Here is a 66870-nt window from a genome sequence, read left to right as displayed (position 1 = left end):
TCGTAAATAAACCATTGACCATAATGACAGCTCTTTACTGTTTGACGTCCAACCGTTTACTTATCACTGCATAGATAATCTTGTTTTATGACTCTATCTTATTAGGTTTTTGAACTTTAGTTCAGCATGATTTCATATTTCTTCATTTTATTGAAGAATTATTCAATTCCTTTTCTTTTTGGTTTATAATTTTTTTGTTGTTGTATCCTGTGGAGATCTATGTATCAGATAACATAAAAAGAATTATAAATACGAATACATGGGTTGGGCAAAGAAAGTGCGAAAGAGTATTGGATTATTATAGATGGGTAAGAAAGCTATATTTTTTAATAGAATGTAGCGAAAGATCAATTACATTAAATAAGTGTGTGCATTAGGTCATAAAAACAAATAGGCACCATCATGGGAAGTAGATTATGAACATCTGTTAAGGCACACATTGACTTATTTATACGTGACAATTAATTATTTAGCGCGTGGCTATATCCTAATATCTATTAAACTAGGACAGTTATTGCTGCAAGGGTAAGGCGTCACTCTTCTCTGAGTATATTAGGCGCAGACCTATTACGAACCTTGTGATTTTATAACTATAGACCACATTTATTAAATAATATAGCAATAGCTGTGAAAAATTTTTATTATCTTGTTTTGAGTACCATTGATAATAATTTGAAGCAAATACATATGTTTCTATACACCGACTACAATTTATTAAGTGTTCACAGTTCCTTCAAAAATATTACCTTATGTTTTATTTGCTCTTTTTTTGTCTGTTTTCTGATCTAAAGATTTGAATAAATTTATTTTTTTTAATTCACTATTTGATAAACTTTTCAAATAGTGAATTAGTTTTCGATATACTGAGTCATTTTTATCATATATAATATGGCGTCATTATTGCGAAAAATTTTAAACTTTCATATTCCACTTCTGTGATCTCCTTAATTGTGATCAGTGCCTCTATGACTTTATTATTAAATACATTAAGACCGAAAAGTTTTCGGAAATTCTCATTTAAAATTCGCGCGCTGTATATTTTTCGATATTTTAAGTTTATGTAGTTTGGCAGCACTGTCCTTAATTACTATGCCAAAAATGAGCGCGATCTGTCAGACAGTTCGTTTACGGCAGCTGTTGAAACCAGTTCACCTCAGTAGGGCGTTGCGAAAAAAACAATGGAAAAAAATATTGAACAAAGAGTTTGCATCAAATTTTGTGTTTCGAACGAAATTTCGTGTGCAGAATCGTTGCGAATGCTACAAAAGGCTTATGGGGAATCAGTTTTATCGAAAACTCAAGTTTATGAGTGGTACAAAGCCTTCCAGGACGGTCGTACGACCGTCGAAGACATTTCGCAACGCACTACTGAGGTGAACTGGTTTCAACAGCTGCCGTAAACGAACTGTCTGACAGATCGAGCTCATTTTTGGCATAGTAATTAAGGACAGTGCTGCCAAACTACATAAACTTAAAATATCGAAAAATATACAGCGCGCGAATTTTAAATGAGAATTTCCGAAAACTTTTCAGTCTTAATGTATTCCAGATGTTAAAAGTAACAAATATTTTGTGTTATGCTAATGGTTCAGTATTAATATTAAAAAAAATTGAATTATTTGACATAAGATACTCTTATCATAAAATTGTTTCAACATAAAATATATTTTTTATTTTTTACATAAATATTTAATCAATTTTATATATTATTATTGTGAAATTGCAACTGGGAATGAATATGAAAAATGTAAGTGAATCATTGTTTCATCAACCTTTTGGTCATATGATGATAAATACTATCACTGTTAAAAACGATGTCGTCATCTTATTTGTCTATTTTATGAAAACATTTTTTAAATCGAATTTCCTTTTAAAATGTAAGCTTTGTCTTCTTTCTCATTTATTTTCTTGCAAATTTCTTTAAACAAAATTCATAATATACTATATTTATATCAACAAGTATAGTATAAATACTTTTTAAAAAGTTAAATATTTAAATAGGCGTATATAGTATATACAAAGCGTATTCGAAAATTTGTGTGCTCTACATTGAAAGAAACTTTAATATTTTTAATAAAATTTTTCATATAGTATCCTCCCAACTTGACTAACACCTTTAAATTGTGTATTTGACTTCAAATTATCTATTTAAGCCAGAAATACTTGTTCACTTGATGAATGCATTTGCCTTCTCCAGCGCATATTAGTTTGATTGATTAATTCATAACGGAATTCATGATTTTTAGTCAAGGTGTCTGCCAACCATTTTTGTTTTCCAAATGCTGCATTTATTGTGCGATTCTTTTTAAGGTAGGAAATCATGCCCATAAAACAGTAGCCATAGACTGCTAGAAAGTCTATTTTGATACTTTTTGGTACTCGTAGTATAGTGGTAGATTCACATTTTGTCAATACTTATATTTTGCCTTATTTAAGCGGCTGAGGAGTTCTTAGTTTAAGGTTAGCAAATCTTATCTAATGTGCCGAAAACTTTCTCATACCAATTCTTATTTCCAATCGACACTCCTAAAGCTACAGCAAACACACTGATTTTAATTCAAAGATAATACAATAGCATTTAATGTACTATATTTCATGTTTTCATTAACGGCTAGAGGTTTTGGACAACTAAAACGATCTTTATCAACTGAGTTGATACACCTAAGCTTAAAGCTATTCTCACAATCTTTCACGTTTGCATTTTTCTCATTGTTTTTAAACACAAAATTCATATAAAGTCGGCCGATGAAAGAAATTAATAAAAATAATTACTATAGTTATAGTTAGATGTTGTTTCAGGGTTTCATTTTAAAACATCACTCGTAAAGAGATTTACAATATGTTCTGAGTAAACTTTTTTATTTTAATTTAAGATGATAAAATATCCTTTAGTCCACTTTTAATAAATAGCATATCAAGCCATAGTTTCAGGTTTTTGTTTTGTAATTGCTGAAATGATAGAATTTGTTTCGTGATAGGAGCAGACAACTATTTTTGTGTCATTATATATGTAAGATCTATCAGTAAATTGCTTTCTTTTCCTGTATTGAAAACTTCTGTCTTTTTCAATATTCTCTGCAGAAATGTGAATATTAAGTTTTTATTATAGCTTAAATGAAAAACAGTACAGTAAAAGTAAGATATAATAATAAGACAAAATCCAATTTCACTTATAATTACTAGATAAGTTTATCTCTGCAGTCTATACTATCCGATTAACATCGTTTTAAGTGAGTTATCTGTATAACGAAATATATCTTATTAACATTTGTGTATCAAAAAAGCATTCTTTTAGACATTGAAATTGTATTTACCAAATCTTATACATTTCACGACTGCAAGTCTAAACTAAATTTATTTGTGCGTTTAAAATTATATACATTTAATATTGAATTGCATTACATGTATAATGCAATTCAAATCGGTATAGTGTCAAATCGGTATAACAGAGCTCGGTATAACCTGCAAATTTAGGAACTTGACGAAGAGAATAGAAAAGTCGTGCTCTTCTTCGTTGTTCTTACGCTGACCTTTAATCTGCGTATGAACAGCACTAATCCTTAGTATATATATCAGCAGGTCCTTATTTAAGCTCTAGTGCTTTTTGGGCACAAGGCCTTCACTGTAATCTAACTTAACCTAAAGCTACTTTGGTCACCTTATAGCGACATAAATTTATAAAATAAAAACTTTGATTTACAAAACAGTCAAAAAAAAAAGATCTATGAAATCAGTATTATCTCACATTAGTCATTTCATTATCTTATAATGTCATAAATATCATGAAAAACAATTCGTTACTTAAAGCAGTCCGTAGAAAATATTTAGTAGTTTAGAATAATCTCTTATTTTACATAAAATTACATAAAAAAAACCATCAATTTATAAATTAGTCACTAAAAAAATACCTTGTAGTTTGGCATAAACCATTTAGTCATGTTATAATGCCATAAATTACATGAAAAACATAGTTTATTCAACAAGTCTTGTAAAGTTCTGAAATTTAGTATTTTCTCCTAAAAACTATTTCAAAAGATATTGACGAACTCCGTGTAAAAGCTTTGGTTTTTTAAATAGTAATTCAATATTATATCTTTTATCATAATAACATAATATAATAACATAAATTTAATAACATCATAATAACATAAACTTATAAAACAGAAAGTTTGATTTACAAAATAGTTCCAAAAAAGACTTATAAACTTAGTATTATCTCACATTTCTCATGTCCGTTTTAAAGGCGTAAATATTATTAGAAACCCTTCGCTGCTTAAAGAATAATCTCTAAAAAATACTTAGTAGTTAAAAAATAATCTTTTATAAGCCACTATTCGAGCTCAAGTGGGCTTTGGGCACAAAACTACCATTTCAACCTAACCTAATCTATCTTATATTGACATGAAAAACCATTTGCTACTTAAAATCATTGAACAATATCTACCAGTTTAGAACCATATCTAATAAATCACTTCTTCACATTATAATGACGTAAATCATATGGAAAACTTTCATTTTTAAAGTAGGGCCTAACATTTATACAAACCATATCTTATATTGACATATGCATATGCCATGAAAGTCAGTTTTAGTTTTCGAAATAACTCCTATAAAATGGCAAAGATTTCAGTATTATCTTCTATAACCCAGTTTGTCACCTGTTCATCTAGAACAAAATCTATTATATAGCATTGGTTGCCTCTTTTGTATTATCCTTGTGAATTTTTTACTTTCGTTTCGAACATCTTTAAAACTCAGCCCTAAAGGTGAACTCTATATACTAAACAAATTGAATATGAATCTCTTGTCGTTGTCTAAACGCAGTGAACTTTTTTTACTTTATAAATACATATGTTCCTGTTCGTCATGTGTGAGTAATTCTAGAATGAGTACATCTGTTCATCATCTCCGTGTGCATATGTATAGAACGTAAAAAACTTATTAAAAGAAAAACAAAAAAAAACATTCCAGACGATGAGAATGCAAACACCAAGTAGTTTTCACCAAAAATACAAAAAAAAATTATTTATTTACGGAGAGATATGCGTATATAGTATATATGGCGTATCGCATGCATTATATACACTTATGTATTGTTTCGCTTATTTACTCGTGCACAGCTCAATTCTCATACATTTTGCTGTTTGCTGTTTTCATTTAATTTTTATTTTTGTTGCTGTTATTGCTATATATATAGATAGATGTGTATGCACATAGTATCAATGCTGATGTATATATAGTGTATAATAATATATTTTTTTTACTTTATAAATGTATAAATGTAATTCTCGATATGAAATAAACTCATCGCATACCTGCCTTTTCATTTCAGGTACAACAGCTAAAATAGCACGAAACACAACAAGCAACGACGAAGAGCGAAGAAAGAAGACGGGGACGAAGGCTACAACAGTGCCAATTGAAAAGGAAACAGTAAACACAATTTTGGAAAGAGGATAATAACAAAACAAAGCGTAGAAGTAACACAACACTGTTTGTTGAGTACCTTCCCAATCCACTTTTGAAGAAATTACAAGAAATGAAGCTGTGATACAGAACCGAAACAACACATTGTAATAAATAATATTGAGAGTGAACACCAACAACGACACATCGAACCTCCACACTTGATCGGCAACCGATCTGGTTTTTAAAATCGAGTCGTGCAACCAGAGCCATAGCCAGTGTTTTGTATTTAGTGTTTCAAACTACCTAACTACCTACGCAACATTCAGCTGCATACTAAGTAGCTGAGATTTTCGAAATCAAATAAAGGCAAGCAAAGCAAAGCAAAGCAAAGCAACAAAAGCAAAAGCAAACTAGTAAATAGAGAAAAGGCTGTCAGGTTGTGGTTATGCATTGCTCAATGATAACAAAAACAACAGCAACAACAATTTGAAACCTTATAACCAAAGCAAACGGAACGAACTGAAAAATTACAAAATCCAACGTGAAAGTGCGTAAAAACTTCGGAGGTACCGAAGGCAGGCAGGCACCATACAAACGCACTCACTCAGCACGATAGTAAGGAAGTGCGTGTGTCGCATAACCCGAATAAACTGCAAATACAAAATCATTAATTCAACTGACTGACTGACTGACCAGAGAATCAACTAAAATCAAAAACAAAAAACAACAAAAAAAAAAAATAGAGAAAAACTTTAAAAGTTGCGAAGCCCATGTAAAAAGCAAATTAAAGCAAAAATAGCAAATTCCGAAAGTAATACCATAGCACAAACAGCTGAAAAGAAGCAGAAAAACACCACATACACATACACACACACGCACAACAAACAACGCTGTGCTGAGTTTATGCACGTAAATTCGTCGTAGACAAATTAGTGAGTAACATTAAAAAAGAAAAAAAAACAATAAAAAATCAGCAAAATAATAGCAACAGCAGCGCGTGAACAAAGCCCAGTTTATAAGGAAGCCCTGATTTGGTGGTTTTTAGCAATTACGTTATGTATGAAATATAATTTAGGAATTGCAGAACGATTGTGATATTAAACATATTAAACATAAAAAAAAAATAATTAATATAATTAAAAGTTGATCACTTATTAACAACGACTGCCAAATCACTAATAGATACGCCCCTCTCTCGAGAATTCTGTGCCAAAAATATTCAAAACTAAACCATACAACATACCTCGCATTATTTAAAAATAACAAAACAAAAGTAAAACTGCAACAATAAAGAATTCCAAATGAAAACTCTACTACTCAGCTCGGATGATATACAAAATTTCAATAAACTTATATATGACACAAAATCTGTACAATTGGCCAATGTGTCAGCGGCACCTGCTGACAGTGGTCAAACGTCATCCTGTAATTTAATGGCTCTACAGTATTATCTGAAGCATCCCAGTAATTATCCAACCCCAACAACAACAGTTCAACTGCAGCGACCACTACAGACAACTGCACAACAATTAGCCACCACACAATCGCACCACCATCAACTTTTAGCGCAATCTCAAACACAGCTGAAACAGTTGCAATTGAAACAACCAACTCTGCATCAACAACATACAAACTATCATCATCATCATCCTTATTACCAGCAATCTACAACAACAACTACAGCTCAAGTTCCAGCACATACAAATTTTCTAACTAAAAATCCTACACAAGGTAGTACCACCAATTATAAACCAAATAACAACAACACACATGTGCATACAGTGCCAGTATATGCATTAAATCAAAATTCAAATTTCTCAGCAGCAAGCTCCAGCACAGGCGGTACTAATTCAAGTCATGCACCTACACAACAATCCAATACAACAACTGGTTCCGGCTTATCACCTCCAGGCGCAACGGTCAGTGCAAGAAATGTACACACAAGCACTAATGCCACCGTCAATGGACGTGCACATGCCGATGCAGTAATGCGTAGCAGTTTGTCTAGTGCAACCAAAAAACTTAGAACGGAACCAGTGTTAACTCAATATGATCAATCGGAGCGACTCACATTTGCTAATAGTCATATTGTTTGGAATGAAGAGCATTGGAAGCGGGTGATTTTCCAAGATGAACGTAAATTTAATTTAGATGGACCAGATGGATTTTCATATTACTTTCATGATCTGCGTAATTATGAGCGCACCTTGTCCCAACGACCTCGTGGTTATTCCGTTTATATATATTTAGTTTTAACTGCCGGCGGACCTATACATATAGAAATCTCAGCTTCGAAACACAAAACAGAAACATGCATTGAGACAATTCTTCGAGAGCGTACAAATATAGCAACAAAATTAGGTGGAAATACAGATTTCATATTACAAGACCACAATTTTATATCGAATGCCTTACCTAATGCACAAGAGTGGCTTAGTGTAGAGGGTGTTAAAACTCAAAAATGGCCGACAATAGCACATGACTTGAACATAATGGAAAATATCTGGGGTTGGTTAATACGTGAGGTGTATGATGGCGGACGAAAGTTTTCACGTAAAGATGATCTAATATTTCGCATACGCGAAGCTTGGGCACGTCTACCTCTGGATTTAATTTCAAATTTATATAGCACGTTACCAGAACGTGTAACAGAACTATATTATACACGGGGAATTTACACAAATTGTTGACGTTCATTGGGGCAATATATGTTTTGGTCACAAACCAAAAAAGTGATTTCTAAAGCAAGTAAACAACTGAAGCAACGAATCTTTTCAGCAGTAGTTTGGAGGTTAATGGGATTTTTTTATCTATTGTCTGTATAACTTATTTTACGACGACTTCATTGTTCCGTTCCGAACCTACACATGAATTTCAATGGAATAATTAACAAAGTAATTCAATATAATAAATAAGTTCTCTTGAAGATCACCAATTCAATTATTTGCTTTGAAAGAAAATTTTAAGCATAAAGCACCACAATTCAACGTAAATCAAAAATAATCTTCAAAACGAAACATTCAATGAATAAAGACTGACTGCGTTGATTTGATTTTAGTTACATGAATTCTAAATACATAAGCATATACATTCATCTTAGCTCTCTTATATTAATAGATCCATGTTAAACTTTTTAAGTTTCCTACTAAACTTCTGGTTTATATATTTTAATAGTATCTAATTATTTATGTTGGTAGTCACACCCACGTTAGAGATCTCTTTCTCTAACTTCTTTTGAAAAAAGAATTTGAGTGTTGTCTACAATCCTGACTAACTTTTCTTTCGATTTTTACTTTATCTCCAAATAAAATGCTATAGATTCATTGAGACCTGGGAACTTGAATCTGCTACAACACTCTATCAATTTATGTGTAGCTTTAAGATATGTAAAAACAAAAACTCCAAGATAATTAAAATTGTAAAATTATTTTTAAGTTTTAGTTAGTGTTATTGTAGAAACATATTATTTAACATAAAATTCAAAAAAATCTTATCAAAAAGAAAAGATTACAAAAAATTATTAAAAGAATACAAAAAGAGAAGATTTTGTAATATATAATAGCAATCCTGAAATGAATTAAAATTTTTTAATTGTTTGTTTAGTTTTTGGTAAATATATAATTAGCATATATATATAATTTAATCTACTATTATTTTGTTTTTAATTTTTTTTTATATATTTTTGTTACTCAAATTTGTTTTATTTTGTTGCATATAAAACAACTAAAGTATTATTTTTAAGAAAAATATAATAAACAAAATACGTAATAGTTTATACTAAATTTAATATTGAAAATAACTGAAATAAATTAACAAAATTATTTAAAATTAAAAACTACATAAACGTCTTCACTTCCCATTAATAATCTTCATCAAGTGGCCAGAAAATGTGGCTAAAAAATATAAGCTTAAATGATGAATTAGAGCTGTTCGCATTATACGAAATATTTTATATTTGAATTTTACGGCGATGCCTGAATTTGTAGCAAGTTATTCCTCCTTATTTCCTCATGTTTGAAAGATTCGAAAACGAACAGGTCTACTAGAAAAATATTTCTTAATACATACAATAAAAAAGAACTCACTAGTCTCTGATGTATATAATACATATTGTTTGTTTTTTACAAAAGGTACACAAAATCGGATATACACTTTCCTTTGACTTCTGATGAAATATAGTTTTAGATATGTTTGAATGTATTAACAATGTGCATACCTCTTTGGTTTATTTTTATTGAGCCAAGAAGGATATTAAGAAGATAGTTATTATTAAACCTATACTTATAGGCTGCTTAAAAGTTTTTAAAAGACATCATGGTATTAATTTCCATTTTTGTGTTTAAGAACCCTTAATACAGAGTTTTTCTACAATAATGTTGTTTTTGTCTCTATTATATATTTTTGAATTAGTTGATCTGACTTGATTGCAAAAACGAATTGATCTAGAATGCAGTTTTGTAAAGACTGCTTTAAAAGGTATTTCTAAAAGAATTTTTTAAAAAGACCTTCACGATAGACCGGCGTAAAAGGATTGATCCAAAAATGCTTTATAGAAGAATTAAATCAAAAACTCTTTCTGCACTGTGGTGGCTTATTAATTTGTTTAGAAAACAGACTAGGTTTCCCAATTAAATTCTTTTATAGTTTATTTCTGTTAGTTCATACTTCCACATAACCGCTTGTGGAACGCAGGATAGAGTTGGACGATTGGCAGTTAGATACCCTATGCAGTATCGATTCCCTCCTCATCTTCAGTATGTGCTGATATTTACATACGTAAATATGACTAAATACATATGTAAAGTAATAGAGCTTGTTTCGTAATTGATATAAATACAATTTATTGATGTAATTTTGCGACATATAAGTTAACAACTTTCTCCTAATATAAATTAGGTACAAAAAAAGCAGCTATATAATATTAATTAATACAACTAACAACATGTATCAATTCAAGAGAGATGTTCAACCCTCCGAGCTTGGTTCCTTAATGAACAGAGACTTATCAGCAAATCAACTTTTATCAACTACTATTTGCATGAGGCATCTCAATAAAATTAATAGATATTTTCCTATTTAATAGAGTCCAACTTACGTGCTGATGCATAACGTTTACATTTCGTTAATCCTTCTCATCTTGTATATAATTGTTCTAAATTATATCCTTAGAACATTTGCTATATGATAAGATTGTGTATATAACTATACATGCATTTATTGTATATTGGAAAATCACAAATGGTTTTCCAAGACATATGTATTATGGACAAATTATAAATTTGATTTGAAATTCTAGTTCATACTAGACCTTGAAAGACCAGACACTAAATGCATATTGAACTCTCAACATTTTTAAATATTAGATAAAATTACCATATAATCAATTTACTTTATTTTTGGTGATATGTTTTATATATAATATCATTTTATAAATATTCATACTTGAGAGTTACGTATCAATTTTATTATCACAACTTCTTGTTCTACGGTTGTGAAAGACTTAGTTGAGCCTCCCTTCTCGAATTAATTTTGTTAGCACAACTTCTGCATGGACGGGAAGGTTTTAGTTGTGCATTGTTTCTCTATGCCTTCAGATATTGCGTATTCAAGTGAAAATTTTCGTATATATTAGTCAAAATTTCCTAGTACCTTTTGCAATGGTTTGAATTGATTGACATTATTTTCTAATTCGATCTCTTTGCTTCTTTTGTTGAGTGCATGATTTTTCAAAAACATATCGTTTATGTGGTGATGAAAGTGCCCAGCTATAGTGGAGCCTTTTAATTTGACGTTTTCATCATTGTAATGTTTTATTTAGACATTTAGATCAATCGTCTTGGGGCCTAAAACTATACGATACATACTATACGATGAAAAGTATTAAATTTTATATCATCGACTATTCTCATTTCTAGATTACTATAGCCATAAGGTATCTAAATAAAATTGATAGATTTTTTTCTGTTTAATAGAGCCCGACTTATGCGCAGATAATGTAACGTTCCAATATTACTGATACTTTCTATTATTACCGTTAAAACTGTATATTCCTGACAGTATATATAATATTTTTATCACTTGCCATGAATTTCAATTTCAATTGATTGCTTTTACTTAATTTAAGATTGACCATTCTAAATTCTATGAATCAATGAGAGTTTGATAATAACTAAACCTATCTATATAAAAATATTGAAAGACTAATACTGTAAAATCTCATTAGGGGAAATGAAATCTGTTTATGCCTAATTATAAAAAAAAGGATTTTAATTTCTAATATAGCAACTCGTATCTCATTATATTGTCGTTCCACCGTCTTAACGAATAGTGAAATTCCTATGTTAGTCTTCACGGATCATAGACGAGTAGTTACGATCCATATATGTGCATTTATATTTACATTTGGCAACATAATAATGCTGAAATATGCTTAGGACTCACGTTTCGCAGGATAATAGTCTGCTGCAATACTGTTTAAGAATATCCTAAACTTTGTTAAAAATTCCAGATGTTTTAAATTCTAGTTCTTAACAGTAGAAATCCAAATGGCTTCCTGAGTTCGACATTATAACCTTACCTTATCTAAAAATTTAAGATTTGATTTTATATAGCTATGTTTTATCAGAACTCTATATGTTCGAGCAATAATTTTTTCTCTATTATTGTATGTATTGGTTGGTGTAAAAAGAAGTATGATTTTTTAATGATAAAAGTTCCTTAGGAAACAATTCAATAAGTTTTTACTTAACGAATATTCTAACATTTGTGAACAGGTTCCTGTCAATGAAAGAAAATTAACAACACCTTAAAAAACTCATTGCTTATTACAAAAATTACCTGAAATGGAGCACATAAATAAAATTTAGATATTTAAAATAAGAAAAGGGAAAATTAATGATACTCTAACAAATTAGTCTTAAGCTTGAATCTATATAGAAAATAATAAATATCTACAAAACATAATATTTGTAATATGCGATAGGAAATATGTGATTTTTGGCTTATGAAAATTTCAAATTTCGTAACAAATACATACATTTATGTATACATACTACTTATAAATAATAAAACAATACAAAATTCTATTCAAATAAAACTATTTGTTTTCATTTTCGTTTATTGTTCGTTGCAAATATTGTATTATATATAAAAAAAATAATAGATCTCAAGACTAAACAAAACAGAATCCACTGATAGTGTGGTATATAAGATATAAGAGCACTTAATTAACATTACATTTGAACACAATACATACATATGTAAGTTTAAGATACAAATAATGTAAAAATTTTATTAACAGTGCTTATTACGTGATAAAAGCTAAAAATGAAAGTCGGAAAACTACTCTAGAGCACAATTCCGTTTAGAATGAGAAAAATTAAATAACACAAATATTTGATTCTACGATCGTTCTACAAACTTGATTAGAAATACAAAAGTATATCTAGGAATGTATAAAAAAATGATAAAAAATTTTAAATAAAACATCAAATTCTAAAAATTCTATGCAATATATTAATACACGCAAAAGTGTAGAAGTCTAAACACAACTATAGCTTAGATATGCCTTGTGCAGAATGTTTCGACATATGGCAAAAATTTTTTATTTCACTGTATTTTAATGCCAAGTTACTTGATGCGACATATGACATCTTCTCGCCAATGAATTTGTCGTTTTTTTGAACTAGAAGACAATATTTTGATCTTCACAATCGTATTGTGAAAAATTACCCAGACTACATTAACAAGCTTTTGGCAAATTTCGAGTAATAGTGTAAGTGTAAGAAAATATCGAGATGTTTGGAATATACGCAATAATATTCCAAACATTGTTATTGTAACCATAAATACTGAATACATTCTAGAAATATTAAATTCGCACATGGTAACATGGTACGAACTAAATGGAAAGTACAGTGTCACAACTATCTGCTATGTCGCATGTTACAGCAAAATGTGTGTGACATTAATTTTGTGATTACTTCAAATTACGTTTCAAGAATAAAGTTGCAGAATATTAAAAATTAGTATAGACTTTAAAAAAAAAAAGTTGTGCTATAAAAAACTAATTTTAAAACAATACTGTTATAATGACTTATGTTCTAATTGTGCGTAATAAAATATATAAAAAAAATAAGCACAAATTAATTAGAAATGCAAGCTTTTAAGCAATTTGGACTACAAAATGGTTTATCTTGTGACGCTACAAAACGTGCACCAAGCAAGGATTTCCCGCAATTTACATTTGCACATTTAAAACATTGTTCATGCCAACGTAAATCGTTTTTCCAGCCTACACCCTTTTCAGTAGCACCAATAGCTTTTTGGCAACTCTCACAAACCACAGCAAAATATGCTTTATAGCATTCTAAGCAAATTGGCATATTCGTTTTATCATCAGGAACGTACTGCTCTCCAGCAAGTGGCTTATCGCATTGATAACAACAGAAGTGTTTAATATGGTATGTGCTATTTTCAGCTGCTGTATATTCCTTAGTGAATATTAACTCATCACATGCTTTGCAACGAGGAATTTTTAACTTGATGGCTAAGTCACGTCCACAGTACACTTGACCACCATGAAAGAAGTATACTAAATCAGCTAAAAGTTCGCGACATGTATAGCATTTAAAACAGTTAGGATGCCAAGCAATTTCTCTGCCTGCACGAGCCGCTTTAACAGCAACATCCCCAAATTTAATAGCTTCATCACAATCACGACATTTCATTTCTGGTAATTCAGTTTGATTTACACCTGAAATTAAAAACGTATTAAATACACATATTATACATATTATTACAATATGCTTAATTAACCTATTTCGTTGTCTGGAAAATTTTTACTTAGATGCATATTTTGCAACATATTTGGTAATGCTACACCGGCCTCCACTGTTGGATACATATTCATGTCTTCAATACCAGGTATGGACTTAAAAATTCCTGAATTAGCATTGATTTCATTATCTGGAGAATTAATAATACTGCCTTGTGGTGTAGTTGATTTAGAATCGAATCCAGAATCATTGCTGCCTGATGCTTTAAGGGCGTCCCGAAAACTATTTGTTTGATTTCCGTAAGCAATTTGTTTACCAAATGGCATATTTTCTACAAAATTTCGAACTTCTCCATATAATTTTGGATCGGTGTGTAAAAGCTGATGAAGTTGATGAAGCGGCATTAAAAGTTCACAATCGTTATACACAATATCTTTTTCATCAAGTACATTAAACAATCGTTCGTAATATGGATCATTTAAAAAAACACTTTGTACTGCTGTTTTGTCAACTCCTATCGCACTTAATTTATTTTTCGTTGGCAAACTAAGGGCGGATTCATTAGAAAAATTTGGTATTAATGGTGATTGCGAAATAACCATAGGAACCATTGACTTGCCCACTCGATTACTTTCAAGTAGCACTTTTAATGGTGTCGCGTTTATAATTTTTGCGAATATCGGGTCTTTTTCATAGTCCACATAGTCTGGTAAATCACAATAGTTTATAACAGGAGAAACACCACCAAATTTAACCTTTCTTAAAGGTGTGTCTTGTCGCATTTGAGCACTTATTCGAGTTTGTACAGGACATTTTAATGGAAGTGGTGAATTAAACAAGTTATTCAGTTTTGCAGTATTTTGATTTGGCTCTTCTAATTTACTACAAACTGCATTCACTTCATTTTTAAATGCTGGATTTTGTAGATATTCTTTGCGGAAATTCTTAATAGGATTCAGCCTGGGATCATAACTCACTTCTATATTTTTGTCCTATTTCAAAAGTACATTAATATATCATTTGATTGAAGTTTATATTATATACCTGTAATGCAGCCAGAACTTTATCATAAATAGCTCCATTTTTTACCAAACTGCATACAGCACTTTTATTGAGACCAGAAAGTTTTTGTTTTGTTTGAGCTGAAATCAAAGGTTCGTTTTCGAAATCGGCAGATGCTTCACATATTGGCGTTTGAAAAACAATAAGATGATTTTTTAAGATAGATGGACTTTCATTGGCAATTGCATTCTTCAATTTGTCTGATGCTAACAGTTCACTCAGAATCACATCGCAATCTGGTACTTCAGCTAATATATGCTGAAAATGTTTATGTGAAGACAGATCTTCCGACTGTGATGCAACTGCCTGTGGCATGTGCGTCACAAATCCTTGATTCAAAACACCTATACGTACAACGCTACCTTGACCGACACAATTTTCACGAATTTTTTGAACATATTGTTGTAATTGCTTAGTCTCGCCATCAGTAAGATTATCGCAAAGTGCCGCATCGAGATCATGTGGTGGTACTTGATATTCAAGTTGCTGCTTACGTTTAACTGCAGCATAACTTCCCGCTACCGGTATCTTTGCAGAGCCAAGCTTCTCCATATAATCTGATACTATATCTGGTTTTGTATTGGGTGGCACCCAATCCAAATGAAGTGGTTGACTTGCAAGTGCTTTAATTTTAATAACTGAAAGAAAATACTCTATTGAATTGAACATATTATTTAAAATTTTATAATACATGCTGGTTTCGAACGGATTTGTCCCAAAATTTCAAACTGTGCCCAGCCAGAAAAGTTGTCGTCGCCACACATATGCTGATCCTTTCGGCATTTACAGTTCCGACACACTTTTCTCCAAAAATGCAAATCTAATCCGGGACATTTATCGCCGCATTCATTACATTTAGAACCAGCTCCCGCTTCATGTCCTAATTTTGATTGCTTAAGTTTTTCTCGCCGATCTTCTAATTTAAGCAACCAGTCCGGTGCCGCTGGTGTCTCTACACAAGAATTGTTGTCCATATTTTGTTCGAATTGCTCTTAACACTTTTGAAATACAGCGTTTGTATTTTAACTATGAATCATAACTTTCAACCCTTATAATTAACTTAATCATTTATATGACAAATAAAAAAAAGAAAATCATGCAAAAATATATAACGTAAAATGAACGCAAACAAAATGTTGATTTGTCAAAATAATATTTTAATGAGTCTTGTAGTCCAAAAAAAAAAAACGATTATTTACTTGTCATATTGTTATCGAATCTAATTAAAACATGGTTGTATTTTAAACACTTATGTTGCAATAACCATATCAAAGTGTGCACTTCTATTATGTCTACTTATATATAATAAAAATATAAGCAATAGCGTGTCTAGCTCAAATTTTTATCAACTGATTCTGTTGTTCTTTCAACTTAGTCTTAATTGTAACATAAATAAAAAAAATGTCGAGCGGAGAGTAGATACAATTATTTAATTAAATTTAATTATGTAAATAAAATGATTAAATTAAATAACTGATTTTGTTTTTCTTTTTATAGATTTAGGTTTGAATAAGTTTACCTAGCTAACAAGAAGACCCTAAAGTTCTTTATATGAAATTCACAGTCAACTTTTATACACGCTGCACAAGTGTTAATAGTTTATAATAATTTTAATATTGTTCAATTTATGTTAGTTTGTTGATATTGTACAAATGTTAGTAGTTTGAGAGATATTGAATTGTTTTTATGAGTATTATCATTTTAAGAGTACTTAATTCCATAAAATATGTTACAGCCTTATATATTGAATTTTAGTTGGCGAAATATTATAACATAATGCATAATGAATTTACACTATGAACTTTAGCTTTAACAGTTCTACTATTAAGGCTATAGTTATGGGTTTTAAATTTCAGATTTGTTGTTATATTGTACTACATATATTTATTGTATATTATATGGATTTCTAAATAAATAATCTTAATGGCAGCTATTAAATAACGTTTTTCTTTTAATAAATTTGCCACGTTCCAAGGTCAGTATTAGTTTTTGTTATTTATATCATTATTAACACTTCACATTTAGAAAATCTTAATTAGCTATAACTGCACAATTAAAAGTAAGTTTTTACACCATGCCAACTTAATAAAGGAACAAAGAGATAAAATTATAAGAACTATATTTATGTAATATAATTATCAGAGGTATTCGAGAAGTTGTGAACTACAACAACAACAAATTTTTTCTTTATTATCTTAATTAATTAAATTTTTGGCTAACCATACAGCTGTTTCGAGTATTGCCAAATACCCATCATCAGTGGTCTTGGAAATAATTCTTGTATTTAATTATTCATAAATAATTTTTTGAGATTGCAATTACCAGGAATCGAACTAGTGGCGTGCCAAATTTGAAGCTAAGAGTCAGCGCTCCTTAACCAGCTGACCCAAAACCGGGTCAGTTGTGAAAGTTTTATTAACAAATTCACTTCCTGTGTTTATATTAGAACGAAATCATAAACGAGCTCTATGTATGTTTTTATTTTTAATTGTTAATTATAAGATAAGTGTGGTTTTGTTTCAATTATTTCTTCTCGTATGAGGAATGCCACCAATTATTACATCAATTATTATTAAATACGATAATCAAGAGAGTGTAAACATATAGCAGTATTAAAAGTAAAAGCCAGGTACATAAATAAATAATCCAACAAAATCTGATTTAATTCTTTAAAACATTTTAATATACCCTGTTGTAACACAATTAAAGAGTTATTAGAAATATGAAATACGTGTAAATGTAACAGTATTCTTGATAAACGATTTAACAAATTTTATAGTAAGTTCTTTTATTTTCGATTATTAACAGCAATTTTAACTTTTATTTTATTATACATTTTAATAATGTGTATCATAAGAACTACAGATTATTTAAGACAATAACTATTAAGTTGTCTATAATAATATAATAATTATTATATTATATATAATTATATAATAACAAAAAATAAAAGAATATATTAATAATGAAATTAGAAATATGAATTAACTGAAATAAACGTACTAAAAACATTAACAATAAACGCCAGTATTCTTGATAAATGATTTAACAAGGTTATACATGAGCAAATATTAAAATACATATGGAATTTGCTAATATTTCAAATTATTTTATTTATTTTTTTAACCATTAAAAAGTAAACTTTGCTGAACATTTTTTCATATTGTTTTATTTTATTGAAACCTAAAAGCGCGTATTCAAACAACAAAAATAATTGTTAACTTGATTGTATTTTTACTCTTTTAGTTCGTTCGAAATGTATGTTTGTACTAGGTTTAAACTTAAAACATTGAAACTAACACCAAATGTGGTGGTCTACATGAGATATAAATTTTGATTTTCTGTGACAAAACAAATTAGTGAAGCGAGCTTAACGATGAAAATTACAATTACTTGTGCTGTGTGAATAGGCTTTAAGGCATGAATACGGTTTCTTAAACATCGATATTTGACTAATTTTTGTAAAGTTGTTATTCTAAACAACATTTTTCACTATCTTATGCATCGACACAGACTATACATCAGATTTTAAGTCCAAAACCTGTTTAATCTCCCATTAAATTTCGGCAATTAAGATGATTTAGTGTAAACAAACTAAACTTAAAATAATTTCTATCTTAATATAATTATAATTGATTTTTTCAGGTAAATGACATTGCGGATTTCTTTGATAACTTAAATGTGTTCCTCTTTGGTTATTTCTAATATTTGTTGCAGTAAATCATTTTTACGTTTTATTTCATTAGTTCGCTCTTTATATGCCTTCAGCTGTTTCCTCCGCATTTTTCTTTTCGCTTTTTCTGTTTTTCTAAGAAAGTCTTGTTTCTGTTTATTATATTTTCTCTGCTGTTGTAGGTACTTCTCTAACGCATTGAAGGATTTTGGTTTTATGCCTCCCGACGGTGAACACTTCGCACTTGAAGTATTGGAATATATCTCTTCATCAACTGTAACATCGTTGGATGGTAGAACTTTATGTAAACAGAAAATATATATTAAATGATTTTTTGTAGTAACTATGATTTACTATTTTAATAACAAACTATTATTGTCGCTAAATTATTGCATTTTTTCGTGGTTTAACAATTTTGGAATTCTCCCAAAACGCTAAATGCTTACCATCTTCTTCAATTTCCTCTTCCAATGAATTTTTTATTTCATCTTTAATGGGTTCTTGTGTACACAAAACAAATTCTGGAAGTACGTTGCTGTTGGCTTTAAAGATTTCAATGAGGTCACTGAAAATACAATTGTAAATAAAATTCAAATTTGTATAACCATTGGCAAGCATACTTACCCTTTATATGGGCGTTCATTACTAACTGGTCTTTTTGCTTTAATACGAGACTTAAAAGTTCTATATAAACTCTTCCACTTGCTCTCTACTTGCGTTGGAGTGAAGTTATAACCATGTTTTCGCATATCCTCCGCTATTTGAGCCCACATTTTTAGTTTAGTCTTAATGCGTATTGAATTGCCTAATTCTGGTTCGTATTTTTTGTAGAGATCAATTAACAATTTGGTTTGGCATTCTCGCCAACTTGCTTTTGCATCTCTCCTACCTTCAAAATTTAAGTTCGCAGCATCATCTGGTAAAACTTGCTCCATAATGTTAGAATGCTCTGTATTAATTTTCCAATTTTTAATTCGCTATTAATTTATTTTAGAACAATAAATAGTACCTTCTTCATGCAGTTCAATAAATATTTGTTGTGTGCAGACCTCCACCGCTTCATCTTCATCGGAGAATTCTGTCTTCATTTCAATAAATTCATTTATCATAATTTCTTTTTTTTTTAGTTTTGATTACTTAATTACTTTTTATTTCGAAAATACTAATAAATTACTTAAAATATTCACGTAGTATCTGGATTTTACTCTATCTTAACATTTGGAGTAAAAAAGCGCAAATAGTGCAAACACAAATCAAAATCATATGATACTTTCACTCGCAATCATGTTTGAAGGAACAATTTGACAGTATTGAACTTACACACATTGTCAAGCAGAATTATTTTTTTTAAATATATTTACAATTTTAACTTTAATATATAATAAATAAAATAATAAAATAATAATATAAAAATAAAATATATATACGAAATTACTATATGAATGATGATATTTTTAATAAATAATATATAAAATATATATATAAATATGTATTGATTTATATAGATATATTGAACTTAACTAAAGTAATTACAACATTAATAATTAAAATTAAATTATATTTACAACGAAAAAAAAGTAGAAAAACGTGCATTTAAATAGTTGCCTTTTCAGGTTCTTTGGTAAGTATTTAAAAAAATGTTTAAAACGAACTTATTAAAAATAAGAACTGTTTTAATGATAACTCTTACTTTCACATAGTAACTATTAAAAAAAAATAAAATTTCAAAGTTCACTACAAATAATTCAAAATGTAACTATTAGTGGTATTATTTTTATTTGCATTTAATTTGTCTTAATACAGTTAAAATATGAAATTTATTAAAGAATTATTTGAAAATTTGTTGTATTATTGGGATCGGATTCCTAAAGGAGTTACAGATTCCGCTATATATAAAAATTGTTTAAATCGTATTAGTGTATAATTGTGAATATGTTAATTTTAATATTTACTTTTTTACTTTGAAAAATAATTTGAACAATAAATTATTTGGTTAGAGAATTCCTTCAGGACTCTTTATATAATCTGCAAAAGAATGGTTAAAATTGTTAGCAACAGATTAGGTTAATAAGCAAAAATCGAAATATAATTTTTTAAATTTATTAAGAAAATAATAAAATTTGTTATTATTACATTGTGACCGAAAAGCTTTCGGAAATTCTCATTTAAAATTCGCGCGCTGTATATTTTTCGATATTTTAAGTTTATGTAGTTTGGCAGCACTGTCCTTAATTACTATGCCAAAAATGAGCGCGATCTGTCAGACAGTTCGTTTACGGCAGCTGTTGAAACCAGTTCACCTCAGTAGTGCGTTGCGAAAAAAACAATGGAAAAAAATATTGAACAAAGAGTTTGCATCAAATTTTGTTTTTCGAACGAAATTTCGTGTGCAGAATCGTTGCGAATGCTACAAAAGGCTTATGGGGAATCAGTTTTATCGAAAACTCAAGTTTATGAGTGGTACAAAGCCTTTCAGGACTGTCGTACGACCGTCGAAGACATGCCGCGTTCTGGACGACCTTCGACCTCTACCACCGACGAAAACATTGAAAAGGCAAAGGAAATCGTGTTCAAAAATCCTCATGTGAGTGTTAGAGAGATAGCACGAGAGCTAGGCATCGGTCGTGAGATGGCTCGTTTGATTTTGGTGGACAATTTGTGTATGCGACGTGTCAACGCCCGGCTTGTTCCGATTCACCTCAATTTGTTCAACATTATCAACGATTTTAAGGCCAAACATTCAATAAATACCATCGAACAGCCACCGTATTCACCTGATCTTGCACCGTGTGACTTTTTCCTGTTTCCCAACCTCAAATTACCACTCAGAGGAACGCGTTTTGAATCCATAGAAGACGTAAAACAGAATTCGCAGAGGGAACTCAAAGCCATACCGGAAAGCGCCTATAAAAAATGTTTTGATGATTGGAAGAAACGTTGGCATTTGTGTATCGCTTCTAATGGAGCATATTTTGAAGGAGATAAAATAAATATTGATGAAGATTAAGAATTTTGCGTTTTATTTAAAATTTCCGGAAACCTTTCGGTCACAATGTATTAAAACGTTCTGTAGATTATTTATACTCTCGTTCATTATTTATACAAATTATTTATACAAATAATGAACGATTGGAAGATTACCTCTTAGCTTTTAAATAAAAAAAAACTGAGTTATTGTAGTAGTATAATAACAGACTATCCTGAAAAATGATAGACTTGCAATCCTGTTTTCCTAAGGATTATCCTGTTTAATTCGACTTATGCGGCGTGATATCTGGTAAATAAGCCTTAGCTACTTATTCAGAGACCCCTCAAAATAATTTAAAATTCAGTGTAGTATGTATATATAAAATAATTTATATTGTAATGTTATTTGTTTTTAAGATTCTAAAACTTATTGTTAGGCTTTAAACAAATGCGATTCAACTAAGACTATTGTTAAATAAAAAAAAATTTTAAAGTTTTCTGTGCTTAGCTAAGTACCAATCAAGAGTATTGACCTCACTATTGAGTGACCACTGTAACCGCAATAGACATCTAAAGGAACAAACATTGCAAGTTATGTGCAGAGTTTGCAAAGGTGTCACCAAAGGACATACTAGGAGCATATGATAAACTGATACACAATAATAGAAAGAATTTAAGATCATACTTAATACTAGTCAAAAAATAAGCAATGCTCAATTTAGTCAACATATTAGGGTTCGTAAGGGCAACGAAACTGGATAAGATTTTACTCTATATATTAGTAGATGGTACGAAAATGATTTTGAACATTATAAAACTTTATTTACCTCATATTGACATCACAGTTGCAACAAAAGTTCTGCAAATAAGGTCTATGAAAAAGTTTCAACATGAAAATTTATAATAATACAAACTATATGCTGTATAATCACATGAAAAAATAATTATTTTAGAATTGGTTGATCTAGTTCCATTCAAAAAGTGCTAACGGTTTTTTAAATATTAAAAACATTTATTTTAATTATAATGTTGTATAGCAAAGAACCTGTATAACTCTAATATAATAAGGAAACCTAAAATTTATTAAATTTCTTAAAGAAAATACTTTTCCGTTAAATTGAAAGAACTTAATTGTTACATTTAGTAATAATATATATGATTTATTACAATATATTTTTTAATCATTATTACATTAATTTTAATACATTTAATTTATAAGTTAATGTTTACGACAATTTATCTTGTTTTGCATTAAAATTTATTGTTAAAAGGGCGGGTATTTATTTATTTTTGTTTATATTTTTAAATAATTATAAGCATAATCTGATGTAATCTTTATTTGTATAACTTTAAATTTGCATAAATATGCATTAATATTGAAATATTAAATATTTTATAAATTTAATACATAAAAAGTTAATTGGTTTAAATTAGTTTTTAGATATTATACTCTAAGATATATTTATATTGTTTTTAACAATTTCCGTACAAGTATATAAAAAAACGAACAAATCATTAAAATAATTCTAAATATTATTATGTATAAAGTATTTATATATACGTGTATATATAGAGAATAGAAAAAATAATTAATTTTTTTAATTCTGCAAATAATGTTTGATTTTTTAATAAACTTAATTAAAAAATATACCATAAATTTTAATTTAAACAACTCAATTCATAGCAATATCAGCCACATTGGAAATTTTTAGTTTTAAAGAATTTAATTAAAATAAAAAAAAAATCAAAAGTCACAATATTTCACTCTTGTGATACATAAAATATTAAAATAAAAATAAATAATTTGCAATGAATTTAATTGATTAGAATTTTTTAAATTTAAAAAAAAATCTATTAATTACTTATAATTTCATTAGTTTGTTTTAAACATATAATATAAATATTATTTTCTATATAAATTTTTTATGGTAATATAATGTATATTTTTATATTTATGTATTATTAAAATTATATATTGTATTAATATATATTTCAAAGCTTATTTATGTATACATCATTTTTAAAGTAATTATTTGCATTTATTTCCATACGTCTTGCTATATAATATATCAAATCATATATATTCAATATGATTTCTTTTCTTTTTTAAATATGTTTGAGTTGAGTTTTTTATTAGATTTTATTGTGCTAAAACCTGCACGAGTTTTTAAAGTATATTTTAAAGTATATATATCTCATTTTTTTTTTAATATTTGTGTGCCCTTTTCTATTTATAAATATTCAAAATTGTTAAAATTTATAATTCTTTATATTTATAAAGTATTGTATACCATAAATACATACCCATACATATATATAGTATATCAATATCTATTACATATATAAATATATACATATATTCTATTTATTGTATATATTTATATATTCTATATATATTTTCCGTATATATATATATATATATTGTACATATATATATTCTATATATATATATTGTACATATATATATTCTATATATATATATTCTATATATATATATATTCTATATATATATATTCTATATATATATATTCTATATATATATATAATATATATATAATATAATATATTATAATAAGATATATAATATATATAATTATATATTCTATATATATATATATATATTCTATATATATATATATATTCTATATATATATATATTGTATATATATATATTCTATATATAAATATTCTATATATATATATTGTATATATTTAATATATTATATGTGCCTTTCACATTTTCTATATTTTAAGTTATAAATATATTTAATTTTGTATATATAAATATTTTAAATTTATTTTATATAATAAAAATGTTTATATTAAATATTTATTATTTAATTGCCAACTTTAAGTTGTTTTTAAATTAATCAATTTTTTAAATATATATAAATATAATTATAGAATTACTTTCTAATATTCTCTGTAAACTTAAATTTACTGACATTGTCTTTTCATTTTCTATATCCACCAATAAATAAAACTGCGCTCTTTCGCAAATTGAAATGTTTGTATAAATCTAAGATTAAAGTCAATTATTGGCTTGAAATTTTAAAAAGTTATTAATTATGTTTGTCTTTCATTTATAATATATTTTGCAGTACAATATATAAGAGGTATTTCTCAAAGACCATAATATATAATCATGAGCTTAAAGCAGAATTTATATAATTATTTTATAATATAAATTTTAAATCTTTTAAAGATTTCAAATCAACGCTAAAATAAATTATTTTAATTTTACCGTATTGTTTATTTAATTAATAATAAATTACTGATCAGTACCAAACAGCAATAATTTTATGTAATGTTATCTTCAAATCAAAAATTTCCAAAAAATTAAGAAAATTAAATAATAAAGAATGTACTATTAGGCATATACATAATAATAATTATTAAAGAGCTTAACATCAAAGAAATACGCCTTAAAATAAGAAAAAAAATTATTTTATGAGTACATCTGCATACATATTTTGTCGTTAGTTTTCATTCATGTTTAGAAATACCTCTTAATATTAATTTTTTGATAATTATTGTAATTGTTGTTTGTTATTTGTTGTATTATTGATATATGTTTATGTCGGAATATTTTTGTTACTGTAGGATTTTAAAATAAAATTGATTTTAAAGAAATTGCACAGGCAAAAACGGTAATTTACCAACATGAAGCGGAGGATTTGCAGGTCTGTAAGAAATTGTAAATTTATATGTATATTATGCAGTACTGTATATGAAGTAATTTCATGATTATTTTAAAAAATAAAGTGATATACGCAATTTACATAAAAACAGAACATTAAATATAAATATAAAAAATATATATACATATACAAAAAAAAAGTATTTAAACTATTCAGAAAAAATTTTTTACTTCTTTTTGAAAAAGTGACATAAAACTGCTGGTTCTTCACCCCAGAATATATTTTGGACAATATAATATTAGGTAAAAAATTTTGTGTCAACAAGTCTTTTAATATCGCAATTTTATATTAGCATAAAATTGAATTTGAATGCGTCCATATTTGAATATAAAATTAAAAAGAAAATTTATCTATGAGTAAATTCTAAAAGATTTCCATTTTCAATTAACAGTAAATTTAATTTGAATGCGCTAATATCTTAATATAGTATTAGGGAAGAAATTTCTTTAAGAAAGCCATTTTATATAAGCAGTAAATTTGATTTGAATGTCATAATATCTGAATATAATCTTAAAAAGGAAATTTTGCTATGAGCAAATTCTAAAAGATTACCATTTTAAATGAGCAGTAAATTTAATTTGAAGGCGCTAAAATCTTAATATAGTATTAAGGAAGATATTTTACTGTGAGCAAATTCTAAAAGATTACTATTTTAAATTAGCAATAAGTTTTAAGTATTAAGGAAAATAATTTTTGTGCGCAAATCTCTTACGATTGCTACTTTATATTAGTATTAAATTTTATTCAAATGCGCAAATGCGCTAAAATCAACGCTTCCTACCTATTAATTTTATATTAATATTTATATTAAAAAAATTTAATAATAAAATTTTTTAATTTATAAAATAAAATTATACATAAAGGAATAAAACAACAATCTAATTATGCACTAATAATATACGGTATCAATTAGGCAATGGAGTGTGGTGTTTGGAAGGGGGTAAAGTGAAAGCATAAAATGAGATTAGAATACTATTAAACTTAAAATTATACTACATTCTTTTGTAATATTCTTAAAACGAATTAATATTAACTATTTATATAAGTAAGCAGGTGTAAGTAGCAAACTTTTGTTTAATACCTTACGAAAAGCAGATTAGCAGCAGTTGCTGCGGGACCTTGGAGGTGATTATTAACAGCAGCAGTTGGTTGTGTTTGCGGAGCTTTTTGATTATTAATATTGGATATATTATTTAGGTGGTTAATGTTTGAAAAAGCTTTGCAATCATTTTGTATGGTATTAGCCACATTTGAACCGGGAATATTATGCATATTGCCGTTCGGTGCATGATTGGATGTAGGCGGTGGGTGGTTTTGCTGTTGTTGATGAACATTTGTTGCTGACATATGTTGCTAATATAAAAGTAAGGTACATAAAAAATGTTTTTTTTAGTAAATTCTTCTTCTGTAAATCCTGTTCTTTTCAATTACCTTCACTATATTGTTGTTGCCCCCGAAGTTGTTTGTATGTAATTGCATTTGATGCTGTGGGGGTAAAACAGTATTGTTATTACATTTGGTGGTAGTAGAGTTTGTTGTAACTTGTGTTGCAAGAGAATTAACATTTGTTTGACCAGACCCTAATAAATTTCACCTGTTAACATGACTACGATTATGATTGGGATTTAAACCAGTATTTTGGTTTGTTTGAGATACGCCGGCACCAGCTATATTTAAATGTTTTTTTTTTAATTTTATTTTGATATATACAATTATTTCACTATGTTAACTAACCACCAAAATTAGGCGAATGCTGATAATAATCACGTCTATTGAAATCTGAATCATATTCTTGAGTATCGTACGGACCACGTGTACTCATATTTGGTAAATTCATGCCAGTCGCCTGTGATGGGTGAGTATGAGGTGGAGCGTGTCCATAGGAGTAGCTATCATAAGATGTTTCGTACGGCATATGATCATCATAACTACGGCTGCAAATAAAATGTTATTGTATTTAATGGCAAAAACAAAACTAAAAATGTTTTGAGGGCATACCCATATCCTTCATCCATTGCAGTTCTTGCTTTTTCTAAAATCGACAAAACCTTTTGCTTTGGAGCAACCGAGTTTTTACTAAACTGATTCTGCTGTGGTGCTCTGTAACATAACATAAAGAATAAAGCGAAAAAATTGAAGTTGCGATCAGTAGACGCATACCTATTATATCCATGATGGGGTATGTTTTTATTTCCGCCACCCAACACATTACTTGAACCAGAAGCACCAGTTGAAGTATTCATGGTCATGCCTATTCCACCACCTGTACCTTGGGTATGTGAAGCTTTCTTAAAAGTGGACTTACCACCATCATTCTCATTAATGCTGGTACTATCCATTAACTCGCGCAATTGTTCCTGTCGTATAATATCATTACTATCTGGTATCAAATATTTTCGAAGTTCGGCCATTGCGTATGCAATGCGCGCATAAGCCTCAGCTGGTGGAGCAATTGTAGAAATTTCAACATGTAAATCACTGTTTAGATGTGCATATTTAGGATCCTTAGAGGTACGTAATTCTTCTTCCTTTACACGATCGCGCATTGAGTTACGTCCAAGAACAGTCATTTTACAAAGAGTTTCCTCTTGTAAACGTCTTAGTGAATTACCTTTAGGCCCAAGCAATTTTCCAACAAAATTGAACTGTCAATTAAATATATATATTAAATTAAAAATCATAATTGCATTTTAAATTATTGTAAATACCTTTGGATGCTCCCGTATTGGAACAAGTACTTTCTGTGATACTCGAATTGGCTTTTCACGGTAAATATCGGCATATTTCTGTTCACGTGAGGGTATACGGCCTGTACTTTGAACTTTTTCAATTTCTAAAAAAATAATATAAGAAGGTAAATAATGTAGAATAAAATCAATCACAAAGTAAGAACTACAGTACGATTTCGATTGTTCTATAATTAAATTATTATGTTAAAAAAAACTCTTAAATAAGTTATTATTTTAAATTTAAAATGATTTTTTAAATATTTAAATATAATACTTAAATATTTAGTATTAAATATATATGTACATATATTTATCACAATATCTGATTATTGCTTTAGGCGAATTGTAAACTTATAGGCAAGAATATGTCTCTAAGAGAAAAAGATAAGTTTTGGAAGCAACATGTCTACCTACCCGGTATACCTGTTGAAAAACAAAGTTACCGAAACTTTTTTCCTCCCGAAGAGGAAACATGCTAACAGGATAACCAGACATACGTCAAGAAAAGATATTATATCCAATTACTATTTCAGATCTAACAGGTTTGATGAGGTGCTTGGTACCGAATAGTTCGAATGCGGTGCCACAATGCTAATGTAATGTAGCCTTAGGGTTCATGTTTCCAAATAATGGACTCTAATGACAACACGTTCCTACCTATCTAGTGATACTGTCAATTGAAATTTGGACGATTGTTTTATATCAATGCATTACTTTATTTTTGTTGCTATATTCAATTAAAATAATTAATATTTATATTGAAACAAATCTATTATTTATTTATTTTATTTAATTATAAATAAAAGACTAACAGGTTCTGTTGTTGTTGTAACCAATACCGACTTGAAAATCAAGTCCAGATAAGGATGATAAAACATACACAATAAGATTGGATGTAGAACGTGTTTATTGGGTCCTATAACCAATAATCACTGTAATATTGGTTCCTATAGCTATTTTGTTTTTCACAATAAGCTATTTAGATTACTTGAGACATTTGGCACCTTTTTAGATGTCGTGACTACTCTTTTTTTTGTAATTAAGGTACAGAATTAAATCCCAACATCGTGAAAATCTAACTTTATCAACATATAATACAGTCAAAAAAGTTGCTTAAAATAATGAATTTTTAACAAAATTTGTCTTTAAATCGCGATGTTAAGAAAATCTCTTCTGTATTTATGTGAATTGTTCATTTTAAAATACGTTTTTCCATTAATCCATATGTCAATATAAGAGTATTGATTCTAATCTCTTTATCTTAGAATTAGTTTTTGAATTAATCTATATGTTAATATAAGAGTAGTGCTTCTCATCTCTTTATCTTTGAATTATATTTTCCATTAATCTATATGTCAATATAAGAGTATTAATTTTAATCTTTTTATCTTTGAATTAATTTTTCAATTAATCTATATAAGATAATACAATATATAAGATATAAGAGTAGTGCCTCTCATCTCTTGACCTTAAAATCATATTTTCCATTAATCTATATGTTAATATATGATTATTATTTTCAATCTTTTTATCTTTCAATAAACCTATATGCCAATATAAGAGTAATGGTTCTCATCTCTTCACCTTTGAATTATATTTTCCATTAATCTATATGTCAATATAAGAGTAATATTTTTAATTTCTTTATCTTTTAATTAGTTTTTCCATTAATCTATATGTCAATATAATAGTAATGGTTCTCATCTATTCATCTTTAAATTATGTTTTGCATTAAACTATATGTCAATATAAGAGTATTAATTTTAATCTCTTTATCTTTGAGTTTTTTTCAATTAATCTATATGTCAATATAAGAGTAATGGTTCTCATCTATTCATCTTTAAATTATGTTTTGCATTAAACTATATGTCAATATAAGAGTATTAATTTTAATCTCTTTATCTTTGAGTTTTTTTCAAATAATCTATATGTCAATATAAGAGTAGCGCTTCTCATCTATTCATCTTTGAATTATTTTTTCGATTAATCCATATGTCAATATAAGAGTATTAATTTTAATCGCTTTATCTTTGAATCAGTGTTTCAATTAACCTATATGTCAATATAAGAGTAGCGCTTCTCATCTATACATATTTGAATATTTTCCATTTATCTATATGTCAATATAAGAATAAATAACGGTTTCCATCTCTTACCTTTGAATTAATTTTTTCTTTTGTCTATATGTAAAAGTAAGAGTAAAACCCTGGTGTTTCGAGACACCCAGTTTTAAAGTCATATATTTTTATATAGATTCCACAAACAATTAGATGAGAAAACTTGCGGCAACTAGTATGTATAATTTTGTTTATGTAATTAAAGTTTTACGACATTCAAGACCGACAGCTTGAGAACCAAACTATATCGACATACACCTTAGTAGAAAAATTAATAGAAGTAGTAAACTTCACATTAATCCGAATCCCGAAAATTGTAAAAAATCATCCAAAAACACAAATTTTAAATTAGAATATTTAAAGAAATAAGTTTAAAGTAAATTCACAGGAAACAATTCAATACCAAATAGACTCACCACATTCCAGAAGTTTTTCAGCAATTGGAAATTTTCTATCCATTCGATTTTTTTCACTTAAACAGTCGCGAATGTACTCGTTAGCCTTTTCATTTAACTGCCCACTATCACCAGAGGCGCCGGGACCTCCAGATGAGACATGATTTGTGTTATCGCCATTATGTGGCACCGTATTGGAGCCTACGCCACTTTTGCGTTGTTTACTATATTCATTGTCGTCATCATTGTACGGGGAGTAATCACCGTTGCCATCAAAAGCATCGGTCATGTTGTCAGCAATGTATTATCACAAAAAAGCACTCAATGTGCAGAAAATATTAGTTTCTTCAATAAAGAAACAAACGAAGCAAAATTACCAACTTTAATATCTTGTCAAATTTCAAAAAAAATAAAAAAATTTTAAAATTCAATAAATTATGATAGGAAAAAACAGAAGTTGTCTAAACCTGAAATATAAACATATACATAAATTCACATATATATATATTTACAAATATGTATGCATATAATTTTTAAATTAATATAAAACTAATGAGTATATAAATTATTTCAAATCAATTAAAACTTTTTTTTAGACGAGAATACATACATATATCTTAATACATGTTTACAAAAAAAAAAAAAAAAATGTTGTGTATACTTCTATGTGTGTGCAACCCAAACAAAACTTCAAAATAAACTTATTATGACAACTCCGTATGGATTTTATTTAATTTTAATTAAATTCATTTGAAATGTATTCTTTACGCACGCATTACCCCACTGCAAATAAACGAAAATGTCGAAGTAACGATCTACATTTGCCTTCTGTCTAGTGCAATTAATGCAGTATGTGTTGTGTTGTTGCATTTATATGTATGCATGAGTGCGAATTGTTGAGTTACAAAAATCAGCAGACGGACGTTTCACAGCTTTAGTGTAACTAGTTAATATACGTAAATGTGTGTATCTGATATTTGATTTCTTTTTTAATTTCATAGATCTCTACACATAGTTTCAATTATCCTGCACTTTCACTTTTTTATTAATACACGCTTTTCATTATATGTACATACACGTACGTATAACTTTTTTCACTGCTTGCACCAGAATATTGTTTAATAATAGATGTTAGAAAATCTCAATAAAGTTACTTTCTTTACACAGTCAAAAACTTTACCTTATTAAAAATATTACAGTTAAACTAAAGCAAGAAAAATTTGCACTTTAATAAAATATTTCCTCTCCACCGATTCGATTTTTCCTGCACAAACGACGGCTAACTCCAGGCAAATGTATTCAGAAACATTCGATAGTGGTGAAAGGAGGACAACGAACGTCGGCGTATTTTCAGTGTTGGTGTTTAAACCTAAACGTAGTAAATTGTTCCTTTTTTTGCAAGTTGTACATACGTACATTAAATTACTTATTTTATTTAAAAATTGAATTTATTTTAAATTATTTCAAACGTTAAGATGTTATAATTATTTAACAGGCTTTTTAAATTATTTTTAAAAATTATAATTATTTAAAACAATATTTCGACTATTTTCTACAGTCAACTTCAAAAATATTAGCTTTAAGCTAAATATTAGATATAAACTAATTAATAAAAAGTAACAAAAAATTACATTTTATTTAAAACAATATTTCGATATTCTATAGTCAACTTAAAAATAATTAGCTTTTAGCTAAATATTAGCTAAAAACCAATTAATAAAAAGTAACAAAAATATCAGATTTTATTTAAAACAATATATCTAGTAAATTTAGCTAAAAACTAATTAATAATAAATAAAAAAAAATTAGATATTATTTAAAGCAATATAGCTACTATATTCTATAGTAATCTTCAAAATTCGCTCGTTTCAAAAAAGAAAAAAAAATATATATGTATAATATATACATGATGCAGTATTTTTAAAATTTAAATTTTTAATATCATCACTAATTAGATAGAGCTGTTAAGCATTTCATTAATTTTATATACTAAAACACTGAAAAAAATGATATAATTAATAGAAGCGTTCAAAAAATTTTGAGTAAATGCATTTTTCAATATAATTAGTATTAGCTAAATCTTATAAAAGTCTAAGTCAGTGCAAAATTTTTGGTAAAAATGGTTAGATTTTTGTGCCTATTCACACAGCGCAAGTAATTGTAACTGACTTCATTCAAGTTTCTCTTTTAAAAACATATTCATACAGCATTTTATTATAATTATTTTATTTTCATAATTATTTTTGTAGTTGCGTTCGTAAATCGCAATTCGTAATCTATATTGCGAATTATATACAATATTGGTGTAAGATTGTATTATTGTGAATTACGAATTTAATTTAAATTAGATTTTATACAAATGACAATTCAAATAAAATAACATCTGTAGAGTTTTGATTGCAAAACGGATTTATAATTTAAACTTGATTTTGTTACGAAGAGAGATAACTTTCAACACAGCTTTTGTGACAGATAATACACAGTTATATATTTTAATACTCAAAAAATGAACAAAATGTTATTAAATTCCCACTTACTCTCTCAGTTAATATATGCAAGAGAATGCACTTTTATGCTTTAAAGAACTTTTCAATACTTATGAACAAACTTTATGCTTAAAATTGTTCAAGATTTAAAAAAAAATCTTTGAAAAATGTTTAGTGCCACTGTCTCAGAAATAAAGCTTCAAACACTCTTTAAATTTGTTTAAATGTCTACTACAATGTGTAAATGTTTAACTCTATCCGAAGGATCTAATATGCCTTTGTATGACTTTATAGCTAGCCAGATTAACATAACGTAACCTGATCCGTTAGGTTAATTTCATCTGTCAAATTTCGATAAGTTCTTTTTCGGGAAATATATTTTATAATATTGCATTCGTCATTTTTGTTGCAATTTCCCTTAATTTATTTTATACTAAGTTGAAAAGCACGCTCTTGTACGGTTAATCAAGTTCATTAGTGACCTTAATCACGCTCTTGTACGGTTAAATAACTTTATTAGTTATCTTCATCAAATAAACTGCCTTAATAAAGGGAATGGGAACATACTATTAGACATCTATAAGATTTACTTGCCTCTGAGTAAATACTAAACAATTACTTAACATATCGCTCAAAAATAATTAAAAATGATAGTGAAAATTATTATAATTTAATAAAAATTTCCATGCAAATAACTAGCTTTTTGTAATAATGTTTGTTGCTATATAGAAAAGTAGAGGGCTATCTCCATTTTTGTCAGTCACCAACGAGTGTTCTGCATTGACGCCATAATATATCTTTATCGTATTCAAGACCTTTGCGCATTTCAGTAACAGCAAAGTATAAGCGGTGTGATACTCACAGTGCTTATCAGTTTTTAGTGCAATGCACTTCATGCATTAACAAAATACTTCTCAGTTTTATTAGATAATATTTTTAATAATCTTATAAAAAATTGACAAATTTATTTTAATGTTAATTTTTCATTCTCTTCTCTCACTCATCACTAAAATGACTGCTATGTACCATGGATAATTGTACTTGTTGCGGTATGTGGCGATTTTTGACCGTAACATAATCTAGTACAGTACTGAATGAGTGTGGTGGGTATTCTCATATACCGTATCAACCTTAAGTACTATACCCGAGTAAAATGTGCATGAATCTAATACTTAAATAATTTTAATAAAATTGACATTTTTGTAGCTAAATGTAATCATTCGTGTGTAAAAGTAATTTACAATGAATATAATTGCTGGGTACACGAAATGTTAGTGTACCCAGTAATTCATAACACATATAAGCTAACATTGTAATAATGTTATTGTCTCATACAAATTACCTACCATAAAAATGATTATAGTGTAAAAAATGTACCATGTCTGATATTTATATAATTTAAGTTATATAGTTTAAAACTATTGTACACACAATTTTTAAAGACATATTTTATATTTTTAAGTGCAGTTTTTTATTAATTCTTATTTTGGTAAATTTTTGTTGTAGTTAGCCTATAATTTCCCCTTAATCCTTAGTTGCATTTTAAACCATAGATTTACACCAAGTTCAGCACGTCAAGTGAATTGAGATTGGTTTTATAATCTTTATGAATTTTTTAAGATGAGAATTTTTTTCTAAATAACGATAATGTAAATATCTCCAATATGCCTGAAGAGTTAGGATAAATTTAAAAGAGACAAGCTAGCTTAATTTAAATGTTGTTCTATCCCGCAGCCTATATAAGCGGTACTTGGTCGTCAGAGCTGATGAATGAATCCGAAATGTAGTCGCAACCGTAATAGACGTGTGGATTCAAAACATGAGTGAATTGCGCAACAAATACGAGGAGTAATATGATTTGTGCAGATGATGATGAAAAAGAAAAAAAGTTGAACGAAATTTGGTTATTGAAACTAGCCTACGTTGAAAAGACAAATCTTTGCCATTGCGATGAGTTAAAACCATACTTTGATTTCATGTGATTGAACATGGAAACAGATAAGAGAAATTATGAGAACTAAAACTACAGTTGTGATGTGAACTGGCTATAGACGTAATGTAAGTGAATGTTTAGTATATAGCTATTTCGTCACCTCAAGTGAACCATATATTTCTTACTTCATAGGGAAATCTTTTACATTTTAGACGTAGGCTTATTGAAAACCGTCCCACAATGAAAACGTGGTCACGAAACGCATTGATTCGACATAAAAAGAATTGACATTCGATGGATGTTAATTTCGTTGTGATATGAATAAACAGATGTAACGTGTATAGATGTTATATCCGTTTATTCCTACTGTTGTTCAATCAGAAAGACCGTTTGTATGGCATGCAGGGAAAAACTTCGTTTAGATTACCTAATTGTACTCTTTTAGGATAAACAGTTTCTGTGGCATATTACCATAAAAGACAAGTCCTATGCATTTATCATTCTCTTAAAAGTTTCAATGCAAACGTTTAAGACCAAAATATTTAGTTTCCTACTCTTTACGAAAACTAGTTAAACCATAGACGCAATAACAAACTTCTAATGAAACAACAATATTATGTATACGAAATTTATTGAATTAGTTCATTAATTTGCAATTAAATAAGTTATTATATATTTGTATAGAACTATATAAAAAACATTACCTTTTGCTTACCTTGTTGAATATTGAGGGAATTCCACACCAACAAAAATAAAATAAGTTGTCCATTAGCTACTGCTTTTTAAAAAGTCATATTAATATGTAATAATGTTCAAATAACGATCTCAATATTAATTATTTATAAAAATAAATTTTAATACAAAATAAATAAATATATATATATATAAATCTCATTTTAAAAGTATAAAAAAATAAAGTTCATTCCACATTATAGGTAAAAACAGTCTCAAAAGAAACGTATTTAATACCAAATTTTTCATCTATGTTATATATATTTTATATTTATGTATATAGAATGTTTATAAAGCTTTTTTATGCATTTTCATTTTATTTGTTGAATATTTATATGTTTAATAAATTTTATAAATCAAGTTTGTTGGGTAAATTATATTAAATGTAAGGTTATTTATATATATATTATATAATGTGATTAAAAGAATATAGATAATTTTAAGTTCGATCTACATTTGTGTAGTTAAATACTGCCATACTGTCTCATTATGAAGCAGAATATTTTTCTGAAATCTTATTAATGCAAAACTTAAGAAAAAAATAAAAAGTTTTATATAATTACCTGACTGAACTAAGTTATATATAATATTTGCAATATTTAAAATATGTAAATCGACTTTTACATGTATTATTAGTTATTAAATCATTATTTATAGGATTTATAGTTGCAACTTATTGATATTATAAAAATGTTTGAAATTTTTTTGTGGTTGTCATTACACTTTTTGCAATATTATATTTTTCGATTATTTATATTTATTTAAAATAGAATAAGAACTGGGTTTAAAAGGTTTTATAGGAGCTTCACGTAAACGTTTTGTATCTGTAGCGTAGGGTCCAACCAATTGACGTTTGAAGCCTGTTGGCATTGCTGTCCTTGCTACAAAAAAAGTTTTTAATTATCATTTTAATTATAACTATTGTAGTTATAGTTTCTGAATATAACATACCTTTAGCATACCCATAAACAGATTGGTTTTGACGGTTTGGAGCACGTGGATTATAGCTTGCTTCTACTGGTTCTTCCATTCTAAAATTATTATAATTTTATAAAAATATGATATTTAATATTTAAAATTAAAAACAACTTACTCGGGTTCCATTTGATCATAGGAAATATTTCGAATAAGATTCATGTACTTAGATAAACCTGACGGCCCACCTGATAGTTTTTTTTCTAGAACAGATCTAATTGAAAAAATATTTAATATTTGTTTTTTTTATATTAATTTTGGTAAATTACTTGTTGATATATGGATGAGAACCATTTAGTTGTTTAACTGACTGAGGATCGATTTCCATCAGTTCTCGAAATTGTTCATGAGAAACTTCATCGTTCTTATCTGGAACTATATATTTACGTATTTCTGCAAGAGCATATGCAATACGTGCATAACTTTCAGCAGGACTCGAAACAGTAGATATTTCGAGAAATAGATCTTTATTCAAATGAGAATATCTAGGATCACCTGAGCTACGCATTTCCTCTTCCTTATTGCGATCGCGCATTGAATTGCGACCTTTAATTGCAATTTTACATTGCGTTTCTTCTTGCAGGCGTCTTAAAGAATTTCCCTTTGGTCCCAAAATTTTTCCAGTAAAATTAAACTGTTTTTTAAATTAATTTAAAATTTTAATGAGTACATTTATATTGTTTATGGCACATCATTTTTACCTTTGGGTATTGTTTTACTGGTACAAAGACTTTTTGACTAATTTTAAGCGGTTTTTGCTTGTAGACGTCTGCATAGTATTCTTTACCAGGAATGCGGCCAGTTGAATAAATTTTATTGAAAGCTAAATCATTAATACAAAAACAAACAAATCATCAATATACTCATCCATTAAGTCAATAAAACAAAAAACAAAATGTTTTTTCATATAATTTTTCATTATCTACGGCTTAATTTTATATGAATAGATACCAAAAACTAAAATGTATATCAAGAAAACCAGTTCTTCAGGTGAAATTATTGTAATAAAAAAGCACATATTATGCAATATTATCAACTTTAGACTTATATAATTGTGAACAGTTTAAATTACCTTCATCAATTAATAATTTACATAGAGGAAAGGATTCTTCTAGGCGATCACGTTCTTCCTCCAAATCAGCTAGGAATTTTTGAGCAATCTCATTAATTTTTGGTTGTTGATGATCAGTGGCTTTTGGTTCATTCATTACGTGTTCTTCCGAATGTTCAGACATTTTTATTTGATGTTATTTTTTATAATGTAGGTGATTATAAGTAAAAATATAAATTCACAATTTAATTTTCAATTCTCTACTTCAATCAATAAAGCGAATAATGCCAACCACATCAATATGAGATACACACAAATTATTAGCTGCGATGAAGATACGTCATTTATTTATCGAAGTTTAAATAAAGTACTTAGATGTAACACTTATTACAAAAAGTAATAAATAAATGATAATATATATATATATATAAGTATTATATGTAAATTTAATCAATGGCATTCATTACAATATGGATTTTAACAAATGAAATGCAGTTGTTGTCACAGTTTCATAATAACTTAATATTTATAATAACTCTCGGAACATACCTTAATTTACAAAGAATAAAACAGTGAACGTATCCAATCATCACGATCAAACAGACGTAATTACTGTCAAAAATCATTTTTCACATTTATCATTATAGTATACAAAATAATGTTCTCGACTTTGTTTTCTAATACCAGCTCTGTTCCACGAGTTTGAGTAACACTGTGTATATACCAACAAATTAAGTAAATAAAAATTTGTGTTGATGTATGAATCAGCGGTTGTGCATAAAGCTGTTCCATGAAAATCTGTGTAAAGAGCGTAATTTGACACTTTACTTATATTACGCTCTCAGTTTGTACTTTACTTGAGTTTTACTATGAGTAGCTCGTGGAGCAGACTACTAAGAGTACTTAGGCTGCGATTACATTGCATGCGAATTTTTGTTGCGTTTTTGTACGAACAAATCAAATGTACGTAATTATATGTGAGTGATTACAGTTGCTGAAAACTATTCGCACGATGTGTTGTCTCCTTCGTGCGAACATTTGATTAAAATATTTTGTCTGAAATTGATTCATTCGTGGGAAATCGATGGTGAAAATAATGAAATTAAAAGATGTGTGTTTTTTTCATGTAATTTTAAATTTATAAATGGAAATATATATGAAAATATGTTAGTTTTAGGAAATGGATTGCGATTTGTTAATTTCTTTGGTTGAGAAACTGACAAACTCTTAATTTAATACGTTGATGAACAAAAATCATCAAATAATAGCCCACATACCTGAAATCCACTAATACTACTAAATTCCAACCTTTATAGTTATAATAATCATTTTTTAAAATTTCGCAGATACAAATGGTGTTTTGAGCATGTAATTTTTAACCTTCGATTTGTATAGCAAAAACATATGATTTCTTTAATTTGAGGCAGTATGAACACTTTCCAAACTAGCTTAATTTTATTTTAACGAAATTAAGGAAATTTAGCTGGTTTTTGGGTACAACACAAAGAGTCTATGAACTGCCTCAATATATGTGATATAAAGTTACCGTGCTTCAACATCACAGGACTCCATAAAAGTCTGATAAAGTAGGCTAACAGCAAAAAATTCGAATCATGTGGACATCACCAACACCAATTAGCGAGATGACTGTTCTCTTGATTTCGTTCTTGCACGTAATTTGATAATTCTAAAACGTCACCCTTCTTGGCGAGCACTTCTCACATATGTCAATGAACCTGTCGGTATCACAGGACTGTTTCTTTCCGGACATGAGATATTTAACATTCGATCTTGATTTGGCAACAATTGCAGACCTTTGCAAAACGTGCACAAAAATCATTAATGAAGTTAAAACTGCAGGAACTTGGTCCATATAAAGAGTTGCCATTAGACAATCCACTGTATTCATGTTCCTTATGTCGACTGGACCAACTGTAGTGCTGAAACACTCGAAATTCTTTTCATTTTCCAGAGAGTGTGGCCTGTTCAGATTATGAGCACACGCATGTCGGCTCAACGTATCTGGACAAGTCGACAAGCATTACATTACTGGGGAGCAAAGCGAAAAACTTCAACAATATCTGATGGCCTTACCAATACATCCGCATCTGCATCATGTTTACTCCAGTCATACCTGCAACAACTGTTAATACGCAACAATTAAGGGAAATATCCAGGGTAGGAACAAATTTTTAAAAGTTTCCCATATCGCATATCAGCGAAACTAAAGCCATCCAGATCCCTAGATGTTTTATGGTTTATGGTTTTTTTTATGTATGGATCTATCATGGGAGACGAGATAGCAAATATAACATATTTTAAACATTGAAATCGCCTTTTGATTTAATGCGGTGTTTAATAAAGTCTATATAACGTTTATATATTATCCATGGATATCTTTCAGGATGTGAATATAAACGTTTTATATGGGTCTTACATCCATAAAATGATTTCCTCTCATCGGCAAATGTGTTTTTCCGAAAAATTGAAAGTCGCATGGTGTCATATCAAGTGATCACGAAAAGAAATTGTCTGTAACTCAAAGGGCCCTTTTGAGTTTAGCCTTGGAGTTGCTTACAAATCTATTATTTATAATAGTTCTTTTGATTAATTCAGCAACCGATTCAGTTATGAAAACATTTCAATATTAGAAATAGTGGTATACGTAGTACACTCATTCACAAACTTTTTTTAATTGAAACACAATGCGTTATGATTTGAAGATTTATTGAAAATAAGTTACTACATAATTGTAAGTTAAATTTGAGTTCAAAAATAATTACCTTATATCCAAGATCTGTGAAAATATTTGGTACTTGTTAGAGTATATAGAGTTCCTTACCAGTAATGACAAGTTAGAATATCCATATCATTTGATTAGCCATTTAAAGTTTGATGTGAAATAAAATATTTAAGTAATAATAACAGATTCATATACTAAAACTTAAACCTTATATAATATTTACATTATACAATACTACACAGCATTTTATTTAATTATTAATACGGATGATACACCCGAACTATAAGATCTATTTTATAGAGTAATATTGTATTATGTCTCCTAAGCTAATATACTGTTTAATACAAAGTTTTTAGTTTTTTTTCTAATTGTTTATACAATATACTATAAAAATAAAATTAGTCTTTTATTTTTTTATGTTACAATGGACTCTTAAAATGTTGCAAATGGATTAGAAAAATTTCATTATTCCAAAAACGTGTAACATAACATATATTTTTATCTAATGTTGTAAGTATTGTTCCGAGTTACAGAATCATGAGACAAGTAATATTTAATTTTTGTTTCAGTAGGTTAGGTTAGATTATACCGGTAATTCTAAGGACCCACGCTTAGGTCTATGGTCTATTGACCCATTGTGTTACCGTAAAAGATTCAGAAAATTAAAAACCAAAAGTAAAAAAAAGACCTTAAAATAGGTAATCGCCGCCACTCATGCACTGGACATTAACGAAGCGATTGTTTCAGTAGGTAATAACTAATTTAGTTAGAAACGAAGACATCTATATTGGTAAATACAATCTAATTTTTAAAAAAGGAATGGATAGGTATTATCTTCACAGACATAAAATATCAGAGAATGGTTTGTATACTACCAGTAAATAAAAAGCATTGTTTGCACACATAAAATTCCAGGGAACAGTTTTCATAATAGCGGATATGGAACAAGGCTTCAAACCTAAGGGGTGATGTGGCCAATTCTAAACTATTTTTTTTAATTATTTAATTTATATGTGTGAAATATTTATAACGTAGAATTTAAAAAAAATAAGCATTGTTCGCACAAATCAAAACGTAACCAGCCTTAATCATTTAGGAAGATGTGCTCAATTCAAAACCTTTTATCTGTTTTTAACAGTTTTATAATTATTTTTTGCTTTTATATAGAATATTTATTACATTTTTAATAATTTTTATTAATTTCTTTTTTATTTATAAAATTTGATTTATAAATGATTTACTTATTATGGATTAAATTATATTGGGTAAGTTATGGTAAATGAAGGTATATTCTTATATATTATATATGATATTATTATAGATTATCTTCTTATAAATTTTAATTGAAAAAATCGTATAATAAATTGAAGTTCGATTTACATGTTTAATTTTAAAGAAATTTATCATTTTGTCAAGTAGTTATTATTTTTGAAATTAAAGTGAAATGATTATTTGAATGTTTTTACAATTAAGTACAACTTAATGCAAAATAAAAAATGAAGAAACTATAAAGATTTCTTTCGTATTTCGTGAGATATTTAAAATGTTATTATTTAGAACATGTAAATCAACTTTTACAGATATTATTAGTTTTAAAATATTAATTTATAAGGTTTAACAAATTATATGTAACTAATTGTAATTTTTAGAAATTTTGAATTGTTTGTGGCGGTCATAGTATTATTCAGTAATATTTATTTGTGATTATTTATATTTATTTAAAATAGAATAAGAATGGGGCTTAAAAGCTTTTATGGGACCTTCACGGAATCGTTTTGCATCTGTGGTATATGGACCCACTAGTTGACGCTTGTAGCCTGCTGGTGCTGTTGCCCTATCTATAAAATAAATTTTTTGTTACTCATAATTCGACAGATAACTATTAGTTTGGCTTAAAATTTGGATATGATGTTACTAGTATTTTTAAACTATTCTTAGGTTCCAGCCAACTTAATATTTAAATAGAAAAATTTTTCAATAGGCATTAACATACCTTTTGCGTAACCATAAGCTGGCTGAGCTTGGCGATTTGCAAAACGCGGATTGTAAGTTGATTGTGCTACAACTTCAGCTCTAAAAGTATTTTGTAAAAACATTCAAATATACTATATCTTAGCACTAAATTACTGTTTTTGAAATAAAACTCACTCTGGATCCATTTGATCATATGAAATGTTACGTATGAGATTCATATACTTAGACACACCAGTAGACCCGCCTGAAATTTTTTTCTCAAGAACAGATCTAATTGAAGAAAAATTTATAGTTTGTTTTTTTGTATAGATTACTATTTTAAATATTATAAATAAAATTACTTGTTAATATACGGGTGGGATCCATTCAGCTGCTTAACTGATTGTGGATCGATCTCCATAAGTTCCCGAAATTGTTCATGAGATACTTCATCATTCTTATCTGGAACAATATATTTACGAACTTCAGCTAGAGCATATGCAATGCGTGCGTAAGCTTCTGCAGGACTTGAAAGGGTGGAGATCTCAAGAAACAAATCCCTATTTAAATGAGAAAATCTGGGATCGCCTGAAGCGCGCATTTCTTCTTCCTTATTTCGATCACGCATAGAATTACGACCTTTAATGGCAATTTTACATTGAGTCTCTTCCTGCAGGCGTCTTAAAGAATTTCCTTTTGGACCCAAAATCTTTCCACTGAAATTGAACTATAAAAACCGAAAGCATTTATATTTAGACAATGATACGATCTGACTAGTTATTAAAATGTTACCTTTGGGTATTGTTTAACCGGAACAAATACTTTTTGACTTATTTTTATTGGCTTTTGCTTGTACACATCTGCATAGTATTCCTTACCAGGTATTCGACCAGTGGAAAAAACTTTATCAAACGCTAAAAATAAATTGACAAATTATTATCAAGCAACACATTTTGAATAACTAAATTATTAATATATTAATATATAATTTGTGAAAAATGGAAATGATTTATTAGGAGCATTAAACAGAATTTAAATATCTGTTGATATTACCTCGTCTGAAGAAAATATTTTATTTCAGTTTTTCTCAACATGTATTATTTAGGTCAAACAATTTGAAGAACATGTGATTATTATTACCTGTCACAAAATATTATTATTTGTTTAAATATAAACTTACTTTCATCAATTAAAAGTTTGCACAAAGGAAAAGATTCACCCAAACGTTGACGCTCTTCTTCCAAATCGGCCAAAAATTTCTGAGCAACTTCATTAATCCTTGGCTGCTGAAATTCAGCTTTTGGTTCATTTAAGATATGCTCTTCTGAATGTTCAGACATTTTGAATAGTATTTCTATCTCTGACAATATCAAACTGAATTAAAAAAATTTATTATGCTACACAATTTTCACTTTTCTATTTAAATAAAATAAAATGAGGCCTACTTTGATGTACACACAAAATGATATACCACTCACTCATCTATCGGTATATTATTATCGATATAACATTTTGTATATAGATATGACACTTTTTTGAAAGATAATGAAATGCTGAAAGAATGTAGTGTTTACTCATTATTCAAAATTTTGAATTTTATTTTAACTTGATTTTGTATAAATTATAACCTGACAATAATTTTCATTGCAGGATTTTTGTAGCGAATGGGATGGTAATTTTAACTTTTATATAGAAGTGAAATGTGAGAAAGCGCTATTATAAATTCTTAATATAATACTAGATATTTGGTTTTAAGAATGAAATTGTTTTGAATTAAAACTAATTTTAAAATGTGTTTATATTGTATTTTTAACTATTTAAACCGATTTTTAGTTGTATGTAAACATGGTAAATGTCAGATTTTAGCTGTAGATTAAAATGTACTTTAATTCTATACCATAATGTCCTGTGCGTGTGGAAATCCTATAAACTATCGGTGTAAATGGACTGTAAACTAATCAAAAAATTCGAATATGTCCTAAGACCACTGATGATGAGTACTATGTATGCTCGAAACAACGTTATATGGTTAGTCAAATTTCAATAAATTAAATAAGATTTTTGTCCTTGTCTTTTCTTTGCTAATCGAATCCGTCTACCTTGTAAAAGCTTTTAGTTCTCTTCTGGATTTACGTAGCATTAAGGCCTATGTTATGTAAAGTGTTACGGGCACATCAAAATTGACTCTTTCGGGCAATGACGAAAATCCATGTTATGCGGATTATCACATCAGTTTACCAATTTCGTATTTTTACTATTACTTTTTTTTATGGGTAAATTTTAGTGGAAATATATACATACATACAACAATTCTGACTGAGTGACAATGCATTTATTTTTCAAACTCTTAGTTTTTTAATTTACATTAAAAGCAACAATTTTGATTTTGATGTGCATAACATGAGCCTAGGACAAAATTTTTTTTAGTGATCTCTTTCAGGAATCACTTATCCCTCGAATACATCCATGAATCTATATAATATTTGCTGATTGGTTTTTCCCTTTTCAAAGAAACATCTAAAAATACTGATGTCATAACTAACTTACTTTGAACAACTGTAACATCTTTAATTTTGTTTTTTAATTTTTGAGATGTCACGTCAAAAATATATAAAGTCGGTTTTGTTTTTTTAAGAATTTTAGCTTCAATTTCGATCATTATTTTTAGTATTTTTGGCAAATTTGCTTTTGTCTTCATCAGGAGAATTCCTAAATATTTATCTTTAATTGTTGATTGCTAATTTGTTTTCAGGGTGTGGTGATTAAACCATATTTAGTTCATGATTATATTTTGCATGAAGAAATCCTTCTTATCAAATATATCTAAGTAGCGCACAGTATCATAAATACTATTAACAACTTTGCATAGTCAATTAAAGGTAAAATTTTTGTTAAAGACGTTAAATAAGATTACGTCGAAGATCGTAAGAGTCCACTTATGCTTATTCATCCATTGTGTTACAAAAAAAAAATTCCTAAGGTACAAAAATCACCTTAAACTTTATTCAAAGCGTAAAATACTCTTTAAAGGTAGGTCTGACAAGATTCTTGAAAAAGTGAGACCCTAGCATAGTCAATTGATGCCGCATATGCACCTAATAATCACAAAGCATATGTAACGCACTTCCTCCCTTCAACTGCGACAGAAGTGATTAAACTAGAGATTCAATCTTCTAGCATGGTGCCCTAAACGCCAGTGATCCGTCAACAAAACTACCAGAACACTGATATCTTGACATGGCATCTCAATGAGAATGCTAAATTTTTTCTTAATATAACGCGGCCAACTTACATACAGATGCGTGTATAACGTTGAGTCTTACCGCCTTGAGTCTTACAAAATACTATTGTAGATTTTGTTCTTAAGTAATAACCCATTTTTATGACCAGTGTCATTTGTACCTACATGATGGTGTTTAAATACAGCATTGCAATCGGTGACGATTGATTTTTCTGGAACAGAGTGCACGTAAAGCCTCTTTTAGATTTAATGGTGTTTTCATTTTTTCATAAAATAATGTTTAATTTATGCAGGAAACTTTTTTTTATGTATTGTTTCGAAAATATTGAGTTAATTCACAAAATTTGCAAATTGTCAACTAATAGTTGGAGAATAATAAGAAAATAAGCGCCGATGAGCTTGATTAATTCTGTAGGAACCCTTATACAACCATTTTCAATGTTAAAAAAAAATCATTTTGAAGAATTTATAAAGAATTATCATATGATCTAAGTATTTATTTAAAGTACACTCATCACTTAAAAACTAATTAAAAGATTTTATTGTATTCAAAAATATTTACCTTATATACAATATCCTTTATTCCCTGCAGCACATTGAAAAGGATCCTCGGGGAATTCTGCTTAGTTTGTCTTCCTGAGAAATAGTAAATTTTGGCTGGCATGGTAAGTGACGCTTGGTTACTGTTGTGACTCCTATTACTCTTTGCACTTAATAGTCCAATAATGACATTCGCTTTCAATTATTGAAAAATAAAATTAAACAAAACCAGAATTCCACAAAATATACGGGTAACTAGAAAATATATATCACATGCAAATACGATAAAATTGTTGTTTTGTTTTTTTTCCCAAATCAGTTTTTAAGTCATGATGATTAACAACAATAATTGGAAAATAAAAAATAACAATAATAATTTATAACGTAATAAATCAGTTAAACACAACGAAACTATAAGGTATGTTTAATATATGTACTGATTATAGTTCTCAATTTATAGGGTTTTCGAATAGCAAAGAAAGAAAGGACAATCACAAAAATTTAGTTAATTTATTGAAATCTGGCTGACCATACAACGCTGTTTCGAGTATTGCCAAGTACTCATCGTCAGAGGTCTTAGGAAATAATCGAATTTTTTAATTAGTTTATAGTCCGTATATAATTTGTTTGGACTGCAAGTACCAGGCTTAGAACTAGTGCCTGTCAAATTAGAAGCGATGACTAATCGTGCACAAACTTTCAGTGCTCTAGTTCCATGTTTTTTGGTATTTTTTTTATTTAATTAGTGACATTAGTTCTCAATTTACTTTCTTTATTAGCATATGAATATTGGAAATTGTTGAATCTAAATTTTTTTATAAGAATATTGTAGTTAATGGAGAGACGCTTCATTTGAGAAACACTAAGCTTATTTTGTATTAAATTTGTCTCCAACATTTAATAACTGAGTGATGTGTAATAATAATAATGTTAGAAAAATTAAATTTGTTTTTAATAATTACAGTGGAAACCGAAAAAATACATATATACGAATGAATTAAAAAAAACTGTTAGGACTTTATACACTGACAAATTTAAATATCAGAAATATTTTCCATTACATTGTTTTAATTAAGAAATTTCGATTATAAAAAAAGATATATTCAATTCTGATCTTTTTTCATCACTGTTATATATATTTGTTTTGAATATATATTTAATTTTTATATGTGAATTATTTATAAGATTTTTAGATAATTTTTATGCATTTATATTTTATTTATTAAATATTATTTATAAATGATTTCTTTGTCTTCGATTATATTTTATATTGTGTAAATTATAGTAAAGTTAATGTATATTCTTATATATATTATGTTGTAATTTAAATAATATGAACAATATTTTTAAGTTCGATTTACACATATATAAATATAATTTCATTGTGTGTTTAGTGAATTTAGTTTAGTTTTTGTACTTAAAATAAAACAATTTTGTAAATGTTCTGCTAATTAATTAAAGAAATGTATAAAAAAGTGTAATAAGATTATAAAATATTCATTCAGTTTTTGTGATATATAGAACTTGTTATTATTAAGAAATATGTAAATCGACTTTCACATTTATTATTGATTGTTAAATTATAATTTATATTAGATTTTTTTTTTATAAGATTATTTAGGCATTATAGCTTTCACTAATTTTATGTAAATATTTAAACATTAATTTGTTGTCATAATTCTTTATATAATATTGATTTGAGTTATTAATTATATTTATTTAAAAATGAAAAGGTATTGGGTTTGTAAGATTTTATAGGTGTTTCACGAAAACGTTTTACATCGGTGGTATATGGACCAACTTGTTGACGTTTGAAGCCCGCTGGTACTGAAGCCCTAGCTATAAAATAAAATTTCTATTACTATGAGTGGCTTTACTCATAATTATTTGAATGGCTTAAACATTTGACGTTAATAATACAATATTTATTTCAAAAGATGTTACTAAACACTAATATACCTTTAGAGTAACCATAAACTGACTGAGCTGGGCGATTTTGTATACGAGCATTATAGACTGGTTCTACTGCTTCTTCAGTTCTACAAATAAAATTTAAATATCGATAATTAATTTTTATTGTTTGACTATATATTTAATAATTGCTCTTTAATTAAAATTTCGTTGGAATATTAAAATTGTTTTAATGTTAATGTTAAAAAAAAAATTAAAAATTTAATAGAATACGACTTAATTGAAGGTCAAAATTGTAAGTAAAATTATGACTTGAAATTGTGATAAAACTTACTCAGGAGCGTGAATTTGATATGATATATTTCGAAGCAAATTCATGTACTTTGGTGCACCACTAGGCCCGCCTGATAGTTTATTTTCAAGAAAAGATCTAATAGAACAAAATAAAAATTTCATAACCACATAATATATTTTAAAATATTTACTTGTTCACATATGGATGAGCACCATTTAACTGCTTGATTGACTGAGGATCAATTTCCATTAGTTCTCGAAATTGTTCATGAGAAACCTCATCATTCTTATCTGGAACTATATATTTACGTATTTCTGCCAGAGCATATGCAATACGAGCGTAACTTTCTGCAGGGCTCGAAATAGTAGATATTTCTAGAAACAAATTTCTATTTAAATGGGAAAATCTTGGATCACCGGAGTTACGCAATTCCTCTTCTTTATTCCGATCGCGCATCGAATTACGGCCTTTAATAGCAATTTTACATTGAGTCTCTTCCTGCAGGCGCCTTAAAGAATTTCCTTTTGGACCCAAAATTTTTCCACTGAAGTTAAACTGAAAATAAATATAAATTATATTTTTAAATATTCAACAATTATAACTGTATGTTTGATTCTTACCTTTGGATATTGCTTAACTGGCACAAAAACTTTTTGACTAATTTTAAGCGGTTTTTGCTTATACACGTCAGCATAATATTCTTTACCAGGAATGCGACCTGTAGAATACACCTTGTCGAACGCTAAATTATTAAAAATATTAAGAAACCAATTAAAGTATAATATACTACAGTAATGTATAATATATTATTCATATCCTTCTACGCTAATCTTACCATTGTACTTTTTATCGAAAATTTTACAAATTAATTAATATAGTAAAAATATACTAATAAAATATATATTTACAACGTTTTAAAACCACAATTTGAAAAAATTGTTATTATATATAACAATTTTATATATTGTTGTTATATATAAGGTAATCTATATGTTTTCAACGATTTTCAGCTCATTACTAACAATAAAATAAATATTGTTTTTTGAATTATTAATACCTACATGAAATACGTATATATTTGTTTTTGGCTTATGTACATTTCCATCGAATTGGCTTACCTTCATCAATTAAAAATTTACAAAGCGGAAAAGAATCTTCCAAACGTTGACGTTCCTCTTCCAAGTCATTTAAAAACTTTTGTGCCACTTCATTAATTTTTGGTTGCTGATGTTCGGCAAATCTTGCTTCATCCATTATCTGTTCTTCTACACGATTCAATTTCAACATAACAACTTTCTTACTGTAAATTAACAGCAACCAAATAAATAATTAATATTTCCAAACTTATTTGCTTCACTAGCTCTAAACAAGAAGCGGGAATACAATACCTATTATTATAAACGTGAAAGAAGAGCACATATAAGGCTTTATATATTTGCTACGCTTACTCAGCATGTGTTGATATGGGAACAAAATAGAAAATAAAATACGTCATGCAATCGCCATTTTTTTCTACATTATTCATTTGAATAAAACATTTTATTATATTTTATATTTTAAACTGATTAATATAAATAGGAATATATAGATAGTATTTTATAATTAGTATTTAATTTTTGCAATTTATACAACTATACTATAGAATATTTTCATACTATAGTTGTTTTATATACAATTATTTTGAGATATATTTAATAATACAATACTATTGCAATAAACATACTTAAAATGTACGCGTTAACTGTAAAGTTATTAATCATATTTCCAAACAAAATGTTCTAGTTTATTACTTCAAAATATATTAGGGATATTCACTCTTTCTTGCAAATTCATTGCCAGGTGAACGAAATGTACAAATTGCAATGGGCGAGAAAGTTTCATGCAATTGTTTGCAATCTTGCTATATATAAACCCATGTTTATATATTTGCAACGCAACAAGAAAAGTAAAAATAGCTGTTTTGACATCTGTTGCTTCTGATGTGAATGTGGTAGGCTGAAAAAACAGCTGTTTTATTTTGATGTTACAATTCTGCAACAGAGATCTTCTCGCACTCCTGCAATTTTAATATAGCATTTTTACATTTCGTGCACCTTGCAATGACTTTGCAAGACAGAGTGAATACCCTTATTGTTTTGTTTTTTTTTCTATTCGCTAATTTATGAAAATTATACTATATTCATGGATTTTTTATACAAAGGTGTCACATATTGTTGTATATTTTTCAAATTAATCGCAGCGGCATGAACAGTCAAAATTTTCAGAGAAAAAAATGCTGACTTATTTTGAATAATTACGAAGTGTTAACATGTTATATTATATTACGCTGTTATATTCCTTTTTGATTGATTTTTGTTTTTGACATATTGTTTTCAGCATAAGCTGAATGCAATTATTTTCTAATTTGTACATTTTACCCTTCCATATGCCACAAAATTTATGATTAAGGCCATGTGCGAGTAAATTTAAATTTTCTTTGGGATTTTTTGCACTACACTTATGAAAATATTTATTTATTGCATTTGTTAATTATTTTTGGTCAAAAGTTTTCAAATTTATTTATTTATTAATTAAACATCTTATAAAATTTTCACAATGGTAACACACAATTTACCTAATTTTAATCTAATTTATCTCGAAATTCTGCTAAGTACCAACAGTCGCTGCCATAATTTACTATTTTCATCAATTTACTTGAACTCGCACACAGCCTAAATACACTGTGGTAACACCTGTTGCTATTAGCCACTGTCATTCTGTTCAATAAGTATTTTTAAAATATTTTTTAAGTGTGGCATCTCTAAGGTTTTTGTTTTTAAATATTTGCGTAAGGTAAGGCTGCGTATAGTTGCAGTTTGGCGCACTTGCTTTTAATAAAACTAAAAATGGATAGTGAAGATTTTGTTGATACAATATCAACAGAAAGTAAAGGGATGGACGCGGATACGCTAGATGAAGAAACCGAAGCAGTATTAGAAACTGGCGGAGAGGATGATGAATCCAAGCAAACAGAAAACAATAACTCTGATGATAACATTGACACTATTGAGGAGGAGATTAATTTAGTAACTTCGGAAGCCGAGAATAACTCTGAAAAAATTAATGACAAAGGTATTAATAATTAATAAATTAAAGTGAATTTTATAAGTAAATTTTATAAATAAAAATATTTAGATAAACCGAATGACACGAAATCTGTTGAGCCAGAATATAATAAATTGTTTCAGTTGCCTATGTCACGTATTCGAAATCTGATGAAGTTAGATCCTGATATGAATCTCGCCTCACAGGAAGCTGTTTTTATTGTTACCCGAGCTACAGAATTGTTTATTGAATCTCTTGCTCGTAGTGCATACACATTTACAGCACAATCAAAAAAGAAGACTGTACAGAAACGCGATGTTAACCTTGCAGTATCTTCTGTAGACAGTCTCATATTTTTAGATGGTGCGATGGACTAGACAGCAATAACAACTATTGTTTGTTAATTTAGCTTTACTATTGATTAATATAGCTTTACTATTGTTAATTTTTTAAAGAGTAATATAAATTTCAACTATGAGTGACTGAAACAAATACATTATTTTTAATTTACATAAAGTTTTAAATTTAGTATGTTTAGATCTCACTTTAAAAATTCGATTTGCATAAAATTATGCTACTTCTATAACTAATAAAATAGTCAAGATGGTGCATCGTATCGATCATAGTTTTAAGAAACAAATATGGGTACTTATAAAACTCAGTCAAAAACACATGTATTGAGCCTTAAATTCAAATCAATATGACGGATAGGTATGCGGTTAACAATTATAAATATTGTATTCGATTTTAATAAAATTTAACTTTAATATGTTTGTATAAATAAATATAATAAAATTGTATATATAGGTATAGTATTAACAGCACGACCACTCTTTAATTTTATTATCTTATATAGATTTTTATGTTCATCATAAAAGACACACATTTATGCATAAACTCTTGATAGATACATGCTAGTGGCAGTTCAGTAGATTCATCTAGGATCTAGGTTTAGAGTACGCCAGCTACCTATCGAAATGAGTCCAGTACAATCTGGCTGTTCAGTACAGTACTAAAACTATCAAAACCAAGGTTAGAATTACATGAATTAGAATTATACCATAATTGGAATGAATTAAATATTATAAATTTATAAATAACTTTCAAAGACATTTTTCTAAATTTAAGAATAATGTGCTGTCTTTTGCTTTACATTTCATTTTCCATTAATCCCATGCAAACTTATAATGATTGATTGTGTTAATTGTAACTATTTTCACTATAAGATAGCCTTATTAAACATTTATTAGATTTCGGATTTAAAAATTAAAATGTTTCTTGACTTAATACCAAGCTAATACTCCAACTTGATAGGTTGGATGCTTAACCTATATGCAATATAATCATTGTTCAATTTTTTTTTATATTGTCGTTGCTATATAGTAGCAGTGGCAAAATCCTAGTCCATAGTTACTCATAAGCTAAGCATAGTCATCTAAAATGGCCCATGAGAAATGGACTAAGTATTATTGAACTAAATAATTGAAATGAATTTAAAAAAATGAAAATGAAGGAATTGGAGAACAAACTAAAAACAATTTACAAAAATTTATGGATTGGAAAATGCTATGGAGTCTAATTAAAAAAAAGAAAAATAAGTTTAAATTGACTTTTTTTATAACTTGAACGTATATAAAATGTTTTAAATGTCACTGTTATAAAATTCTATGGTTAGAAATGATTTTTATATAAATTTTAAAAAATTTATTATAGTGATTTGCACATATATATAGCGTCGATCACCGCTCTAAATCTATTAAACCTTAATTATGAATATATATATACATGTATAAATAAAAGACAAACATTTAGGCGTTAAGTATAAATTTATTTATTAAATTTAAATTTATATAATATATTTTTACAAAATAATTATGTTTACAAATACCAATTCATATTAATTTTCTTATAGTTCTATGTTTTACTTACGTATTTGCTGTTTAACCGTTCCTTGATTTTAATTAAATAATAAAATTTTTAATTATTTTTAAGTTTTCGCATATGTCATAATTGTTTTTTAAAATTATACTTAACATTTGTTTAATTATATATATTGTTGAAAATAGTTTTTTTTTTATTTAATTTGTATATACGTTACTTAACAATTTCTTTTGTTTTGGTTTTATTTAAGCAGAGGAAATATAACTTTAATTAAATTCTTTTTTATGAACAAATAGATTTTGACGCTTTTCACTTTATATTTTTTAAAATGTTTTATAAATACAATTAATTAAATCGAAAAATGTTGCATAAATTAAAATGTCCAACGAATATTAATATATTTCTTTAGAATGTTTGATATTGCTAGATATAAAATAATTTATTGTTTTAAAATTGATTAAATGTTGTGATTTTTTTTTGTTCCGCTATATTTTTTGTTTAATGATGTTCATTTAGAATGGAGTTTTGAAACGCACATATAGAGGATCATATTCTTTGAGATACGTCCAGAGAAGAGATACACTAGTTATCAAAATTAACAATGAATTTAGATCCATAAACTGAACCAATGTTACTTTCAAATTTGCGAGAAAAGTATTTGTTGATTAATTTGTCGCTTCTAATGTCAAGGACTTATGTGTGCTAGGTTAAATGGATTATATGAATTTCATATTATTTTACATGTACATAATAGTTTAATGAAAGTTAATGAAAGAGAGAGAAAGAGAGAGAGAAAGAGAGAGAGAGAGAGACAGAGATCTCATTTTAGAAATATATTCACCTTGTGTATTATTATGTTGAGGCTAGTTGAGTCAGTGCACTTGAGCACTTTTATTCTCTATTAACTGCGAGGTTTCTTCGTAATAACTCTCTTGACTCGCCTTGACTGAATTATTGTTTATCACTTCATCATATTATTTTAAATATATGTATATATAAAATAAAAATAGATAATGTGTGACCTCATATATCTGATTTGAAAAATAGGAATAGCTTATTTATATTCAAATTGTTTACATGTATATAACAGTAAAACCAACAATGCTAAGTTTTTAATACGAACTAATGGGTCACATTTGAAATATATAAGCATGTAGCTTGTGAATAATATACGTACTTTTGTTTAACATTGTAAAATCAAATGCTTAGTTTTTAATGAGAGCGTAATAGTAGAGTTAAAGAGATTCGCAAAAAAGAGACTCTCTGTTATAGATTCATTCTCAAAATAGAGACTCTGTTTTAGATTTATTCTCAAAATATATGTATCTTTTTTAACTTCATATTATTTTTTAAATACATAACACAATAACAAAGGAAATCAATACTAAGACTGAATTAACCCAATATATCTCATCTCAAGAATCTAAGTATCTCATATCTTAATGAAATTTTTTCCGTATGTGCAGATATATTAATTAATAAATTAATAAATATATATGTATATATATATATTTATTTGTGTATAAATTTTAACATATGACGCGATCAATGTAGGTAAGCAATTGCGTTTAAATAGAATTAAATGAGTTGATTTAGTTACTGCAAAAATTTGTTTTTTTTTCACTCTACTCTTAAAAGTTTTTAAATTATTATTAGCCATTAAATATTAAATATATTAATTTATCTTAATAGGTGTGATCAGAAAGTACACACTTTAATTTTTTCCGCCATTGTGTTTTTGGCTTATATTTGTAAAACGACTGATGGAAATTCAGTCGCAATTTATTCCTATTTTTTATTTGGTACTTATAAGCTGTAAGTTTAATACCAGTTTTATTTTTATTTAATTAATTAATTAATTAATTACTTTCATTTAATTTACTGCTTTCAGTTTTCTTAATATAATATTTTACCGTTCCATTAATTGTGAGTTTATGTAATTAATGACTGTATTAATTTGTGAATAAACGATATCGAATATTTTATATGTAAACTTTTATACATATTCTGTGTTTTTTCTTTTGTGTGTTTCTAATTTTTTTTTTTTGTTTTTTTAAATATGTACGTTTAGTTTAGTTTAGTATTTATAACTTTTTAGTTTTAAATGTTGTAGTTATACTAATTAAGACGATTCCTTTAATTTCAATATATCTTTGTCATCAGTGTTTATAAATTTTTAACGAATTTTCGGATATGGAGCCGTACGATAGCGAACACTTTCACGGGAACGTGATCCTGTATCATAGTGTGAAGATGAATGGGATCCAGATGCTGCTGGTCGGTAAGATGATGAGCGACCATTGCTAGGTTTGGCTAAGTTGAAGAAAGTTTTTTTTGTTACTTACATTTTTATATGTTTTCGTTATTTTTTTACCATTGTGTTTGATTGAAATTTTGTCATTATAAAAAAAATCAACAATTTTATACATTGGTAAAGTATCTATAATTACTTGCTTTTGAAGGATTTGAGATTAAAAAATATATATTACTATCACAGAAGACGGTCTCAGTTTCATTATTTTACTTTTATTTAACTTTTTGTGAAATGCAGAAGTTGACTTCAATGAACGCTTTTTTAATTAAATCAAATTTAAGCTTTAATGAATTATTTCAAAAATCAAAAATCATAAAATAATTTTTTATTCATTTGTTTAATTAGTTTTGGTATTAGTTTTGATATTTTTTAATTTCTTTTTTTTTTGAGATCATACAAATTTTGCTTTAATGTGATTAAATTTCCTGTATAGATTGTTTTATATATTTTTGATTTTTAATTATTGTAAATCATTTAATTATTTAACCATCGATTCTCGAACGTTAATTAAAGCATTTATCAAAGTTTTTGTTTAAACTTTTCTAAACTAGAAGTTTTTTTTTTGTTTTTATATGTTTTATAGAGATTTTTGAGAGTGTTGAAAATATATTTTAGACCGATGTAAATAAATTAATTTTTTTTTCAAACTTTTTTAAAGTTTTGCGTTTTTCAAAAGTAATATTCCATTTCCATACTCATTTCGACGATTTTTACAAATAAAAAAATCTTATTTTAGTTATTGTAAATGAAAGACTTAACCATGTATACCATAATGGACAAGAGATGTAGTTTTTGTTGTTTTCTTTTAAATGAATTGTATATATTAACATATATATAAACAACATTAAGTATATTTTAGCAGTGTACTTATTTAACTATCAACGATAGTGAAATGAAAATATCTTTTATAAAATATCACAGATATCAAAATTTTATATTATATACAGCAACTACATGCAATTCCATTTTGGTATATATGTAGTTTTATTTGAATCATTTAAATATGTAATAAATTACCTGCATAAGCTGCTGCAGCATATGATGATGAATGCGCATGATATTCACGTCTATATTCACGTTCATATGAACCACTGTCATATGGTGCATGATGACCACTTGCATGTTTAGAAGATGGTGGTGGTGGTGGTGTTCCATACCTATCGTATTCGCTGGGATGCTCATATAAATGGTCGTGCTCGCGAGATCTAGACAATGTTTTTATGTTTAGTTTTTTATATATAAATAATTTTTTAAATATTCAAACCTGTGTGATTTTACCATTCCATAAGCAGGATCTTCCATAACATAACGTGCTTTTTCCAAAATTGAATAAACTTTTGGTTTAGCACCTTTATCATATATTGATGGTGGTGGTGTTCTGTAATATATTTTATACAAATGATTGATTTATATTAAGAATAATATATGCTTGAAAAAATATTGAAAACACAGACACAGTGTATATTGTTATTTCTAATTTGTATTAATGGTGTATGGTATATATAGATTTTATATACACTAACATTTAAAATCTAGTCATAAGAGATATTATTTTTTTCTTTATCGTAGTTAGTAGTTGTTCGCTTTTTTAAATATTCGTAGTTTAAAGACTTTCTCAACTTCATTTAATAAAGTCATTTCATGTTGATTATGGAAACATCTTCTACTCATACAAGAATACAGTGCTTAACTTAGTTGGAGCGGTTTTGAATTTCGAACATACTACTTTTATTGTAATTTGATCATAATCAAATATAGACGATAGTTCACTCCAATATTAATAAAAGTCTAAAAATGTCTATACAAACATTTTAAATGTTACAAAACATTTTACATATTAAGTACTCTGTGCGTGTCCAGAAAAAACAGTAAGATTCCAAAATTTTTTTTTATTTATATTCCAATAATAATAAAATAAAAAAAATGTAAGAAAAAAACTTATAAAGGTGTACAAAGCCTCTGTGACAGTGCCGTTTTTATTTAAATATATATCAAATTTTTTAAATACGCTAAAGATACAGATAGTTCAATGAACAAATAGTCCACAAAAATGACAGTGTTTACGCCCTGATGCCACTTGTCGACTTCGACGACTAAGTGCCGTTCGCCACATCGTAAAAGAATTATGCAGATCCTTGCGAGTTACAACAACAAGAAAAACAACATGAACAAATCTTCTAATAGTCTGGATGTTGACTAGCTTTGCTACTGTAGTTCGATTTAATCGAACTATCCGACTGATGAAAAAGAATAGAAAAATAGAAAACTAATATTGCCTTTTCTAGATAATAAGCAATTTATTTTTAGTTCAGCTGTTATGCTAAGTGGATACATATGATAAAAAAATTTTTTCTTCATATTTCTGTCTAGCTAGAGCACACAAGAATTATATAAAACTAGAAAATGTACGCCATCATTAATAATTATAAATTATTAATCAGAATAGGCCAAATTCTCGTGTCTAAGTGAATCGATCTTATTTATATAAGGGAAGCTGCTACGTATACCTACCCTATAAACATATTGCGATAAATTTTGATTTAATTTTTTTCGCTATCAAATGCAAAATATTGAAAGTTTGATATCAACCCTTATCTACGTTGACAGTTCACTTATAAAAAGTATATGCAATTTTTTTTATAAAAGAAAATAAAAAGTGAATTTAAGAGTATTGGCTGTTTCTTTGAAATATGATGACTCATTTTACATTCCCTCTTTATATTAGTACCTCAAAGGGAATGCAAATTGTCATACTTAAAAGCACACATAAAAGAGTAATATCTTCTACCTCGTGCACTCAAACCAATGTATTACAGAAATGCGGAATTACTGGTTAGCACATCAAAAGAATGAATAAATCAAAAACAAACGTTTTAAACAATAAAAAAAGAATTCTGTTTATTCATATGTTCCAAGTAGCCAAACTATTTTTTCTGGTATATATTTCTCGCATGAAATAACTAATGAAATCTTGAGAATTAGAACGATAAAATGACCACATATGAGATAGTTTTCAAGGTCTTTTAAGAAAATTTTGACTATGATATAAGTTTCCTCATAAGAAAGGAAACTATCATGAAAAGGAAAAATCAATATAAATTAAATAACTATCACCTTCGTTAGAAAATCTATCGCAAGAACGATCATTCGGGGCTGTGCTGATTATGTTGCTACTCTTGTAATAAGTAAGTATTGACTTAAACAAAGTTATGCTTACTTAGTAGTTTAATTTTAAAGAGGATATCATCTATATAAGGATTAGATGTGTTTAAGGGAAAAGTTCTGTGAGAGAAATTTGTTTTTTTGTGGTCATTAGAATCATTGGACTGCCTGGGTGTTGAAGAATGCGGGGACGGACAGACAATGATGCAATTCATCCAGTTTTACCAACTCCACTCTATGATTTATAATTATATTACTATGTTAATATCTTACCGGTTACTATAGGAACCGTGCTCGCCATATGTTTTGGCATAATGAGATTTTTTGTACATGCGTTCCTTTGCATCCATTTCGCGCATCTGTTCCATGCGAATATCGTCGTTAGCATCGGGAATCATAAATTTACGTATTTCTGCTAAAGCATATGCTATCCGGTGATATGCTTCAGAAGGAGGTGCTACAGTTGAAATCTCAACATGTAAGTCCCGACTTAAATGTGCATATTTGGGATTTCCTGAACTGCGAAGTTCTTCTTCTTTAGCATGATCCCTCATAGAATTACGACCCATAACAACCATTTTACAAAATGTTTCCTCTTGGAGTTGCCGAAGTGTGTTACCCTTTGGGCCGAGTATTTTTCCAACAAAGTTAAATTTTGGATATTCTTTAATAGGAAATAATACTTTCTGTGCAACTCTAATAGGTTTTTCATTATATACGTTCGCATAGATTTCAGGCTTTGGTATACGTCCACTAACAAGTATTTTTTCCACTTCTAAAAAGATAGTATGATATGTGTTGTAAATTAAAACTGTGTAAAAGTATAACTGTGTTTAATATACCATCATCCATAAGCCGCTTGCATACTGGATATTTTTCCAAGGATTTTTTCTCTTGTAAGCATTCATCCAAATAGGCACTTGTTTTTTCATTTAATTGCGGTGCATCGTGTAATCCTTGGGTGTGGTTAGATTGGTGTTCCTGGTTGCCATCAACGTCACCATCGCCACCCCCGCCACTAACATCATCATCGGCACGACGTTTTCTTTTGTAATCGCTAGTATCTTCACTATAGTCTCTATCATATTCACGTGGCATTTTATTGACTTGTACTTTTTTATTTCTCTTATTAAATTATTTACTAATATCTTAATCAAACACCAAATTTTCTAACAGAAATTACTGAAAAATGATATATCGGAAAATGTATGTATGTATCTGAGCAAGCGTTGCCAGTGTTGATGGTGTGCGTAAATTTTTCATACAAATGCTTTGCTACATTTTGATACAACTCATACACATCTGTTTCATAAATCAGTCAATTTTGTATGGCTGTCAAATTTTCAAATTTAAAAATTTAAAGTTCATAAAAGTATCGCAAGATGTGGTAGGTTGATTGTAGTAACATTTGAGCAGACATTTTTTCTGCTGAATTTAAATAATAATAATTTTTTAATCCTTGAACCGATTAACAATATGACAAACTGTATACTTTCTAGTTAACGCCAATCAGTGGATAATTGTTCTTTTTCAACTGGAAAGTATATTTATTGTTGTTCTGGTACTCTTGAAGTTTCAAATTTTCCTGAGCGTTCAATATTTTTTTAATATAATTCTCAACACCGATAAGTATAATTAGAAACATTAGAAATATAATTACTGTACATTAAAATTTTTGAACTTTAATATAATATAGTATAGGACAATATTAAAAGATAAAATTTAGAACAAAAATTCTAAAATAAGAGCAAAATTTTTAGCTCTAATAATCTGTAATATTTTATTAGCAAATTATTTAACCAATCGTAAATATTTGCTATAACGTTTAATGATAAAAAAGATTATTTGAAATAATGTAAATAAGTTTTAGTCGAATTTTTATTAATTAGAACTTCATGGATTAAAACATGGATGTTTTAGTATAAAATTGACATTAAGATACTAGTGTTTATTTTTGATTGTAATCAAAAAAGAATTAAAATTAAATTCATAAATATTTATTTGATATTAAATCTAATTTTGTCGAACTAAATATAAATAAAAAATTAAAATAATAGAAATATTATTAAAAATTACTGTAGCGAATATTGCATTAATTGCAATGAGTAATTGCGGAATATACATATATGTAACTACATATTTTAAAAATACATATACTTAAGCTGGATCTTGTATCATAAAAAATGATATATATTACTATAAATAATATATATGATGACATTTATCATGATGAACATGATATCATAATTATTGCAATTGCATAATAAAGGTTGTAGCTTAATATTGTATTGAACTTGAATTAAAAGATTATTGAATATATATTAAATTAGTTTGAGTGTGGAATGAATTAGATTCTATACAGTATGTGAACGAAACATATTATATGTTTTAATTATTAAAAGAAATGCACACTATGTATAAAAATCTATGTGCAAAAAAAATCTATGTATAAAAATGCAACACTGTTGGTCGTATTTTGATTCTAATTATTTTGGATAAGAACTTCATCTAGTATTCAGGCGAATAATCGGCAACTGTCATTTATTTTCGCCGACGTATGGAAAAAAATCTTAAAAGCAAGAAAGAAAAAGTTTATGCAGCATATTTTCTGATATTTCTCCTTTATAATTAAATTATACAAGGGAAACAGCACTAATATTAAAAATAAAAAGAACTTCTGTGCAAAATTATACTGTGAATTTTTATAAAATAATTATTGTTAAATGGCGGAAAATGGAATGCGTATTGGAGCAGCAAATGCTGCCGGCAGCTCGGCCGACGGTGATTATACCAATGGTCATAATGATCATGATTTGTCGACTGAAAATGGTAAAACACCAACTCGGTTAAATGAAGCAGCTCAAAAATACATACAGGATTTAATGTCAGAAAGAGCTAGGATGGAAAATCATTTTCCATTAGCAGTGAAACTTATCGATGAAGGTAAGCTGAACAAAAACAATTTAATTGTATAAATATTTATTGAAAATCTTAGCACTGGAACGAGTTCAATTGAACGGACGACTTCCGGCAAGAGAACAATACGCTGATGTTTATCAGCAACGCACTATTAAATTGTCACAAAAAGTGCATGTGCCTATTAAAGATAAAAAAGTTAGTAAAATATAAATAAATACTAGTTAATATATATTTAATTAATATAAATAAATATTTGATTTTTATAGTTTAATTATGTGGGAAAGCTGTTGGGTCCTAAGGGAAATTCATTGCGTCGCCTACAAGAAGAAACTCAGTGTAAAATAGTAATACTTGGACGTTTTTCGATGAAGGATCGTGCACGTGAAGAGGAATTGCGCAATTCTTCTGATATTAAATATGCCCACCTTAATTTACCTCTTCATGTTGAAGTATCAACGATAGCAGCACCTGCAGAAGCTTATGCACGTGTCGCATATGCTCTAGCTGAAATTAGACGTTATTTAATTCCTGATAAACATGATGATATTAGGCAGGAGCAATTTCGAGAATTAATGGAAGATCCAGAGGCAGCTAAAAAAATCACTATTCGACAACAACAGCAACAACAACAGCAGCAGCAGTTATCGAATGCAGGTGTTAATTCAAATCGTGGTTCTGGGGGAGGAGGGCCTTATAGGTATGTTATAGAAATTTTATTTAGTTGTATAAGTATATAAATAATATTAAACTTTTTCTTAAAAATCTTTAGAATCAATTATTATATAATAAATATTTTGTCTAGAATTATTTTTTTTCAATTTTTAAATCATTACAAATATGTAATAGTTTAAAAAATTATTTCAATATAGGATATTTAAATATTGTTTATATGTAATATTTTTATACTTATATATTGTTATTATTTATCATACTCTTATATTCAGAATATAATCTTTATATATATGTTATTTATATTTATTATTTACATTTATTATATTATATTTATTATATACTAGTATTTTAGCATTATTTTACTTCATTTTAAATATGTTATATTACATAGAAATTTATAACAATTGTATTATATATATAAAGCTTATAGCTATGACATTTTCGCCGACTGTCGGATACTTATTATATGTTATTTATATTTATTTATTGTATATATATTTATTTATTATATATATATATTTATTTATTATAAATATATTTATTTATTATATGTATATTTATTATATGTTATTTATATTTTTATTTGTTATTTGGGATGAATTATTTCTTTTAATATATACATTATCTGTAATGACTATATGATTTTCTACGATTTATTTTTATTATATAATACATACATATAATACATTTTACATACTTAAGTTTCAAAAGTAGTTTTTTATAATAATATTTAATTTTGGTTTAAACAAACATTTTTGTGATATTTTTGAAAAATTTTAATGAAACTTTTTGATAAAATATACAATAAATAAGTCATTATTAACTTTTCTAACTTTCCTAAAAACTTTTTCAAATTATTTTTTTATCTTGATTACTGTTGATGAAGTATTTCTTTTCTGCGAACAAAAGTATCCATAATATAACTATAAGCTTAAGAGGTTTGTGTATTCCTGTTGTAATAGAACATATTTATTTATCAGAGAGAACGAAGTGGGCGGGAACATATCATATAGTTATATATGTTTTATTTATTTTTATTAAATATTTTAAGAAGGGTTCTATATTTTATATATGTATATGATATATTGATTAAAACTATTATACTTTATATATATTTAGTAAATTTTGCTCTTGCATTAGATGTATTGGTTTTAAATTACAATTATAAGAAAATAAAAATATTTTGTTTTTAGACCAAAATATCAACCACAATCGCAGCTCTATCACCACAACGAAGAGCCAGTCTATTATCGTTCACATAATAATGCTTTTGTGCAGCAAAAACCTTATGTGCCAGGTAAGCATTATACGCATTAGGGTCCGGTTTCACAGTTGTGACTTAAGTACAATCGACTACGTTAAATATTAAAAACTCGGTTTTATCTTATAGCGCTTACTTAAGTTGCACTTGAATAGGCATTTAATTAATACATGCTAAAATTTTGTCAATAAAAATTTGTTGTTGCATTTAATATATTACACGTTATAATAAATAATATATACTTAATAGTTGAGTACTAAAATAAAAATGAAAAAAGTTTATAAAATACAATTTACGTTCACTTTACTAAAATAACCATAATATCTAATTATTTTGCTTATTATATTGTATTTATTTTTTCGGTTCCAGTTGTTTAATTTTTTTGATTTTTATTTTATTAAAGAGGGCAAATGAGTTTCGATGTTTATAACGTTTTTCCTCAGATAAAACAAAACGCATAATTTTGAAAGGATAATGCTCCTACTGTAAGAACATCTATTAAACGCATTAACTTCTCACGTTTTCTTCGCGCATATGTTGCACTAAGAATATCGAGTGTGAAGATAAAAAAATGGTTTAGTTAACAATGACTGTGAAACCGGTCTTAAGTGTTCTCTGAGGTTTATTTTCTTTCAATATGTTCTATTATACATCATTTTTGTTGTATTGTAGCTGGTCAGCGTCCAAATCCAATGCATTCTGCATTGCCACCTCAGGCTATTGTAGGTGCATCACCATCGGGTATGGTTTTAAATACAGTTAACTTTAGTGGGCGTGGCTCTGGAATGAATAGTGGCATGATGACGAACAATGCCTTAAGTGGTGGGGTTGGATCTGCTGGTGGTTCAGGTGCTGCACCTAACTTAAGATATCGTTCCAGTTTGCCATATAAAGTCATTAAAAATTAAAAAAAGAATTTGCCTTCCCAATTCATTGATTAATCATTGTTTTTGCTGCTCTCTTTGCCATAATTGTTTTTCACATATTTTACAAGTTTTGTCAAAAAATAATTCAATATATTATATATTGTGAAAGAAATATCGTACCACCTCTAAATTTAACCATTGAGGTTAGAAGTTTTGTTTAATTTTTTTTTTATTATATAATATTATAAAGTATATTCTATTATAAATTAGTTTTAGGTTACACACAACACAATTTGTTAATTTTTTATTAATCCTATTTTTTTCTTATGGTTTATATTTTAAATTCATATATAAAACACTATTTGAGTCACAATGTAAACAACTTTAAAAATTTACCTATAATAGATATACAAAATATAAATATAAAATAATCTCACAATATGTATAATTGGTATAATACGAATGTAATAAATTATTTATGATATCATAAAAATTGTTACTGTTAATAAATAAATTAAACACTGTCAAAAAACAAATAATTGTTAATTAACGAAAAAAAGGATATATATATAAATAAAATAACAGTTAACGTCAACCAAATTAATAAATATGATTTTATAATTATTGAAAATATAGCGGTATCGCAAGACTCGTAGTTAATAATATTTTTTCTGTATTTTTTACTAATTTAATTATTTAACTAAAAAAAATTATGTTTTAGTTATATATATATATATGTTACTTTTTGTTATTGTTTTTTTATGACATATGTATTTAAAACATATAAAATTTAAATTTTATCTTTTTAAGTTTCATTTAATAAATTGATAAATAGAATTTGATTTCAATTTGCTGAAAAATAATTAAATAAAACCCACAAAGAGATAAATTTCGTCATTAGAATAAACTTTAAGATTTAAAAATATATAAATATATATTAAATGAAGTATACATTTAATATATATATATATATTAAATGTAACAATACAATTATAAATATGTATGAATAACCACTGTAATGAAAAATTTAAATAAAAAATATAATAATCCGATAAAGATCAAATATTGAATTATTTAAGTATTATTAAATAAATTTAAATCATGTATCATGTAAATAGAATATATATATATAAACGAATACATTTTGCTTTAGTGACCAAAAAATCAATGTACATATAGACTTAAAACTTACATTTTCTTCGTGAGACCTCGGTGCATATCAACAAGAAGATAAGTAACAATAACTGAAATTTATTAAAGAGGTATTAGCTAATAGAGCCAACTTGCTGATACGAACATGTCTTGCTTTTGTGACAAAAGAATTGATATAGATGTGGACTTAATACTAATATTTTCGGCTCGTGACTGCGGTGTACAACAAACAGAGGAAAGGTAATAATTACTATATTTGGTAGCTACCAGTTATTTTAACAGAAATCTAGCAGAAGTGATGACCTAATTGATTCATGTTGTTGCTGATCGTCTTCTTTGTAAGCGTTGAAACTTTGATCGTAAACACTTAGACGAGTGCCTCCTGATCGTAGGTCGCTATTCTTCGCGTAAACATTGCTTCTATAATTAACTACACTGCAATAGACGTCATATCAAAGAAATAACGTTGAGTCGTACAGAACGCTGTATTCTGTATAGCTACAGAATGTAGTTGCAAAAAGTAAACTTTAAAAAGTTGCAGAAGGTGCTTAACTACCAACTTCTAGGTGAAATGAGAACAAATGAATAACAACTAATGTCAACACTTTGAAATTACTGATTTGAAATGATTCTTTGGGGCCAGCCATATAAAACACATAAATTTCATTTGCAACCCTGCGTTTTGCTTATTTCATAAATGAAACAAATTTACTACACTGTCAAACAAACGTGATTCGTTAAGTCAAATCGTATTAGAACGAAAAAAATTTGTGGGTGTGAACAGTCCGTTACATACAATCAATTTGCTAGAATTTATGATACAGGTTTATACAAGTTAATGTACAGAATTTATTCATTGCACTCAAAAA

General features: G+C 27.6%; 9 protein-coding genes across 10 annotated transcripts; 2 read left to right on the top strand and 7 right to left on the bottom strand.

The window, feature by feature from the left end:
• Positions 1–13217: 13217 nt before the first annotated feature.
• On the bottom strand, positions 13218–16409 carry LOC119678257. Its single transcript, XM_038089988.1, has 4 exons — positions 15940–16409; positions 15231–15886; positions 14227–15178; positions 13218–14164 (listed from the first exon to the last, which is right to left on the bottom strand). Exons 1-4 carry the CDS (start codon positions 16220–16222, stop codon positions 13554–13556), a joined length of 2502 nt encoding a protein of 833 aa, XP_037945916.1. The 5' UTR covers positions 16223–16409; the 3' UTR covers positions 13218–13553.
• A 2365-nt stretch (positions 16410–18774) lies between these two features.
• Positions 18775–20167, bottom strand: LOC119681073. Its single transcript, XM_038094143.1, has 4 exons — positions 19931–20167; positions 19546–19870; positions 19368–19486; positions 18775–19219 (listed from the first exon to the last, which is right to left on the bottom strand). The coding sequence occupies exons 1-4, from the start codon at positions 20028–20030 to the stop codon at positions 18924–18926; spliced, it is 840 nt and encodes a 279-aa protein (XP_037950071.1). The 5' UTR covers positions 20031–20167; the 3' UTR covers positions 18775–18923.
• Positions 20168–26850: 6683 nt separating this feature from the next.
• LOC119679833 (KH domain-containing, RNA-binding, signal transduction-associated protein 3-like) lies at positions 26851–32202 on the bottom strand. 2 transcript variants are annotated; one of them, XM_038092402.1, is made up of 9 exons: positions 32011–32202; positions 30852–31219; positions 28298–28422; positions 27750–28234; positions 27588–27689; positions 27324–27523; positions 27184–27256; positions 27021–27074; positions 26851–26942 (listed from the first exon to the last, which is right to left on the bottom strand). In XM_038092402.1, exons 2-8 carry the CDS (start codon positions 31117–31119, stop codon positions 27026–27028), a joined length of 1302 nt encoding a protein of 433 aa, XP_037948330.1. In that variant the 5' UTR covers positions 31120–31219; positions 32011–32202; the 3' UTR covers positions 26851–26942; positions 27021–27025. The 2 variants fall into 2 exon arrangements, with proteins under 2 accessions (XP_037948330.1, XP_037948331.1); XM_038092403.1 differs by having other exon boundaries at positions 30852–31175.
• Positions 32203–36683: 4481 nt separating this feature from the next.
• On the bottom strand, positions 36684–38336 carry LOC119684073 (KH domain-containing, RNA-binding, signal transduction-associated protein 3-like). The gene is made up of 6 exons (XM_038098021.1): positions 38029–38336; positions 37658–37779; positions 37226–37590; positions 37075–37170; positions 36933–37012; positions 36684–36862 (listed from the first exon to the last, which is right to left on the bottom strand). The coding sequence occupies exons 1-6, from the start codon at positions 38189–38191 to the stop codon at positions 36729–36731; spliced, it is 960 nt and encodes a 319-aa protein (XP_037953949.1). The 5' UTR covers positions 38192–38336; the 3' UTR covers positions 36684–36728.
• A 4076-nt stretch (positions 38337–42412) lies between these two features.
• Positions 42413–44166, bottom strand: LOC119684087 (KH domain-containing, RNA-binding, signal transduction-associated protein 3-like). Its single transcript, XM_038098037.1, has 6 exons — positions 43884–44166; positions 43496–43617; positions 43066–43430; positions 42899–42994; positions 42744–42823; positions 42413–42588 (listed from the first exon to the last, which is right to left on the bottom strand). The coding sequence occupies exons 1-6, from the start codon at positions 44041–44043 to the stop codon at positions 42455–42457; spliced, it is 957 nt and encodes a 318-aa protein (XP_037953965.1). The 5' UTR covers positions 44044–44166; the 3' UTR covers positions 42413–42454.
• Positions 44167–47922: 3756 nt separating this feature from the next.
• LOC119684338 (KH domain-containing, RNA-binding, signal transduction-associated protein 2-like) lies at positions 47923–50098 on the bottom strand. Its single transcript, XM_038098365.1, has 6 exons — positions 49809–50098; positions 49311–49432; positions 48881–49245; positions 48730–48825; positions 48444–48523; positions 47923–48323 (listed from the first exon to the last, which is right to left on the bottom strand). Exons 1-6 carry the CDS (start codon positions 49975–49977, stop codon positions 48190–48192), a joined length of 966 nt encoding a protein of 321 aa, XP_037954293.1. The 5' UTR covers positions 49978–50098; the 3' UTR covers positions 47923–48189.
• Positions 50099–51494: 1396 nt separating this feature from the next.
• Positions 51495–52255, top strand: LOC119681746 (DNA polymerase epsilon subunit 4). The gene is made up of 2 exons (XM_038095018.1): positions 51495–51801; positions 51865–52255. The coding sequence occupies exons 1-2, from the start codon at positions 51576–51578 to the stop codon at positions 52149–52151; spliced, it is 513 nt and encodes a 170-aa protein (XP_037950946.1). The 5' UTR covers positions 51495–51575; the 3' UTR covers positions 52152–52255.
• A 2243-nt stretch (positions 52256–54498) lies between these two features.
• LOC119681535 (KH domain-containing, RNA-binding, signal transduction-associated protein 2-like) lies at positions 54499–60432 on the bottom strand. The gene is made up of 5 exons (XM_038094762.1): positions 59974–60432; positions 59405–59906; positions 57234–57347; positions 56987–57174; positions 54499–55968 (listed from the first exon to the last, which is right to left on the bottom strand). Exons 1-5 carry the CDS (start codon positions 60227–60229, stop codon positions 55832–55834), a joined length of 1197 nt encoding a protein of 398 aa, XP_037950690.1. The 5' UTR covers positions 60230–60432; the 3' UTR covers positions 54499–55831.
• A 1350-nt stretch (positions 60433–61782) lies between these two features.
• LOC119682062 (KH domain-containing, RNA-binding, signal transduction-associated protein 2) lies at positions 61783–65073 on the top strand. Its single transcript, XM_038095405.1, has 5 exons — positions 61783–62074; positions 62127–62245; positions 62317–62747; positions 63916–64019; positions 64656–65073. The coding sequence occupies exons 1-5, from the start codon at positions 61855–61857 to the stop codon at positions 64889–64891; spliced, it is 1110 nt and encodes a 369-aa protein (XP_037951333.1). The 5' UTR covers positions 61783–61854; the 3' UTR covers positions 64892–65073.
• Positions 65074–66870: the final 1797 nt, after the last annotated feature.

This window comes from Teleopsis dalmanni, chromosome 2, assembly GCF_002237135.1.
Source record: "Teleopsis dalmanni isolate 2A chromosome 2, ASM223713v2, whole genome shotgun sequence".
NCBI lineage: Eukaryota > Metazoa > Arthropoda > Insecta > Diptera > Diopsidae > Teleopsis > Teleopsis dalmanni.
The sequence above is the reverse complement of the archived record's forward strand: the minus strand, read 5'-3'. Positions and strand labels throughout refer to the sequence as shown.

Bases quoted from the DNA above. Each gene is read 5' to 3' on its own strand.
- LOC119681073 (XM_038094143.1), bottom strand. From the start codon at position 20,030: ATGATAAATGAATTTATTGAAATGAAGACAGAATTCTCCGATGAAGAT. The intron at 19,871-19,930 runs GTACTATTTATT...AAATTAATACAG, and splicing joins TATTGAACTGCATGAAGAAG to AGCATTCTAACATTATGGAG. The intron at 19,487-19,545 runs GTAAGTATGCTT...TTGTATTTTCAG, and splicing joins AATGAACGCCCATATAAAGG to TGACCTCATTGAAATCTTTA.
- LOC119684087 (XM_038098037.1), bottom strand. From the start codon at position 44,043: ATGTCTGAACATTCAGAAGAGCATATCTTAAATGAACCAAAAGCTGAA. The intron at 43,618-43,883 runs GTAAGTTTATAT...ATTTATTTTTAG, and splicing joins CAAACTTTTAATTGATGAAA to CGTTTGATAAAGTTTTTTCC. The intron at 42,995-43,065 runs GTAATTTTATTT...TTCTTCAATTAG, and splicing joins TCCCACCCGTATATTAACAA to ATCTGTTCTTGAGAAAAAAA.
- LOC119681746 (XM_038095018.1), top strand. From the start codon at position 51,576: ATGGATAGTGAAGATTTTGTTGATACAATATCAACAGAAAGTAAAGGG. The intron at 51,802-51,864 runs GTATTAATAATT...AAAAATATTTAG, and splicing joins TGAAAAAATTAATGACAAAG to ATAAACCGAATGACACGAAA.
- LOC119679833 (XM_038092402.1), bottom strand. From the start codon at position 31,119: ATGACCGATGCTTTTGATGGCAACGGTGATTACTCCCCGTACAATGAT. The intron at 28,235-28,297 runs GTATTTACAATA...TTTAATTGACAG, and splicing joins CAATACGGGAGCATCCAAAG to TTCAATTTTGTTGGAAAATT. The intron at 27,690-27,749 runs GTATGCGTCTAC...GTTATGTTACAG, and splicing joins CCCCATCATGGATATAATAG to AGCACCACAGCAGAATCAGT.
- LOC119681535 (XM_038094762.1), bottom strand. From the start codon at position 60,229: ATGCCACGTGAATATGATAGAGACTATAGTGAAGATACTAGCGATTAC. The intron at 59,907-59,973 runs GTATATTAAACA...CTATCTTTTTAG, and splicing joins CAAGCGGCTTATGGATGATG to AAGTGGAAAAAATACTTGTT. The intron at 55,969-56,986 runs GTAATTTATTAC...TCTTCAACTTAG, and splicing joins TGCTGCAGCAGCTTATGCAG to CCAAACCTAGCAATGGTCGC.
- LOC119684073 (XM_038098021.1), bottom strand. From the start codon at position 38,191: ATGTCTGAACATTCGGAAGAACACGTAATGAATGAACCAAAAGCCACT. The intron at 37,591-37,657 runs GTAAAAATGATG...TTTAAAAAACAG, and splicing joins CAGTAAAACAATACCCAAAG to TTTAATTTTACTGGAAAAAT. The intron at 37,171-37,225 runs GTAATTTACCAA...TTTTTCAATTAG, and splicing joins TCTCATCCATATATCAACAA to ATCTGTTCTAGAAAAAAAAC.
- LOC119682062 (XM_038095405.1), top strand. From the start codon at position 61,855: ATGGCGGAAAATGGAATGCGTATTGGAGCAGCAAATGCTGCCGGCAGC. The intron at 62,748-63,915 runs GTATGTTATAGA...TTTTGTTTTTAG, and splicing joins GGGGGAGGAGGGCCTTATAG to ACCAAAATATCAACCACAAT. The intron at 64,020-64,655 runs GTAAGCATTATA...GTTGTATTGTAG, and splicing joins GCAAAAACCTTATGTGCCAG to CTGGTCAGCGTCCAAATCCA.
- LOC119678257 (XM_038089988.1), bottom strand. From the start codon at position 16,222: ATGGACAACAATTCTTGTGTAGAGACACCAGCGGCACCGGACTGGTTG. The intron at 15,179-15,230 runs GTATATAATATA...CTTTTGAAATAG, and splicing joins AAGTTCTGGCTGCATTACAG to GACAAAAATATAGAAGTGAG. The intron at 14,165-14,226 runs GTTAATTAAGCA...TTTTAATTTCAG, and splicing joins TTTTCCAGACAACGAAATAG to GTGTAAATCAAACTGAATTA.
- LOC119684338 (XM_038098365.1), bottom strand. From the start codon at position 49,977: ATGTTGAAATTGAATCGTGTAGAAGAACAGATAATGGATGAAGCAAGA. The intron at 49,433-49,808 runs GTAAGCCAATTC...TTAATAATTTAG, and splicing joins TAAATTTTTAATTGATGAAG to CGTTCGACAAGGTGTATTCT. The intron at 48,324-48,443 runs GTATATTAGTGT...TTTATTTTATAG, and splicing joins AGTTTATGGTTACTCTAAAG to CTAGGGCTTCAGTACCAGCG.